This window comes from Agelaius tricolor, unplaced genomic scaffold, assembly GCF_023055355.1.
Source record: "Agelaius tricolor isolate 1412-34295 unplaced genomic scaffold, bAgeTri1.0.p SCAF_48, whole genome shotgun sequence".
Classification (NCBI taxonomy): Eukaryota; Metazoa; Chordata; class Aves; order Passeriformes; family Icteridae; genus Agelaius; species Agelaius tricolor.
In genome coordinates, this window is record NW_027269308.1 from 443,623 (window position 1) to 514,806 (window position 71,184).

The window sequence follows — 71,184 nt, forward strand, 5'->3', positions numbered from 1 at the left end:
AAGTCTACAAAGCAGGACCTCTGAATGGGACCCAGCCAGGTGTTGGATGCTGAAGAGTCCCTTCTCCTTCAGCTCCCTGAAAGGCAGAAGATTGATTTTTCTCTCCACCAAGGCAGCAGCCTCTGAAATGACCAGGCTGGCAGCTCAGTTGAACAATGGGAGGAGCTTTTCAAGGAGTATTTAATGAAATCGTGGAATGCGTTGCCCCAGGATGCTGTGGCTGTCAAAAGCATTCACAAACCCAAGAGGCAAAGAGAGGGGTTTCAGAGTGGCCATTTAAGAAGACAGCCTTTCTGAAATCTCTGGCCCATGAGGCCCCTCTGTCTCTGCTTCCTAGAAGCTGTGAGACCGGGCCATGCTGCTGTTTCTTGTCCCCTCCCTGTACCTGTCCCTGAGACACAGTGCCACCGGGCTGTTATTGGGGCATTTTCCTTCTTTGTCAGCCCCAGCAGGCATTCAGCAGGGAGAGTCTGCACTGCCACTCTGGAGCTGAGTTTCCACTCTACAATCTCGGCCTCTCTGTCACCCCCTCCACTCCACCTCACACATTCCCCAAAAAAGCAGCAGGATGTCTGCTGGGACCGCCTCAGCCTGCAGGAAGGCCAAGTGGGTCCTGGCCTCTCCTGACCCACAGCACAGCTTTCTTTCATCCCAGCATGGAAATATAAAAACTGTATTATCACATCACACAGAGGGCCAGGAGCTTTTTATTTTGGCTGCAAGTGTCCACAGGCATTGGGGAAGAGGAGAAAAAGAGTGTTTTGCAGCAAGCAACCCGGCTACTCAGGCAGGATGGTAGGAAAAGTGTCTGGAAGCTGCTTTTTAGGACTTTGGTTGTTCTGCTGAAGCCTCTGACAGAGCTGATGGGCAGATCCCAGAGCTGTGGAGCGTTCCTGGGAAATTTGTCCTTGGATATGTCTACGAATGCTCTCCCAGCCATGAACTGCCATCTGTGTCCTGTCCATATGTCACTGCCTTGACTGTTGAGTGTCTGAGGTGCCTCTTGAGGCTGCTATGGACCTCCTTCACCAAGGAATGGATTGTGATACAACATCCCTTTCTGCTTATGTTTGGGCACTGACAGAGCCTGGACCCCTCTGGCTGAGCTTGGGCTCTCGCCAAGCAAGATTGCAAATGAGAGCAGCTCATGGTCCTCAGCTCCTCCCTCCTGCTGTGACAGACAGACATGGCCATGGGGACAGAATGGAGCTGCCCCATCTGCCAGGTCACTAAGAAGGATGTGAATTTTTCTCTGCCCTGTCACCACCAGTTCTGCCTGGGCTGCATCCTGCAGTGGGCAAAGAGAAATCCAGCGTGCCCACTCTGCAGAAGAATGATAGAAGCTGTCAGGTTTTCTGAGTAGGATGAACAGGACTACATACAATTTGCCATCAGCTCCCCCAAACAATTGCTAGAGTCCAGCAGGGAGAGAGCCTGGCCACCTTGCTGAAAACAGCCCCCAAGACCCTGAGATGGCTGCTCCATCTTCCCCACGGGGAACACTGTCCCCAGCTGAGCAGGGGCTGCAGGACCAGAGCCTGTGGATGGCCTCCTGCCCAAGGTGTGGGCCGAATTTTTCAAATAACAATGTCATCTACTGGACCAAAGGTGGCCCTGGCTGCACCAGAAGCTGGAGGGAATATGCCAGCACCAGAGATGGCTGGTTAAAGAATTCATAGAGCAGCATCCTGCACGCCCTCTGTGCCTATGGTCAAGTTGCCAAAATCTTGGTGCCAGTACTGCAGCTTGTCCTCTGTAGCAATCTGAATTGCTGCTAGCATAGTCCAGGGTAAAGAAGCAAAAAGGACCTTTGCATCATCTCCACAGATGTTTTATTCAGCTGTGCAGGGAGATGTTCAGGTCCCAGCACCCACGCACAGAGGGTCTCACTTTGTCTCCACAGGGGCCTAGGGGCTGACCCTGATCTCGGGGCAGTACAAAGATAAGGGGGGCACTCAGGGAATAGGGAAGGTGTGGCTCAGGAACACAGGAGCAGACACAGGAACAGGGGAAGGAGCCAATGGGCTCTAACAGCTTTTTGAGGGAAGCTTCTCGTGTCTCCCTAGACCAGGGAATGCCCCCCAGGGTCTCCACAATTCCCTGTGTTTTATATTATTAGGAAAGCTTCTCTGAAGGATCAACTGAATCAACACAAAATGACAAAAACAATCAAAAGCACTCATAAGACAATTGTTCAAAATGCAAACAATTCTGAGTTCCCAATGTGCCAAGAGATTTCTTGGAGTGTCTTAGATCTGGCAGGAGGGATGCAGGGTTTTCTTAGCACAGTTTATCAGGAAACTGAGTCATTCATACTGACCCTCTGGTCCATGGCCTCCTCACTGTCATTGTGCAGCAAGGAGGCCCAGAGGCTGCTGTGCTCTGGTCCTGTCAGGGATGAGAGCAGCGGCTCTGTGGCCAGCGCCAGCTCCAGCTCCAGCAGCTCACAAGAGGAGGCTCCTTCCAGAAGCTCTGTTGGCTGCAGTGTGGCAGACCAACAGAGCACACTGGAAGCCACCCCCCATTGCAGCCACCCCCCAGCTGCGCCCATCATCCCTGCAGAGCAGGACCTGCCCCAGAGGACCCGCGGCAGGAGCTCAGGACAGTGGCAGGTCCCTGTGCCCAGGGCAGAGTCACAGAACCTCTGCTCCTGGCTGGCACAGGGGCTGCTTACCCTGGTGTCCCACGGAGAGGAGGGACCCCGGGCCCCAAACTCTGCCCAGCCCTGCAAAAGGCCACCTTGCCAGCAGTGCTAGCAGTGCTAGCGAGGTTCCTGCAGCCATTCGGTCAAATAAGAGGAAACAAATGTCTCTTTATCTGACACAGTCTCTGCACACAGCTTTCTCCCCCTTCTCCTGGTGCCTTTCCCTGACTCCAGGAAGAGCTGCAGGAAATGCTGTGTGAGCCATAATAATGGAAGAGTTACTGATAAAAACACTGGGGTGATGCTTTCAGAGGAGTCATGAATGGAAGATTGACCAACCTTCCAGCCAATGGTTTGCCAAAAGTTTCCATTCTTTAAATAATTGACTGCAATAAATTAGTAAAAAGAAAGATAAAACAAATTAAATCTCAAACAGCTGCTGGCTTTCCTCAGGCTCCATGGCCTATGTATTGCTAGACTTACTTCATTTAGGCAGAATATTAACTGCCCTGACTTGTTGGAGACTGACCACAAGGTCTCATCTGCGGTGAGCAGTCACTAAAATTAGCTCAGCAGAGGCATCTTCAGCTGTCCAAGTGTAGCAGAAATACATATTCTCTGCTTCATGACTGTGTGGCAACAGCTGCTGGTGTGGATTCGTCAGCGTTGCTTCATGGATTGCTCCTGGGAAGGAACTGTGTGCACAGGCACAGAATGATGGCTTCGATCTCCTCTAATTACTCCAATCGGATGATGGCCAGAACTTTTAGGCAAAAAGCATCATGACAGAATAATTTACAATATTCTCCAAACTACTCCTGTGGTTTTGATTTTCTTACTGATTAGGTTCAGTGTCTGGCCTCAAGAAATCAGTCCAGAAATAACAGGCAAACCTCAGCTTGCAAGTTAGAGTGTAAGTCTTTAATCTGCCATTTTTGCAGTATCTACAAACAACTTTTCAACATATTTGCAAAAAAAATCTCTTAGTTCTTGCTATACCTATCCAGAACCTGACTCTCTCCTTGTTTCATTTTGATTTGAGATCCAAGTATGATTTTTTTCTGGATGGGGAAGTAAGAACCAGCTGCAAATACAGACTACAAGTGTGAATCTATACTGCAGGAACTGAGCTGTAGCTTGGAATTAAAGGCAAGAAGTGATGCCATGGTAAATGTGAACATTTAGTGCTGACACAGGAGCCTTCTGCAATGCTCCACCAACCCATGGTTCACCTTGCTACAAACTCTCTTTCTGATGTTACAAAGAGTGTTGCAGAACTGACTGTAAGTAAAAAAAGTAGCCAGAATCTTAATTTTTGTTATTATGGTGAACAATGACTATCTAATAATTCAGACCTCATAGAAGTGAGTATTCAGATTTCCACTTAGTACATGCTGGCAATTTTAATTTGAAATCAACAGGTTTATCCAAATCAAGTTATCCATAGGAATTAATTTGCTCTATGATCTAACTAAAAATGCCTCATTGTCTGATAAATTTAGTAGAATTTGGCAAAGTCAACAGTCCACAGATTTTCATTTCTTGTTTAATGGCTATTCTGCAGGAAAGCTTTTACAGACTAATCAGTTTGGATGTAATTAAATCTAGCCATTTTGGTATTAGAACAAAACCATATGACTGCACAGCCTTTTAAAGAATATTTTAAAATAAATTTTCAAATCAACAGTCTGAGTAGGACTCAGAATAAAAACTCTACCAAACTTCAACTCCATTGGAAGATTCCCTTGTCACCCTGTGAATCAACTCTGCATTCAGAAGATTAAAAGTCCCAATTATGGTGGTATTTTTTGGTATGGTTAGGAATTGGGGAAGGGTCTTCTTCCTTCTCAACTCCATGCTGCAGTGCCTTTGGGATGTGGCCTGCTGGCCGTTGTTTGTGCAGCCCTGGTATTTCTACATGAGGCAGAAAGTGCAATTGCATTTCCAGCCAAAAGCCCATGAGGAGTGGGGCAGCCGGAGCTGTGCCAGACACAGGCCAGCAGCTGTGCCGCGAGAGGGTTTTGGTTCCTGCCCGGTGCAGCTGGTGCATCTCTTCCGTGACTGCCTCCCCTTCCCAGGTGCCCGGGGATAGCAGGTGCAGGGTTCTGCAAGGGCTATGGAACAGGGTGGGGATGTCTGCTGGCAACAGAGTGCAGCGGAGAGCAAACAGCCCAGGATGTTCCTGGAGTGTGTGACAGAGAACTTGTGACACAGCTGGTGACTGAGCCAGTGAGGGAAGGCACTGCTGGACCTGCTGTTTGTGAAGAGAGAAGGGCTGGTGGGTGACAGGAGGGTTGGAGGCGGCCTTGGGCTCAGTGCTCACAAAATGCTTGTGTTTGATTCCCAGAGAAGGAAGGAGAGACGTTGGGGAAGTGTTTACCTGCAACAAATTGTGAATTTGTTAAGCTTTAACAGGCGGTGCTGAGTCATACCTTCCCTCACACCAGTGGTTAATGTGTGCAAGTGGATATCTTAGCCTTGAGAATAAAGACAGTGGGCCTACTGAGGAGGTAGCTGCAATGCATTCAAGGAGAAGAAGGCTCTTAACCATGGAAGGAGAATTTGAGGGATGGGATGTTCACCACATGACCAGCAGAGACCCTCAAGAGACCCCTACTCTAAATGTCAGTAATTTTGGGGAAGTGATTTAAACATGTCAAATACTTTGTGAGAATGTTTAGCCTGTGAGTTTGAGCAAAGTAATGAATAAAAGTAATGAAAGGAATGTCTTAGTTCCATGGATACACACACGTGGGTGTGCATGTTTCAGGGAAGTGATTCCCCACGCACCCAGCACTGAAATAAAGTAATGCCTCTTTTCTCACACTGAGCTGGCAGTGTGGATCAGGCTCTGCTCGGTAACTTTCATTTTGGTCATTTCTATTGAAGCATAAAGAATGGTTGAAATGAGATCTTTTCCAGCTGTTTCCATCTTGTTTACCTTTTGGGGGACCAAGGTTCTGTGCTGCAGGTGAGCTGGGTGTGTGCAGAGCAGTGCAGCCCCAGAAACCCCTTGGTTTGCCCAAAGGTTGCCATGCCTTGCTGCCAGGTGTGCCCAGCTCTGGCAGGAGAAGGAGCCCGCAGCGCAGTGGGCACCGTGCCCTGCCCAGCCGGGGCTCTCTGGCACAGAGCAGCAGCAGCGCCAGCGCCGTTCAACTGCTCCTGCCTTGGCTTCCCTGGGACACAGGAGCCTCTGGAAATCAGCACCGCCAGCCGTGTTCCCAGCTTGGAGCAGCTGCTGCTGGCGGGCAGATGCTGCCAGTTCCACTGCTGCCAAAGGGGAAGAAAGGCAGAGCAGGGGAAGAGATGTACATACACAGCAGCCCTGGGAACATCCAATAAACATGCAGATATATGGGGTGATTGGTTAGGAATTACTTCAGCTGCTACGCCAATAGTGCTTTCTCTCCTGGTTCTGTACAATGCTTTGGGCCATTTTCTTGGTCTGGTTTCCTTTGCTTGGGTCCCATCTGAATGCTCACTTGGGGTACAGGCTGTAGGTGCTTGGGGCACTCTTGGAGTTCCTCTTGGATCCCTTGAACAACAGGGTTTGGCCCACGGGGGGAGTTTGTGCTGCTTTGTGTCAGAGGAGAACTTCCGAGGCCATTTTGTGTTTGCTGTAGGGGAGGTTGGTTACTGCTTTGCATAAATTCACAGACTAACATGCTTTGTGATGCTTTGCTTTGTCATACTTTGCTTTGTGATATCAGGGCATGGTTGCCACATCGTCGTGGTGACATCAGAAGGTTGCCTTGTTGCACGGAAGGCCTCAGTGCCAGAGCAGCCCTAGGGCTTGCTGAGATCAGGAGCATCCTCCTGATTGTGGCCTTTGTCAGTGTGTAGCTGCACACTGACAGGAGTCTTGGCTTTTGTAGTGTTGGGGTAAACTTGAACAACAGTGCTACAATGATTGAGCAACTCGCTGCTGCAGTTTGCACCATGTATGGCACTGTTTATTCCGCCTATTTCATGACTAGCCTGGCAAGTAAGTAGAGGTTTCAACTCTATTTAGGTTAGGGTGTAAGCTAACCTGGCTTTTGCATGTCTTCCTGCTCTTTCTTAGTGACTGGGTTGATTTTGAAAGAGAAAGAGCATTAGGATGCCAGTGGTTTGGTAAAGCTCCTGTCAGGGCGTTCAGCTAAAAAGGGGGTGCCTGTAGCCACAGGGGCAGCATTTGCAAGGGAACCTGCAGGGCTTCCGTTCCCTCCAGGGAGAGTCTGTGGCAGCAGAGTCTGTCATTTCCTCAGTTTGCTGGATCAAGCAGGACAACTTCCAAAATGCAGACTGGGAGGCCTTCTCAGAAGGCCTTCTAAAGACTTTGTAGTTCTCCCCAGAACTGAGGGACAGCTTCTTTTATTCTAAATTTTGTAATGAAAGGATTTGACTGTCTATTTTGACCCTTGACTGAGTGCTAAAATAGTGATTCCCTTTGCAGTGAAGTGCAAACTCTAAAGCCATGAGTGTCTGCTCCTGAGCCCTGGAGCTGCTGCTGTGCTGTTTCACAGTAGAACTGCCACAGCTCAGGGGCATTTTGGGGAAGCTTTTCTGGGTGACTGTTTTCAGCAACTTAATGGGAATTAGTGCATGCAACTTCTGTTTTTTAAAAAAGTACCTGAAAGACAAGAGAACAAGAGCTGCTTTATCTGTTGAACAGAACAGAAGCATGGAGTGTTGAAGAACAATTTGCGTTTTCTTGATCACGTTTGTATTCATTTACTGGCTAAACAGGCCGAAGTGTAGGCACAACCAAGATTATTGTCCTGATCTCTTGCTGGCTGTGTGAAAGAAGTATGTCACGTGGAGGGATGTTGATAAAGAAAAATACTCTCTGTTTGGGTTGACTTCTTCTCTTCTGTGGGATTCAGCAGCCCAGGCAGTTTTCTCACAGCCCTTGTTCATTTTCCCTTGCCCACTCCAGATCACATGATCCGTGTATTCAGAGGTGCTGATCCTGAGGTGAGTGAGAAAGGAACATTTCATGTTCCTGGTGCTTAAGAATTGTAGAGCAAGCTGTGAGCTTGGCCTGTGGCCGCAGAGTGTAGAGGGCCAGCTGGGTAGGCTGAAAGAAAATCCATTTCCATGTCTGCAGCAGCAATAACAAAGGCATTGCTGGCTTTTTCCTGATTTTCCATTTCAGAACTTTCAAGGAATGAAAAGCTCATTTTGCAGAGAGAATGTTGCTTCTTGATAGTAGCCAGGGCATAATGTCTAATTCAGAACTATTAGCAATTCTGTTGAATTAGCCCATTTAAATTCAGTCACAGTGACTTAGAATCCCATTGTTCTCAAAGTTTCTGATTTGTCCTTAGTACAGCTGGTTGTAGAAATAGAGCTGAATAGAATAAAGTGCTGAATAGAAATAAGGTTATAAATTATAGGTAACTTTCTGTCCCTCACACTGCTGTTTGTCCACAGATCACAGAACCAACAGCAGTCTCTCCTCTGGCTCCCTCTGCTCATGGAAAGGAGGCCAAAGAGGAGGCAAATGAGGTGGATGAGCGCCAGCCTCCAGCTGTGGTCACACCACAGCCTGACCATTCTGAGCCAGTAAGTGCCAGTTGTGTGTGCTGCTGTCTTTGGTGCAAGGCAGAGCTGCAAGTTTCTGACCAGCCGGCACTTGCTGTGGCTGGCTGAGGATGCTGAGTGCTGGAGTCCTGCCAGGACCTGGTGATTGCCCCCAGCCTGTGACAGCTGGACAATGGGCTTTGATCTGTCATGCTTAGGCAGCAGCTTCCTGGCATTTGGACAGGGGCCAGCCTGGAGCATGAATGCTGCCTGATCCCAGAGCAGGGAGCATGTCAAAGACACTGTGCTCAGCCTTGTCAGATACACAGGGGACACTGTGGCGTGGAGGGACCTGTCCCCCTGCACAGACTGGCCAAGTAGCTGCAGGCACAAAAAAATGCTGATCTGACCACACAAGCTCTTTGTGGTGCTTTGTCCCCACAAACTTCTTGGGTGTGCTTACTTGGGACTATTTCAGAGACACGCTGGGGATGTAGAGCTGCTGCTTGAAGTCAGGGATTTTGGTGCCTTTGTTGTCAGGTTGCTCTTCTGCCTCTTCAGGCAGAGCAGCCAGTAGCAGAGCAGATAGGTGCTCTGAGTCTGCCTGTTTCTTGGTCTTTGATAAGCTGCAAGGAGATGACTGTGTTGTCCATGAAGCTGGGGGGGGCATTCTTGTCTAGTGTGGCAAAAGAAACAAAGTGAGTAGTTCTGAACCCTTCTTCTGAGGCAAAAACCAGACATTGCATGTGTCTGTTGATACCTTCTATTGTGTAGTTTGCTTTGAAAACTGCATTGGAGCCTGGAGTGGGAGCAAAGCTGCAAGTCCTTGACTGCTGTCTTGTAATGCTAAAACCAGGATGTACACCTTGCAATGATGCCTGCTGTATCTGAAGTGAAATGGGCACCTTTGTGGCTGGGGAGCTGCGTGGGCCAAAAGGACGCAGGGCTGGCGGCCTTGAGCCGCTGAAGATGAGGCAGCGTGTGGCCAGGGGGCCAAGAAGGGCCAGGGCACGGTGGCCGTGTCAGCAGCAGGGGGGCAGCAGGAGCAGGGCAGCGAGCGTGGCCTGTGCTGGGCAGCGCTGCGGCCACCGCTGCAGTGCTGGGTGCAGCTGTGGGCCCTGGGAAGCAGAAAGTCCTTGAGGGGCTGCAGCGCGTGCACAGAAGGACAGGGGAGCTGGGCAAGGGGGTGCAGCACAAGGCCAGCGAGGAGGTGCTGAGGGAGCTTTAGCCTGGACAATGGGGGCTCATGAGGGACCTTCAGGCAGACTTCCATAGATCCCTGCCTTAGATCCAGAGATCCAATGCTCAGCACAAGGGCTGTTTCCCTGCCAAACATCCCTTCACTGCATCCAAGTGCTTTAGACACTGGAGTAGGTAACACTTTCATATTTTGTTTGTTTATTTGTTTGTTTGTTTGCTAGAAGGAGAAGCCTTGTGTAATTTCTCCTTCTCCAGGGAGCAAGGGAGCTTTTGCTCAATCTTTCCTGCCCTTTTCCAGCACTGTCAGAAACACATCACTTTCAGGTTAACGGCTCCCGTGTCTTTTGGCAGCCCAGGGAATCAGTGTGTGTTGTATTTGGGAATTGAGCAGGAAATCAATGCCCTTGCATTCCAGCTGGTGCTCAGAGATTAGAGGAGCTGGGAGGGGCTGGGCTGCATTTCTGATTCCAGCCACTTTAGCACCATCAGTGTGCTCGAGTCCAAGAGAAGAACTTGCCCGAGCACAGATGCACAAAGAGTGCAGTTCCCAGTGCAACGCTCTGGGTCTGATTGCATTCCATAAGGACCCACACGCTCCAGATTCCCCAAGAGTGTGGGTTACTGAAGCAACAGGAGAGCAAGTTCAGGATGGCTGCAGATCGGGGCACTGCTACCGAGTGTTGATGTGTGTAGCGACAGAAAGGACAGTATTGATTCAGGGGGACCCCCACGTGGTGAATAATGTGCTTTGACTCTATGATTTAGAAGGTTAAACAAATGCTTTCTTAAGCTATGTTATATCACACTAGTACTATATTAAAACTATACTAAAGAGATACTATACTAAAAAGCTACTAAAGAAAAACTTGTGACTGTCTCCAGACAGTCATGACACAGCTTTTATCTAATTGGCTAATCAAGCTAAACAGCTATCACTAAAATCCAATTAACAAATCACTTTCAGTAAACAATCACTAGAACACATTCTACATGTACTAAACAACAAGAACAGCAAGTAGAGATAATAATTGTTTTCTCTTCTTCTCTAAGTTTCTCACTACCTCCCCTTAAAAAAAACCTAGGAGAGAGAATTATATCTCTCTGTGTTCAAAGAATGTAAATACCACAGTACAGTAAAGAGAGATTATAAAAGTGAGATCTGTCTGTCTATCTATCTATTTGAATCTTCCTGGCTCTGCTCCAAAGCAGTGGAAGATGCAAAGCTCACCTAAAGGCATCCCTTCAGGAGAGGAGTAGAGACAAGTTCCATTGACTGATCCTGAGCAGGCAGAGATGTTTCCCCCTCCAGAGATGGTTGTTTTTTCCCCTCATGTTTTCCTACTCCAGCCTTTTCTGACCTGAAGCCTTCTTTTTATCCTTTAAATTTTTGCATGTCCTAAGGGAGTGGAACTATCCCATGCTGTAGTTGGGGTCTGGTGACTTTGCCCATACATGCATTACATGACACATGGTTTCCTTCGCTGGCATCCCCAGGGCTGTGTAAGTGCATTTGTTAATGGGGCCTTATGAGAAACTCTGTTACTGCTGGTCAGAATTCTCAGTTGACAAAAGAGGGAGAAGAAACACCTTGGTCCTCCTCCATTTACTCAGATGGCCATAGAGGTTCTCTGACTTCCATCAGAGATCTTTGCATGCATGCTTATCTCCTGAATGACCCCATTTTCTAACAAGAGTGTAGATGTCAGGAAGGAGGAATGCTGGTGCAGGCCTGAAGGGAATGTGAACTCCAGAAGTGTCTCTCACAAGGAGTGAGCTCACCCAGGAAGCCACCTGCAGGGCCAGGATGGAGCTGTGGGACAGGGCGGGGTGTCAGTCACCACTGAAAGACAAAGAGGACATGGCAGAAGCAGAGGGAGGCCCTCACCAGACCCTTGAGAAATGCCACACCTTCCCTGTCAGCTGCCTGAGAGGCTGTTGGAGCTTCAGCCCCAGATGGCCCCTGATTGTAGGGCCAGGGTCACTTTGGAATCTGTGCCTCCCCACGGGCAGAGAAGGACCCAGCAGAGCAGCAGCACAGTGCTTTGGGAGCGTGTGAGCCCAGCAGTCTTTGAGTCTTGGCCCACAAAGGTCGTACGGGAAGGTGAAACCCATCTTGTCTTGCTTTCTGTGCAGGTGCTTCTAGAGAAAGAGCAGGAGCAGACTGCCTTATCTGAGATGCCATGCCAGATTCAGGGAGAGCTGTTCCCTGCCCGAGAGCAGGAAGAGCAGCTCAGGCAGCAGGTGGAAGAGCCACAGGAGAATGGCCAGGTAAGCCTGACTGGCCAGGGGACAGAGGGAAGGGCAGGAAGAGGGGCATAAACCAGAGCTCCTGGGACTGAGGAGGCCAGGAAGTCCCACAGGCACTGAAAGGACAGAGCCTTGGAATCTGCAGAGACCAGCACCGGGACAGGATGGTTACAGTGGAAGCAGAGCTGGGGAGGGAAGCAGAAAGAAGGGGCTGAATAAATGTGATTTTGAGGCTAAAAGAGGGAAAAGCTGATCTTGATGGCAGCTCTCAGTCACTTGCTCTGCTTTTGTGTGTACAGAACATCAAGGCACAGCCACAAGCAGAGCTGCCTGAAGCTCAGAGTGACATCATGGCAGCAAAGAGGAGGAATGAAGACATCCAAGAGGAGAAGAATCTCCCTATGCAGAGGGGCAATCAACAAAAACAGGTGAATGAAGGAATGGCAGCCACTCCACGCATGAAAGAGAGTCCTTTCCGTTGTTGTTTACAGAAAATTGATGAACAGGTGCAGGCACAGCTGCAGGAAACTGAGGCTAGGATCAAGGCAAGGAAGAAGAGGCTAGACGAAAAAATTAAAATCATCAAAGAGAAAATTAATCGCCTCCTTCAGGAACAAAAGGCTCTAGAAAAGCAAGTGAGTGAAACAGCAATAGCCACTGCAGTCACCCAAGGGGTGGTTTCTGCCCTCCTTGCCTTTCCAGTGCAGAGCAGCAGGGGGTGGGTGATGCCTCTGAGGCCATCCTGATGAGGCCTCTGTCAGAGCTGCTCTGAAGGGCACTTCCTGGTCTGCTGAATCTCAGCTGATGCTCTAGACAGTGGCATTACTCCCTTGGCCATTTAGCCAGCACTCATCCGAATGAGCTCCTGCTGGCTTCTTCCAGGTGACCTTGTTTCTTGAGGTGTTTTTGCAGGTGAACATGGTCACTCACATAGATCTGGAATACGAGCTACAAGCTGTCTGTATCCCTTGTGAATCTGCTCCTGTCCTTTTCTTTACTTTCTTCCCAGTCGATGACTCCTGGCTGACAGGGACAAGCTGTAGTCTCTGACTGCTTTGTTCTGTTTGACTTGAGGTGGAAGTGTTGCCATCCTACCTGGCAGCCTGCAGAGAGTTCCAGCAAATGACGGGCAACCAAGAGCCCCGAGGCTGGCATGAGGCCCAGGAACTGAACCCTCCAGAGATGCTGCAGGATGAGCACGTCCCGAGGAAGGTGCAGAAAAAGAGAATTTCATGGCAGGAGGTAGAACATTAGAATGAGGAGCTGCAAATGTATCTGCAGACCTAGGAGGGGGAAAGGAGTCTTTGGGAGGAAGTGGAGCGGTCGTTGCTGCAGTCATCCTTTAGAACAAGAAACTGGCTATGACCTCGAGTAAAACCAGCCTTTGGTTTTGACCATTTGGTTTCACAAGTGGACATCCAAAGCAATCCAGTTGAAGAGCTCTGCATGTGGCTGACAGCAGCTTCCTAAGGGCTTGCATTTCAAATGGCAATCTCTCTTGCATTTCAGGGCAATCTCTGCCACACCTTCCTGACATAAACTCATTTCTTGTCTCAGATCTACACCGACTCTGACACTGAAGCTGCTGCAGAAGCAGCAGTGCTGTCCCAAGGAGCCTTTGCTCTCCAGCTGAAGAAGTGGAGCCTGAGCACTTGGTTCACCTCCCGTGCTGACCCAGCTGCTGCTCAGCAACAGGAGATGGCGGGTGACTCCCTGGAGCAACTGAGTGCATCTGGTATCTTTGTTATCTGAGGGACAGTGTATTGTGTGCACGTGTCAGCATAGCTGTACCAAAGGGTTCTCCTCGGTTTAGTGTCACAGAAGTGCTGGCGTTGCTCCGAGGCAGCAAGAGAGAGCTCTGGGTGTTCCTGCTGCCTCTGAGGGCAGCTTAGACTGGCTGGAGTTTGCCTGGGCTTCCCTCTCTGCCAAAAGCAGAAGCAGGGATTGTTCCTGGATCAGCAGAAGGCTGTGACTGCTTGAGTCCTAGCCACTGGCAGAAGCTCTGCTGAGATCAGTCTCTAGGAGAACACATCAAGCCCTTTGTGATTCTGCAGCACAACCCAATGAATCTGCTTCTTGCCCTTAACAGCTGCCAGTGCTGTGCTCTCAGAGAAGATCTGGTAGGGTTGAGAAGAGAGCCCAGTGGATTCTGTGTCTACCATCACCTGTTGGGACAAAAAGGGCACTGATCTGCGCCTCGGTGTGGCTGATCTCAAAGCCCATCCTGCTGTGTCCTGAATGGGGGCAACAGCTTGTACAGGGCTCAGGCTCACTCTGGCTTCTTCCAGTCAGTGCCTGTCAGTGCTCATGCTTGGGCTTTGCCAGCCCTGTTGTGGTCGCTGCCCTGCCCCTGAGGGCTGGTGGGAGTGCAGAGGCTGGAGCCTTCCTTAGCTGGGAGGGTCCCGCTGCTGCCCGGCTGCTGCAGCGCGGAGCTGCCTGAGGCAGCAGCCCCTTCTCTGGGCCGGCTGCTGCGTCGCACGGCCCGGACTCACAAGAGGGTCAGCATCTCCTCTGGGCAGCTCTCTGTGTCACAGGGCGCCTGAGGAGCACTGCTGTCCTCTGTGCCCATGCCCGCCGTGCCGAGTTGGGAGGATGGGGACGTGTGCGGTGCCGAGAGGGCGAGTGCAATGGGAGCGACTGATCCGCGCTGTCGGGGTGGAGAGAAGCGGCGTGGTTCTTCACGCGGGGCACGGGCAAGGGCGTCTTTGAGCTCAGCCTGCTCATAAAGGGTGAGGGCCCTGATGCTGAAAGCCCCGTCAGGATTGCTTCTAGCATGAGCTGCTCTGGTTTACAAACGCAGAGGCATTCTTCTGGCAAACTGCTGCAAGCTGGAAAAGATGGGAACACTTGGCAATAATTCCTCCTGTTCTGAACTTGACATCTGTTCAGAGGAATTGATTCTAGATGTCCAGGTGCATTTAATCTTAGCAAGTAGGAAACCTTTTCTAAATCTCACAGTGTTTATTCCCAAGAAAACAAAGGCACTGTTAGTTCCAGCTCTCCTTAATGTTTCTAGATGACAAACTTACTTGCCTTGGTAGGTGTTCTCTTCTGGTCTCAGTCTCTGAATGTATCTCCCTGTGCTTCCCTGTGTGTCTGCTGTCAAGAGGTCTCTCACTTCAAAGGATGCTAGAAATCAGTCTCTGTGCCAGCCACTTGTGCTGTGGACCTGCTGTTCTTTTCTTGTTGTTCCAGTTCCTGTTCCTGTTGTTGTTAGCCAGCTGTCCACAAAGGGAGGGTTCAGAGCCCCAGACAGTGGGGCTGCCTTTTGTATCTCCTAGAAGCTGGGATCTCTGCTTTAAAGTGAACATCTTGCATTTTGTTTCCCTTAGGGAGAATGGCGAAGATGGAAAATCCTATTATAAAATACATTGAACTGGAAAATATTGGCAGTGGGTGAGTCCAAGCAATGTTAATTTTACCAAACTATGCATCAGGTGTTTTGCTGGTGGAATAGGTATCAAGTGTGAAGTCAGACAAGCTGCAAATGTGTTCAGGCACTGGGCTTAGATTGTCAGTGCTGATCAGAATTTCTAAGTGTGCTCAGAAGGCATTGTCAAAGACATCTCCATGCTTCCAGTGTCCTGCAGGTCTTAGGCATTTACAGCACAGATCTCCTGCGTGGGCTGGCTTTCACTGCAAGATCTAAATGGCTTCTCCTTTCTCTGCTTCTGTTTTGTTTCTAGGACTTTTGGAGATGTTTGTAAAGCACTCGACACTGCCACAGGAGGAGAGGTAAATGTCAACAGCACCTGCAGACTCTGCTGCACTCGAGGGCTTTCCCTTCTGGTGTGAGCTGTGGCTGGAGCTTTGGGCAGAGCTGTGCTGAAAAGGCACAAGAAGCACAGACTGGTGCCAGCCCGCAAAATGCATTTGGGACTTTGTCCTCCTCAGCTGCCGGAAGGAAGGCACGGAGGGCAGCGGTTCCTTTCAGAGAAGGACGCGCTCACTCGCTCTCCATTGCTGAAACAAAGGTGGTGCCTTCGAGCACCTCACTGCTCTTTGGGGCTACAGCTTCAGAGTCCTGAATTCTCATTTCTGGCTGCCAGCAAATACATCTGAAAGTTACTGGTGGTTCCTTAGCCACCTGCTGCACTTGGGAACTGCACACAGGGAGAGATCTGCAAGGCGTCCCTGAAAGCCCTAAGCCCTGCCCATAGCCCAAGATGTATCCACAGAGTTTTAAGGCATGGATTGCTTCTTCTGAGTCGCAAACAAAGCAGCAGAGAGTGTGGTCAGAGCTTTGTGGGTGATAACTGAGACACTGCTGTTACCAAGTGGTCAAGGCAAAATGTCAGTGGCCCCACGTGTCCTGTAAGTGGCTCCCAAGGGAGCAGAGAAATGGGCTGTTGGAACGTCAGTTCCTAATTACTGCAGTGCCTAATCACAAGGCAGTTTGGCACAGCTCAGCTGTGTCATTGCAAAATCACTCGCTCCATGTGTCTTGTGGTCTCGTGCCACCAACCTCTCAAGTTACTGATTTTCAATGTCATTTTAGGTGGCCATAAAGAAAATACATCTTCAAGGACTGAGGAAGAAGGAACTAAAAGTCAATGAACTCATGGTCATGAAGGTGAATAGGAATCCCAACCTGGTCAATTGTTTAGACAGGTGAGTTGTGCTTTTGTCCCATGAATGTTTGTTCACATATTGCAAACATGCAAGGTAAAATCCCACTTTGGTCACTGGCAGAAAATAGAGCTGTAATTATTGGCTAATTATAACTGCTCTTTTCATCTCCAGTGGATGGGAAGAGATTGCATTTTGTCTGCATGAGTCTTCGCTGGCACATGGTATTGGAAAATTGTTCAAAAACCCGGATGAGTCGTGTCTTACTAAATCAATGATCTCTATATTCACAGCCACCACTTTGTTTTGGAGCTTGATTTTTTTCAAGTGTCTTCTTAGGTCCAGGTAAACTAACAAGGATTTCCCTTGGATTGTTGCCACTGTTTTCCATTGCTATGCATGCCAGGAAGACTAGGTGCTTTTTTCCAGAAACACCATGCGTGACAGGTTTTTTATCTGGGCTGTTACTAAACTGCACATTTTGCTTGCTGCCCATCTAAGACATCTCCTTTTTCACAGCTGTGCCTTTCTCCTTGAGACTGCACGGATGGCAAACAAAGCACAGCCAAGAGGGAATGTCTATTCCTTTATTTTGTCTTTGTCTCAAAGGGACCTGAAAAGAAGAATCAACCCGTCTTTTCCACACAGCAACCTAGCCATGTACATTCATCTCCACGCCCTTGTTTCCTTCTTTCAGCTACCTTGTGGGTGAGGAGCTCTGGCTGGTTATGGAGTACATGGATGGAGGCACTCTGAGCAATGTCATCAGCAAGACCTACCTGTCTGAAGATGAGATGGCAGCCATCAGTCGGGAGGTCAGCAATCCCATCCGTGTTTCCAAGGGCTTGGGCAGGATTGTCTGGGAAACAGGGGCTCAGAGCTGGAGTGATTTCCTGTGCCAAGCTTTGTTTCTGTGTTGCTGCTATTCTATGGGCAAGTAAAAGCATCTCAAGTGAAAGGCCTGCCAGTGCCCCTGCACTCCCTGTACTCAGTGCCAGTACTCTTATCTCCTGCTGTTGTATTCTCGCTCTGTCTCTTGTATTTGTATTTGCTGTTCTCCACCTTGCCTCTCTAAATGTTTGCCTGGAGTCTGTCTTCACTGCATTCCTTGCCTGTAAAAGCAAAGGTGCTGGTGGCAGGATTTGAAATGATCAGCAAAGAAAAAAGACTCATGTCTCACAGTCCTCCGCTGAAAAGGATAGTAGTGCAGCCAAAATGCTCTTTGCTCCCGGAAAGTGACTGGTGGGATACTTCCAAGCCTGTGCTGAGGCCAGCAAGAAAATCTTTGTCATGCTGCCTCCCACCCAAAAGTGATCCGCTTCACACCAAAGGGGAGGGACTTTTCCTTTCAAAACCCCTCCTTTGTCCTCTGCATGGAAAAAGCACGTCCACTGCAGCAGGAGTCATCCTGGCTGGTTTGCAGGGCACAGCCTACAACAGCAGGTGCTGTTGCTCTTTCAAAAGCTGACGTGCCTTTCCTTAGAAAGGTCCTGCTCTGCAAGTGTTGGAGCAGCAAGCTCTTCCTCTCAGTGGCCATTACTGTTCTGCCATTACTCCCCATTCCCCTGGAGAGGGAATCTTTTAGATTCTTTGTTTCCTTTCTTGTGTGATGAAATCACATCACTCATTTTTGCCCTCCTGTTTCTGTTTTCTCGCTCAGTGCCTGCAAGGACTGCATTTTCTGCACTCAAACCGCGTCATCCACCAAGATGTGAAGAGCTGCAACATCCTTCTCAAAACCGACGGCTCTGTCAAGCTGGGTCAGTATATTCTTGGTCAGGTGCAGCGTTCCAGGGATGTGGGTGTGGGGCTGCTTGGAGTGACTGCCAGCTCCCCAGAAATGGTGCTGGTGGCAGTGCAGGGACCCCTGCTGCGAGCTGAAGGCACAGTTGCAACGTGCACAGAGGTATAAGGAACCACAAGCAGTCAAGAGTGGCGTTGCTCTGTGTGTGTCCCTTCCAGACAGAGGGAGCTACAATCTAAAGCTTCAGGGGCATAAAGTCCACTGCTGTGAGCAGCCTTAAGAAACCTGGGTTTTTTTGGAAACGGCCAATTTCATACTCCCTTGGCTAAAGCCCCAAGGAAATCGAGCGTGCACAGTTCTCCAGGAGATTCAACAGCACATTCTTAGCCTGAGAGTGGGGAATTCTTTTGCTTGGTTTCCTAATTGGAGCTGGCTTTCATGGTTTGTTGTTTTCTCCACAGCTGACTTTGGCCTCTTTGCTCAGCTCACCCCTGAGCAGGGCAGACGGAGCTGCGTGGCCAGCACTCCTGGGTGGCTGGCGCCTGAAGTGGTGACAGGTCAACCATATGGCCCCAAAGTGGACATATGGTCTTTGGGAATCGTGGGCATCGAAATGGTGGAACGAGAAGTTCCTCACTGGAATGCAACTCCTGTCTTGGTAAGGTGCAAATACTCACCGATCCCACTGTCTTTCTCACCTGTCCCATGTTCTGTGTGCCATTGGACAAAATCCCATTGCCATCTGCTGGAACCACTTCCACCAAGGTCTCCTTCTAAAAATGCCCCTGCAACACATCAGCATCTGCTGTAGCTTTGGTTGTATCAGAAAGGGAAGTGGCAGTTCAGAAACCTAACCAGTTCAGAAACCTGCCATTTTGGCCTCCAGCCATGCCTGACATTTCTCACTTGTTTTTTGAACAATGTTGGAACTCTGTTTCTGAAGGACAAGAATTTTTCAGTGGAGAGGGTAGACATGTGATAAATATCCTGAGAAATGGAGGTTAGACCTTCCCAGTTTCAATTTTATAGAAAACATAAGAAAAAAAGGAAAAAGAAAAGTAAACAAAAAAGAAAAAGAGAAAAAACCTACTACCAAAGCAATGCCCAAGCAGTTCTGCTTGCTTTCTCATTTTTGAAACACAGCTCTTCTCTTCCATTCTGTAGCATCTTTTCCAAATGCTGTGGGTCTTCGAAACTTTCAGGCTTTCAAGTCATCTGTACATGGTTCAGTCATGTGTGTGGGTGGCCTGGATAAGTTTAGGATGTGTTTTTCTCCGACTGCAGTTAGAATTGTTTGCCAAACCCTTGGCTGTTTCTTGGTACTTTAACAAGTTGATGAGCTTGCAGGCAGGTGCCTGGGCTGGGATCCAACGTGGGCAGTTGACACCGGTGCTGTGTTTCTTTACCACAGGAGCAGGGCCATCCCTGGCCTGCACAGTTCTAATGACAGGGAGGACTCCAGCTCCCCACCATGGCCAGTGGCTGAGCTCAGCTGAGAGTCAGGATAAAACCCTCTTTGTCACCTCTGGTGATGTGGGAAAAGGAAAGAAAGCCGCAAAAATTATTTGTACACAAGGGGAGTGCATTGCCATTTCTGGATTTGAAATTCTCCTTTGGGTTAAAGAGGATAATAGCAAAGTCTCTTTGGTCACCATCTATTTCAGTGCCACAAGCACAGAGTTATCGTTACAGTGGTGGGCATTTTTATGGAGACTCCAAGGCCTCTTGCCATTCATATTTTTGTCTATTTGAGATGGATTCTGCAAGTTGAGGTTTGGAACTTGGAACTTGGAACTTGATAGTTCCAAGTTGGTGTCCTATGTTTCTAAATACCATCTTGCAAAAGCAGAATGAGCTCTGTCCCTCTGACTTGTCAGCATGTTAGAGCTTGGTTCCACACAAACCACACTGGATAACGATCAGCCAATGTCTTGCCAATCTACACTGTAATTCCTTGGCCTGAGGAGTATCAGAAAGACCTGCTGAGCTCCATGGACACTGTCAGCTGCATGGAAGTGAGCATCCTTGGCCTTGATGAAGAAACTGGAGCTCAGCTTAGGTTAGATGCTCTTGAGCAGGAGAAAGGCTGGGATCGTCAGGTGTTTCCAGAGGCCGGCGTGCCCAGAGGGACTGAGCTCTGGGGAGCAGCTGGATGTTTCTGCACATCATGGAAAGGGATTGCCAGACAGCTCAAGCCTCACCACAGGCAAACACTCCCCAGCTCTTCTCAGGCAACATTTGCTTTGGGTTTCAAGTTGTTCCCACTTGTCTGTCTGTGAAGATGCCCCTAAAACCACAAGGCAAGCCTCTCAGAACTGGTGTTACATTTCCAGAAATGAAGAAAAGAAGCCCAAACACAAGAAAGTTGCTAAGGCACCGGTTTTTAGAGAGGAACTTACCCCACTGTGCAGTTTCTTCTCACTGGGAAACATGCTTCAAACTGGGGCATGAGGGTGTAAAGGCCACAGAGTCTCTTCTGCTTCTTGTGCAGTGCTGCTGAAACACTCAGTGATCGTGTTTCTCTCCTAGCCCAAGCCATATTCTGCACGTCACCAAGCCAGAGCCTGGTGATGTGGAGAGCCTGCCAAAACCTCCCATTTGTTTCCTGGCACTTTCTGGGATGGGCCTACCATTAATGCATTGACTTGAGTAGCCAAATGAGTAGAGGGTGACCGTAGGGATGGAACCTCTCCTTCTGATTTGACCATGAAAAGTTTTTCTTTTCCATGTAAGGAAAGCAGAAATTTTCAGGCTGCTGAGAGACAGAGCTGCAGGTGGCTCCTGTGTGTCCAAGCAGGCGTTTTCATCCCAGTACATTTGTGCATGCATCTTAATGTGTCTGTGTTGAAGATGAGATTCCAAATGTTTGTTTCCTTACCTGAGGAGCACCTGGTGGATTTCCTTTCTTTCCTTCCAATTCCCATTGTTTTCAAGAACAAAGCAAAAAGCTTGATTAGTTTTGTTTTATGGCAGCTGCTCTTAAGGGACCAAGAAGCACTGCAGAGATACTTTTCCATGTACTAACCCTTGGATATAGTAGAGTTAGTATAGCAAAGTCCTTCTTCCAAAAAGCCTCTCAAGCTGGTATGAATCTTCAGGGAAGGAAATGTGCTTGTGGTGATGTAGTTCCCACTAACTAGGTCAGTCAATGAAATCAGCTGCCAAGGCAAGATCTGTGGGATGTTGGAAAAGCTGTGGCTGCATCGGAGTTTGGGTTTTTGGTTGGTAAAGGAAAGTCATCTCTGGGTCTCTGCCAGGGCAGAAACTGCCACTGCAGAGTGGAGCTTAATCAATGGGACCCAGGAGAGCAGTTACAGATAGGAAAGAAGCAGGTATAGCCTGGTGTCTCCTTTTTCCCCAGCCTCAACTCCTGATAGCCACAGGAGGAAGACAAAAGCTGCAGCAGCCCAACCTATTCTCATCTTGCCTGCGTGACTTCCTGAGCTGCTGCCTGCAGAGAGACGAGGCGCAGCGCTGGTCTGCCAAGGAGCTCCTGCAGGTAAAATGTGAAGGGGCTGCAGGTGAAACAGGGTCTGAGGGATGGGCTCCTCCTCCACTCAAGTCCAAGGCATCAGATGAGCCCCCTTCCTCCTCACCTCCACTCTTGGTGCTCTTCAAATGAAAACAGTGAGGAATCCTAGACTGGGCTGGGCTGGCAGGGCCCTGTAAAGGTCCTGTGGTGCAAGTGTCCTGCAATGAGCAGGGACATCTTTAAAGAGATCAGGTTGCTCAGAGCCCTTTGCCACCGGAGCTGGAATGGTTGCAGGGATGGGGCACCTACAAGCTCTTGGGGCAAGCTGTGCCAGGGTGGCACCATGCTCCGAGTAAACAAGTTCTTCCTTAGACCTACTCTGATTAGATGCCCTTTGTGTTTAAAAATATTTGTCCATATCCTATTGTAACCGACCCTGTTAAAGATGTCCCCCACTTTCTTCAAAGCTACTCTGAAGTCTTGGAAAGTGGCAATAAAGTCTCCCTGGGGCCTATTCTTCACAAAACTGAATAACTCCACCTCTTCTCCGCATTTCCTGAGCAGAGAGGTGCTCTGTCCTCTGACTGTTTCTGTTGCCCTCTTTTCTAATTTGGTGGAGTGTTCAGTTTTATCCAATGGCAAAAGAATTGAAGCAGAGCAATGCAGGGTACAGAGACATGAAATGGTGGTGGAGGAACCCAAGGAAGCCAGTCCCAGCTGAGCAGTCAGAGATTTGGCTGTGGCAGGAGGGGCTGTGGGGGCTCACTGTGAGCCTCTGAGGGGCCCTGGTTTGTGCCCCCCAGCCCAGCCTTGGAGGTTTCTGGCACGCAAACAGGGACAGCTGGGAGGGACTTGTCCCAGCCCCATCTGCTGCCTGGCACGCTCAAGCAGACGGGAACTGCGCCAGGGTTACTGCCAGGTTGTGTGGCAGAGAGGGAACTGCAGGACCCAGTGCCACTGGGCTGGCCCTGCTGGGAAGGAAGGTGCCATCCAGCACACGAGGGGCAGGGCATGGAAAGACAGACATTGCTTTCTGTCCCTGTGGGAATTAGCACAGTGCCTGTCTTTCAAAGACAGGGACCTATGTGAGTCATTGGAGTTTCCTGAAAGGAAGATAACCCAGGGACAGAAAGCACCATTTCTAGAGCACTGGCAGGGCAAAGATCCCAACAAGATAAAGAAACCTGAATAAATGGATGAGTGGGATTCTGGGCCAGGTTTGCCTGTGATGGCAGGGTCCTGCACATGACTGCTGGGTAGCAGATGGTGCCATTGCTCCTCTTTCTGGGTCTTTTTAGGACCCAGAGCAATCCCAATTGAGCCTGTGAAGCACTGAGCTTGGAAAGTAATGGTTCACTCTTCACTGTTCTTTGTCTTTTTGTTGGTTTTTTTTTGTTTGTTTGTTTGTTTTGGTTTGTTTTGTTTTTTAATTTGTTTGTTTTCTTTTTTTTGTTTTTGTTTTTGTATTTGTTTTTGGTTTTTGGGGTTTTTTTGTGAACAGCATCCATTTGTAACATCAGCCGAGGCTGCATCCACCCTGAGACCACTCATCATCTCAATGAAGAGGAGGATGGAGAAGCAAACAGTGCTATAATCATATCAGGACCATTTTCTCCATAGCCATCTTAGAGTAGGATTTAGAGTAGGACTGTAGAGTAGGATTTAGAGTAGGAGTATATGGAGAAAAGACAAAAGACTCTGCACAATTCAACGTGAATCAAGGACAAGCCGTTTATTGTGCTTCTAAACATAGTTTATAATTAGTTCCTATCCTATAGGTTTCTAAAGACATGCATTGTTTGGTTGGTTGCTGCACTTTGTCCAGCATCTCTTGACTGGTAGCTCTATTTTGTCCTGAGGCAAGCACGCATCTTTTTCTTAATCTAATTGGTAGATGCTGTAAGGGTCATTTTATTTGGGTTGCTACCCCTTTGTCTGTCAGCAACTCTTCTGCTTCACCTTTTTATCCACAAAGTTGAATGCAGCTTTATTAAAAACCTGACCTAGTTCTAGAAGGTTAGTTAGTTTAGTTAGCTCCAGAGGTTAGGCTGGTTCATTTAGTGCCTGTCCATTTTTCTGCAAATACCACCCCACAGGATTATAGAGTAGGATTGTAAAGAAATAAAGTTTCTGAAACTTTAACTCATCTGGAAGAATCCTTTCTTTCTCACCCTGTGAACAAGCTGAGCATTTCCTTCTGAGTGTTCAGCTGTCTATTAAAGGTGCAAATGGCTTCTTTGGTGTTATGAAAAGTACATATTACATGATAGGCTCTTCACAGATATTAAAATGAACATATATATATATATATATAAATTAATATACTATATGTGTTATGTTGTCTTAGTTAGTAGTACTGTATTTTTTTCAGTAGTGTGGTATGTTGCGGTGTGATGTCATGGTTTGCCTCAGATACCCCAGGTTCCTCCCTGATAATTCCCTGCCAGGTGTGTCAATCATCCCTCCTTTCCACACCCTGACCCCTGCTGAGCGCTGTCTGTCAATCCTGGCATTCCAGAAGGGCGGCGAGTGATTGGCAGAATTCAAAAGATGCCCTCCCCTCCTGGAAGGACATTGGGCCATCCAGGTGTCCTCAGTCCCTTGAGACTTCCCCGCCCCGTACCTGGCTGGTGGTCCCCCGTGTTCCTTCCCTCGCCCTCTCCCCCGGCTAAAAGGGCGAGCAAACCATGCGGTTGGGAGTTCTCCTGGAGCCGTTGATGGATTCAGAGGCCTGTGGGCCAGGAATAAAGCTCTGGATCGAAACCCTCCATCAGAACCAACTCCTTTCCTTCACCTCGCCTTAAAGCTTCTCCACCAAAGGTAAACCTGAACTCCTGCATGCCTGGACTTGCCTCCAAGCGCCCAGCTGCAGCATCCAGCCAGCCAAAAGTGTCTCTGGGGTAAAATTCCACAGTTGCTGCTATTTGGTCAAGCAGCAAAGGCCAGACAAGCTCATGTACGTCCCGTCCAGCTATATTCACAGAATCACAGAATTTCTAGGTTGGAAGAGACCTTCAAAATCATTGAGTCCAACCCATGTTCTAACACCTCAACTAGATCATGGCACCAAGTCCACATCCAGTCTTTTTTTAAACACATCGAGGGATGGTGACTCCACCACCTCCCTGGGTAGATGATTCCAGTATTTGATCACTCTTTCTGTGAAAAACTTCCTCCTTAATTCTAGCCTGTATCTCCCTTGGCGCAGCTTGAGACTGTGTCCTCTTGTTCTGTCTGTTGTTGCCCAGAGAAAGAGACCGAGCCCCAGCTCACCACAGTCACCCTTCAGGACGCTGAAGAGAGTGATAAGGTCACCTCTGAGTCTCCTTTTCTCCAGGCTGAACAACCCCAGCTCCCTCAGTCGTTCTTCATACGGCTTGTGTTCCAAGCCCCTCAGCAGCCTCGTTGCTCTTCTTTGGACACGCTCAAGCATCTCAACGTCCCTCCTAAACTGAGGGGCCCAGAACTGGACGCAATACTCAAGGTGTGGCCTCACCAGTGCTGAGTACAGGGGAAGAATGACCTCCCTGCTCCTGCTGGCCACACTATTCCTGATACTAGCCAGGATGCCATTGGCCTTCTTGGCCACCTGGGCACACTGCTGGCTCATGTTCAGCCGACTGTCAACCAGCACGCCCAGGTCCCTTTCCTCCTGAGCACTGTCCAGCCACACCATCCCCAGCCTATAACGTTGCAGGGGGTTATTGTGGCCAAAGTGCAGGACTCGGCACTTGGACTAATTAACTTCATCCCATTGGATTCTGCCCATCCATCCAACCATTCCAAGTCCCTCTGCAAAGCCCTCCGTCCCTCTGACAGATCGACACATGCTCCCAGCTTAGGGTCATCTGCAAATTTGCTAATGAATGACTCTAAGCCCTCATCCATGTCATCAATAAAAATATTAAACAGAACTGGCCCCAGCACAGAGCCCTGAGGGACACCACTGGTGCCTGGCCGCCAGCTGGATGCAGCACCATTCACCACCACTCTCTGGGCTCGGCCATCCAGCCAGTTCCTAACCCAGCAAAGAGTGCTCCTGTCCAAGCCACGGGCTGCCAGCTTGTCTAGGAGTGTGCTGTGGGAGACAGTGCCAAAGGCCTTGCTGAAATCCAAATAAACAACATCTACTGCCTTCCCTGCATCCACTAGGCGGGTTACCTGGTCATAAAAGGTGACCAGGTTGGTCAAACATCACCTACCCCTCCTAAAGCCATGCTGACTGGGTCTGATACCCTGGCCATGCTGTAAATTCTGTGTGATGGCACTTAATATAAACTGTTCCATTATCTTGCCAGGTACTGAGGTCAGGCTGACTGGTCTATAATTACCAGGATCCTCCTTTGCACCCTTGTTGTGAATGGGTGTCACACTGGGCAGCTTCCAGTCATCCAGAACCTCACCAGTGAGCCAGGACTGTTGGTAAATGATGGAGACTGGCTTGGCAAGCTCATTTGCCAGCTCTCTCATTACCCTGGGCTGGATCCCGTCTGGTCCCATAGATTTATGAACATCCAAGCATTTCAGTGGTTCTTTGACTGCCTCTTCTTGGATAATGGGGGGACCATTCTGCTCCCTGACACCATCAACCATTCCAGGCGGGCCAGTGTCTTGAGGGCAAGTCATCTTCCCACTAAAAACTGAGGCAAAGTAGGCATTAAGCACTTCTGCCTTCTCCTCATCTGCAGATGCTAAGTTCCCTCCCTTGTCCAATAAAGAACAAAGGCTGGTCTTACCCTTCCTTCTAGCATTAAGGTATTTGTAAAAACAGTTTTTATTATCCTTTACAGAAGTTGCCATTCTAAGTTCAAAATGAGCTTTGGCCTCCCTATTTTTTTTTCTGCATGCTCCAGCAGCCTTCTTGAATACTTCCTTAGAGACTTGACCCTCCTTCCAATGCTGATACATCCTCTTTTTATTCCTAAGTACCTCCAAATAAAAAAATATTGGTAATTATTTCAGTGGTAAATATAGTTTTAGGTTATAACATTATGTAAAATAGAAGCTATGCGATGTAAGATACTTTTTTAACTAGCTCAAGAAAGGGATGGAATAATCAAGAAATTCTTTGCCCAGAGATAACAGCAACAGGACACCTAAAGCCCCAAGAGAAGAATTCTTGCGTCCTTATTGGAAAAGACCAACTTTCTTCCACCTCCTTCCCGACTTTGAGGAGCCAACTGGATTAAGGGAGAGAACTTGACAATAACCAGAGAACACCCTTTGTTTGAAAAGAATTTATGCATCATGGATGAGATAGATGAATATGCAACAGGCTATTGCTTTTAAGAGCTAATCCTTTGTTAGCCTGCGTGCTTTCCGGGCATAATTGCCCAGGAGGCACCAGGACTGTCTGTATGTCTTTATTTTTATTGTCCTTTACTGTTCTAACTCTGATTGTCCGAATTCTTATTACTCTAACTTTTATTACTATCTTAATAACCATTTTATTGCCATTAAACTTTTAAAATTTTAAAACAAGTGTTTGGTGTTTTTTGCAGTGTGCTTTGAAAGTTGGGAAGACTCTTCATTCATCATCTCCAGAGCACACTGCCCTTGGCCAGCACACTGGCCCATTTTGGTTCATGTGTGACCCTTCTAGTTGAGGCAGAAAGGACAATGGCATTTGAAGACAAAACCAAAGGAAGAATGAGGCAGCCCAAACATCTTGTGCAGATGCAGGCCTTCAGCTGTGACTGGAGAGCATTGGGGTTCCTGCCTGAGATGAGGGATTACATTTTGTTCGTCACGAAAAAGAGACCAATGTGTTACAAGAGTTGTCTGCTGACTATTTCTGTACTACTTCATGAGATATGAGCTACAAGGATACCAGGGAAGGGGTTGCAGGAGCCCACACATAGTCCCACCCAGCAAATGGTACAAACAGATAACTCACAGAAATAACGACCAGGGAAAGGCTGGGGAAAGGGTAGGGGCAGATTAACACCCAGCAGGGAAACCTTTCCCGCTGACAAATGGTACAAGCAGATAACTCACAGAGATAACGACCAGGGAAAAGCTGGGGAAGGGGCAGGGGCAGATAAACAGTTTGCAAGGCAGGACATTTGCTTGCTTGATAGGGCACATATTGCATTAATCATAAGATTTTGGTAATTTTCCACGGAAAAGTCACCAAATAAAGACATAGGGTGAAGAAGACGCAGCTGAGGAGGACTCCGCAGCCTTTTATCACCGACCACCAGGAGACAGAAGGATGACCCTCTAGCAACAACCAGCACAGGCGCAGAGTACTCCGAGATAACATGGACTCCTGAAGGATGGAGAGGATAAAAGGACTGAATCAGAAACTAGTTGGGGCGGCAGTAGGTGGAGCGGAAACTCCCCTGTCGCCCAGCGCTGAGCCTTTGCTTACGTAGTATAGCTGCTTCAATAATTAATAAATTCTTTGATTGGAAATTACTCGTTTTGAGTCAATTTTATAACACTGCCACTTGGATTTGTATCCCTAGGTGCAATGTCTTTGGCGGGAGGAGAGCCTTGCTCAAGTGAGAAAGCAGAAAGATCAGAGAGGGTGCTCGGGAAGGTCTCCTGTGGTGCGGAGCTGTCAGCGCCTGTGAGGTGAGAGCGGGCCCGGCCTTGCCCGGGGTGGAGCCCCAGCAGAGCCCCGGCAGAGGCCGGAGCAGCCTGAGCCCCGGCAGAGGCCGGCTGGAAGGAGGCCCTTGGAGCTGCAAGAGGCAGCAGCCGGGCCCTGGGTGCCTGTTCCTGGGAGCGGGCGAATCCTCCGCTCTCAGAGCCCAGGTGGCAGCTGGCTGCTCCCGAGGGGAAGCGCAGCCGTGCTGGGCACAGCCCAGCCTGGAGGCATTGGCCGTCCGGAGTGTGCCCAGGAGCAGGGAAAGGCCAAGGGCAGCCGAGGGCCGCTGGGCTGGCTGAGGATTCCTCCTCTCCTGCCGGCTGCCCTGCAACTCCTGGCAAAGGTCAGCAGTGTGTGCAGCACTCTGGGCACCGGGGCAGGGAGCCGGGCTGCTCGGCAGGCTGGAGCACAGGGCAGCCTCCTTCAGGCCCGGCACTTGTGCCAGGGGAAGCGAGGCCAGCGTGAGGCAGGGACAGCTTGGCAGGGCACATCTGCAGGAGCCAGCGCCTCACGCAGCTCTGGCAGGAAGCGCCTGCAATCCTGCAGTTCTGCACTGAGCCAGAGCAAAGGGCTGAGATGCACAGTGTTTGGCAGAAATATTCAGGCCCCCCAGGCCAGCCTGCTTTGTGCTCTCTGGTGCACAGCAAGCGCTGTGCAATGCAGCTCTGAGCTGCTGGGAGAGAGGCAGTCAGGGATGTGCCTGAGGTGAGTCAAGGGCTTAGCTGAAAATGTAATTAGGGTAATTGAAAAGTGCAGATGAGTCAAGGGGCCAGCTGGGAATAGAATTGGGATAGTAGAAAATTGCATATTTTAGTTAAGATTTTAAAATGAGGTAAGAAGCTAAGTTAGTAATACAGCTAGCAGAAATCACGCCCCTTAGTTAAAGAGTACCAAATATATTAGGAACATAAAGCTAGGAGTGACAGGGATAGAGGAAGCAATTGTGAAGGAGCAGAGACCATAGAAATACCTTGCCTTGAGAATAATTGAACAGTTAGGAGAGGCTTGGACCATGACCAGCAGGTCAAAAGGTCTTGCCAACTGGCCATGGGAGAAGAGTTCACCATGAGGAAGACAGCTTTCTTCCTCCCATACAACCACTCCCTCATTTCAAACTCCCACCAACCCAGTTAAGGGAGTACAATTGCGCAGCTGTAATAGATATTCAGCTGATAAAAATACAAAGCAGGCAGGTAATAATTATGTATTATGGGTCCTTAGAAACCTAATGTAAAACCTTTTCTGTAGAAATAGAGAGCAGGATTCTGCAACTCCTTGCACGTGTCTTTGGAAACATGTTCACATGTATCCAGCACTGCAATAAATACCCTTCTTTTCTACTATAATTAGTTGAAGAGTCATCTGTCCGTGCTTCAAGGGTTATGCTGGAGCAGTGAACTGATTTGGAAGGGAGCAGAAGAGTTTCAGCAGGCAATTTTTGGAAGAGATGGAAGGCTCTTGTGACTGAAGGGAAAGCTATTTTGAATGGAGTAATAATCCCAAAGTCCATACAATTGTATCTTTGTGTCTGAATTTAAATCAGAATTATTAGAGATAGCTTCATGCAATTTGTCTAAAAATTTATCAAAGTCTTCATTCTTCTTTGGTGAATTTGTGTAAAAGACATGGTGTGTAACCCATCTGGAAGTGCAAGGATAGCATTATATGTTAGTTGTTGGCTCATCTGCAGGACTTGATCAATGCTCCTAGCCTGGGCAGTCCAGTAGCCCAGGGCCCCTTGCCAAGTAACTGCTGTGCTGTTAAACCATACAGAGGATCACCCTGCACTCTAGGTGCTTCCTGAGCACACTTTTCCTCCCAGCTTTTATGGAACATCACCTGCTGATGGAGTGGCATTATAAGTCTTATTAGGGTATGCACATCAGCTGGAATTAATGTGTTAGATGTAAAAATATACTGCAGAAGTGACTGTGCAAGTTGGGATTTTCAACCAAATTGTGAAATTGCAGCTCTCAACTTTTCTAAAATCTTCCAAGTGAAAGGTTCTCAAACTCTACTTGCAGCATTAGTTACTACAGGAAAAGCCTCTCCATCATTTGAGAGAAAAGTCCCTTCTACAATAGCTTCTGGAATTACTTTTTTCTACCTTAGTTTCTGAGCTGCTTCTATTTCAGGGTCACATTCCAACTCTAATTCCACATTCTTTACAGCGTGAGATGCAGGATTTTGTTTAACCAGCTCGAATGCTGGCTCAGAGACAGAATGGAGGAGTTTTTGCAAGACAAGGGCCATATTCAGCCGATGCACAATCCAGCCTGCTTGTAATAATGGACAATGGACACGTTCACAAAGAATGAATTATGGACATACTCAGAAATGGGGTCGGTATATTCTTGAAAAAGATACAAGAAGAAGAGTCATCAGGACTCAGCAAGTTTGTCAGCGAGCTTGGGAAAGTGAGCCATGGGCGGGCCAGACAACCAAAGCAAGATGCGTGAAAAATTAGATGATCCAATCAGCATTCTGTTTTAGACGTGTGAACAGCTAGGATAAACCAATCATGTATTAGCTAGAGACACATGGACAGTAGAGATTTATTATAAAAAGTCTTTTTAGGAATAATAACTTTAGCTTCACTGGATCATATTGGTTATGTTGTGATGTCTGTGAACCTCTGCACCATGCACTTAAGGGTGTGATGGTGTTCCCCAGGAAATGTACACATTTGGGGAGGTGCCCTTGGAAGAGAGGGGCTTGATTCCCAAGGAAAGTGCTTCCCCAGGAGCCCCCAGTGAGATCGGTGCAAGTGTCTCCATTTGACTCCCTGTGTCTCCTTCAGTCCTTGGGGCCCCTTGCACTTTGCAGAGGGGCATGCAAAGGGAGAAGGCTGTGAAGAAATACGAATTATGTTCTCTTGATGCAGACTGTGATTTTATACCCTCTCTCCTATGGTGCAGATGCTCTTCATTTCTACTGTGTTGATTATTCTTATCAATACATATTTTAACTTGCTCTGGCATTCTTCCCATAGAAAAGCTTTCCTTGGGTATTTGATTTACGTCTGCAAATGTTGATACGTAACTTCAGGTATCTGAATTTAGCCCATTTCTCCTCTCGCTTTCATTTCAGAAAATGTCAGAATTACAGATGTACACACTAAAGTATCCAAGATTTCTGTGCCACAGAAAGATGAGTAAACAGTAGTACAGCCCAATCTACATTACCTTGAGCAGTTACCAAAGCCAGTAGGTATTTAGAAAAGTGTGCCTTCTTTCAGCAATATTACTAATCGATTGTTATATACAAATTATAATATTATAATCTTGGCTTTACACAAATATTAAAATGGATTCTATATGTGTGATGTTAAAATTGTGATCTTTATAACTTTGTTATAAAGATATAGTTTTTATTTCTGTTGTTAAATAAGCTTAGAGAGCTCCCAAGGCCTTGAACATACTTGAGACTGATTTTGCAATAAACTATCTTTTAAAACTCTGTTTGGAAAGCAGAAGGTAGGAACATCAGTCATCTGTTGTGTTTGACTTTATTGTTATTTGAGATTGTAGTAAATCCTGAGCACGAGCTGGGATGCAGATTGTAATTGCTCATCTTTCCAAAGATAGATATGGATACTATTAAACTGTGCCCTGTTTATTGTTCCTAACTGACTAATTTACTGCAGTAGTTTTATAGTGCTTTTTTGTTGTTGTAATGTCTAAATGTAGTGGGAGAATATATATTTGACTTGGGGGAGTTTGGCTTTTGTTTTTCAAATAATAAAACCACTCTCTTCAGCCTGGTGAAGAAGAAATCTGCTTCTGTCCTTGTACACAGCTATGGGTTTGTTTACACAGCTTCTCCTTCCCTTCTCTGCCTAGGCTTTCTCACCTGCAGTTTTCAGTAGAAAAGCAACAAACCTTTGAAAGGCTAAGCCTCAACATAACTGTGACCCTCAATCAATACTTCCTTCTTCCAATTTCTTAAGATCTCTTTGTCCTGGGCACTCAGTATGGCCTTTTTCCTCAAAGTTCTTTAGCTATCTTGAATGCTTACAGCGTAACAGGTAATCCCTGATCTATTTTCAACTCTCTGCTCAGATGCAGACTGCTGGAAGGGAGGTAGGACTGGTACTGGAGACCTGGCAGCTTGTCCAGCAAGCAAAATTTTTGAAAGAATGGTAAGTGGAGAAGCATGCAAGTCCGGGTGGTGAACTCATAGATGCAAGCACTTGCAGTTTCCTGTCAGGATTTTACAGTTCAAGGGTATGGTCTCTTCTTATTTCTGTCCCTTAATGCTCAATCCTTGCCACACTTCTTCAACTTCTTTTGCATTGTCATCTTCCGTGTTTTCTTCCTCTCTTCTTCTTTCTGTGACTTTCTGTGCAGGATGGATAACCTGTCATACACTGTCAGCTTGCTCAGTGACCGAGCAGTGAGTGATATGATGGTGTGGAAATTGGAGGTGCACAGTAGGCAAACGTGTCGTGCTTCTGTGTGCCCTCTGCAGGCAAACCTGCTTCCCAAACCATCAGTCAGACTTGGAAAAAAGGCTTATCACCACTGCTTTGTTGTGGTTTGTGCATTGATGAAGAAACACTTCCATCTCAACCTGCTTAAGCCACTGCAGAGCAGGAATTGTTGCTTTGGGAGCAGATGTGCTGGCAGGGTCCTTACAGCTCCACAAGATGTGCCTCTTCTGGAACAGATTTCTGCATCTTGGTGCAATAAAATCTATGCTTTAAATTGCACCAGGGCAAGTCATGCACTCATGTAGATGTGTTTTCAGACATAGATATTTCTATATATGCCTAGTGAATGGCCTCCTGGGGAGCAGGGACAAATGAGGAAGGGGGCTGATAAAACATGCTTCTGCTTCAAGAAAAACCCCTGTCTTCCCTTTCCAGAGAAGGATATAAACTTTTTCTTGATTGGCCTAAAGGGGATAAACAAGTCCCTCCATGTCCTGATCTTTTACTAGTCTCAAATTATTTAGAAAAGTTGTAATTTTTTTTTTTTTTTTGGTGGGGGGTTGGTGGTGTTCGGGTCTGCACTTCAGACCTGTTCTCCCAGCAGCCAGGGACCTACAGCTGCTGTGGGTGGGGCAGGTGCTCAGGTAATTACCAACAGGTGCTTGGTAATTGCTAACAGCAGTTGAGGTGAGAAGTTGGCTTGTGCCTGGCTGAGGGCTTGAGGACTGTGGGGAGAGAAGGGATAGGGAGTGGAGTGGAAAATATTAGTTACACAAGCAAATCTGAGGTGTAGGTGGCATTTAACTGGATTAGGTACTGCATTTCATGGACTTGATCACAATTTATGAAGAACTGAACATTGAACTATGAGATAGGACTATTTAGTTGCTATTCTAAATGCTGCATTTACTAATATGTAATGTAATTTCTTTGTATTTTGCTCAGAAGCTGTCTCAAAAACATTAAAGTCCAAATAAAGTCTTCATAAACACAAGTTAATAGCTTACTTGTTGTTAAAAACAGAAGCTGAAAGGGCCAATGGCTCTTGCATTCAGTAATTCACACATTTTAAAAGAAGTGGCTCTCTCCTGTTCCTGTGGCTAGCTTGTCTCTTCAGGCTAGGAACCGTTTCTGGGAGCATTTCCTTGCTGCTCCTATATCTCTATCCCCTTGGAATCTGATGCTAATACTATATTTTTCTAAAATTAGAAAATTTGAAATTTCTGTAGGCCCTTTCATTTTGTCATTTGCACCTGTCACTTGAGGGGAAGAAAAGTCTGATAAGGTTTTTTCCTTGTAGGCCTCTCAAATTGCAGCCCATTGCATTTAGCTGCAAAATTCTTAGTCATGCTAACAGGATGCCTGAAATGGAAACTGGTAGAGAGTAAAAGAAATTGCCTGGTACAGATGCTGTCAACTATTTTTAGTTTCTTGACAGTCCAGTATTTCCCTTACCCAAGGAGTGTTCATATTTCTTTCTCTTTTTCTTGCAGCTCTCAGTTCTGTGATGACCGAGAAACAAAAATACAAAGTAAGGGTATCCAGAGTAGATGGACTTTATGAGAATTAGGGGGCAATTTGACCATACACTGATCTGTATGATTGCCTTCTTCTGTGAAAGATTGTAGTGGTGTTGTAATATATGTTGGGAAATAATTCATGCTCTAAAAGCATGTATTTCATCAAGATTGTGAAATCCAAACAAGTCTCTTACCACAAGCAGCCCGAGAGGCAGACGTCTATTCTGATTCCGAAATTCCTGAAGGCAGCAGGAGAACAATCAGCACTTAGCTTATGAACAGAGCACCCAGCACAATGATCACCATTATCCCAGTCATGGGAAGACACCTCAGAGCGATCATTGCCCTGTTGATAACATCGATCAAGATGGCCAAAGTCGCCAGAAAGGTCCATGTGAATACCCGACTTCCCCGATCCATCAGCGCTGGCTATCAACAAGGAAATGGCGATGGTCCAGCTCTGCACAGGGAAAGAACCAACTATGAATATGCAGAGTTACAAAAGAAACTGGGACTCCTTCGCCTCGGGCATAATAAACTGTACAAAGCATCCCTGCAAGAAGTGGCTCTCATGAGCAATGAACGGGGCAGGGTCCGATGCGATAGAGGTGGGATCCAGGTTCACCCAGCGCCCACCCCGGGCTCGACGCTGTCTCTTTGGCTGTGGTGGTTTTGAGGACCGTATTTTGGTCACAGAAAAAGATAAATAAATCTTTTCTCATTTTTGATAATTTGGATTTTGATTGATCATTTAATAGAGTGTGATTGCAATCATTTCTGCTGGTCAGTATTTTTAGTGTTAACACAGCTACCCAGGGAGCCAGACAGGTTTTATGACTCTCTTTGGAACTGAAAGAAAAAGAGAAGAAAATGTGTCTGTGGTATTTTCCTACAGCAGTTCCACATGCTATTGGTGGCATGTAACAACTGGATTTCACCCCTAGTAACTACTTGTGGTGCAGTCTTAAGCGTGCTAGTTGTGAGAGCTGCTTCTGGAGAGAGGTGATTTCTACTACTGCTGTGTTAATTCTTCCTATAAAATTTAAACAACCCAACAATTTCCTAGTTGCTTCTAGTAGTTTACACAAGTGCTTGTATTTGTACCCCTGTTCTTGGATCTTTTAATTCTGCACTCAGGATACCCAAAAGGTACCAGAGCTGTATGTACCCAAGCAAGGGTGTGTTTGGATGGTGGTCTGGGACAGAGAGTATTCTCCTCTGGAGTTAAAGCTGGCCAAGTTTCAGCTTTTTATTGGCAGGCATTTTTAACTGAAAAAAATAACAGCTTCGAGTTTTGAAATCCCCATAGTAGATAATGTAAACATAGAGCATAATTTACAAGCTCACTTTGGGAACTGGTTGCAATTAAGTGTTGCCTCCTGAGGTGTCTCAAGTTGCGGGTGTCTTAAAGAAGAAGAGAAATAGGAATTTACGAGACAGGAAACAGAACTCCAGAACTTTTCACTACACCAGGTCCTGTACTGAAGTGGCTGTTGTGAACAATGCAGCCAGGACCATGGAACCGAGCAGTCTGAAGAAACTGCTGTACAGCAGCAGCTTAACTTCAATGTGCTTGAGCCAGTGCTGCTGGCAGCATTATCTCTGCATCCTGGGACACTTCCCGGTTCCTGTGCCTTGGCACTGCTTCCACATGGGGCTGGGGATGGAGTTTGGGTCTATGAACTGGCTGGTGGTGAGAAACAAGTTCATTTTTGTCAGATGAGGTGATGGTGTGCATGTCTCCCTGGCTTAGTGCCCTTTGTGAGCTTCTTACTTCAGCCAGAATTTGTGGAGTGTTTAAAGCTTGCTGCTTTTTTTGGGGGGCAGGTTTTTTTGGGTACTATTAAGAGAAATGACTTGTTGATGTCCCTGAAATGTTCCATTTTCATCCTTATGCAAGAAAGTGAGGAATAGATTCTTCATCCCTTGCAGTAATAATTTGCTTTATTACTGCACTGAAGTGAGATAGGATTAATGTAGGTTACAGGTAGTAACAGAATATGAAATAAGACAACAAAAAGCACAAGAGCAAAAGATAAAAATAGTCTCAGGAATTAACCTAGTACTTTGAGAATCTATGAATTTTCAAAATGCTTGCAATGATGCCTAAATCTATTTTTCCTTTCAGATAAAGAATGTGTTTTCAAGTATTTTGCATACAGGATTCACTGGGGATGTACAAACTTGAAGAATTTCAAGTGTGCGGCTTCAGGAATGAAGTAATAAACTTTTGACTTAGGTTCTCAACCTGAATAAACTGTTGAGTACCCCACAGTACTTGCAAGTTATATATTCATATATATATATATATATATATATATATATATATATAGTTGCAAGCTAATAACAGTGCAATAAAAACACAATTGCCCTTTTCCCCCCTTAGCATTTTCTCCCTGGCCCTGTAACATTTTTTTTGTGCCTTGTTCCTTAGTTTGCTTTCCAAACCATTCCATTTCCTCAGCAGACCTTGAGAACAATCTCATGAGTAGATCTGGAAAATCAGTTTTGAATATAGGAAATTAAATGAGGAATCACACTTCATAAGCTTGGGCTTCTGGATTGAAAACTTCAGATAATTCAAGTAGACATTGCTGAATGCTCATCCTGGTCTGGCAGGCTCCAGTCTCTGAAAGGTGGGCAACTGAAACCTCTGTGTTTGCACAGAAAGGCAAGTTATGGGATAGCTAGTGAGAGGAATAGTGCATTTGTCTTTACAGACAAGCTGTGGGTCTGCTGGGAGATAAAACTAACAATGGGAAGGGTTCCACTGATTGGTGAATGGAAAAAGAGATTTGCTTTTACAAATAAACTTTAGGTTTGCTGATAAATGAAACTGGACATTGAAAGATGAAAGAAACAATGGGGAAGAAAAACCCCTCCATTCCATAAGAATTAAAAATGAAAAGGAAGGGTTATACATCAGAGGGAAATCTTCAGTATCAGGCATATTGGGGAGTCTGTCCCTCTCAAGTACCTCAGCCAGTGGGGAAAGAGAGAAGGGAAATGGGGCCAGGAAATTGGGATAAAAAGGAGGCTGTGTCCTCCAAAAATTCGAGAGATCCCAGGGGAATGCCCCATGGCCTCTCCCTTTATTCAAATAAAGTAAAAGGACTCCTCTGTCTCCTTTTTTAGACATAAACCTCTGGTGTTTGTGGATTAATTTTCCTAACATGCTGCTGCAGATTTTGGAGACAATTGTGCATAAGAACGGGCACAGGACCAGACTTGGGGCTGGCATCTCTGCATTTCCAGGATGGCCCATGGACAGGGTGAGGTGGTACCCCTGCACTCTGCATCAAGCTGTGATTCTATGGAGACTTCAGCAAGAGAGGGTTTTTTCAGGCTGATTAAACCTTCATCCTTGCTATGCTTGCTGTGACATTTGCATCTCTCTTTTGTAAAACTTCAGAAATCTTAATCATCTTTGGCCCTGTGAAATGTTACAAACATCAGCAAAAGTCATCATAGTTTCCATGCAAAAATACATACATTTTGACATTTGGGAACTGGAAGGCACTAATTTCTATTGCTGATGACACACAAAGAGGGCAGGTTGGTGCCTTGGGGCCTATGTCTGCTACTGTTGACTGGAAAATACCTTTTGAAGTGGCACCCTATGGCCCTGGATGGCCAGAACGGAGGTCCAGGAGGCGAGACAGGTGTTTACTACTGAGTCTTTGACCTTTTAAGCCAAAAAAAAGTTATAAATTCTTAGGCCTATGTATTTATAAAACAGAAGTATAAAGAAGAGATGTTGTAGTGTGTGTGTGTGTGTGACACCTTGAACATACCACATTGTACTAACAGACTCTCCAAACATCCATTCTTTTTTATGACTGTTATCCATTAGGAAATGCCATGTAAACCTTATTTCTTTGTTGAGAAGTACCTCACCTACTGACAACAATTAGAATTGCTTACAGGGCCTCAGCTGCAAATGCAAAACATTCAAAACTCAAACTAATTGGTTACATTAGAAAACACACTTTGCTTTTCTCCAGAGGTTGATTGTGAGCAATTTTGTGAGCTATTCATGAAAATACTCTGGGGCTGCTTGCATCAAACACTGGGATCTTGTTAGCAGTGAAAGAGGGAAAGTGCACCATGTGTGGCAAAGTAATTCCCTCACAAAATATGTGCTTGGAGGCTACTTGGGTCAAAAGAATTTCTTTTTAATTCCATGGGCTGAAGAACTGCCCATCATCTGCTTTTTCAGAAAAAGAGGGTTGAGTCTTTGGGCCCTTTCAGAGCCTTGAATGACTGAAGCTGAAGGGATTTCCCCCAAAAAGCAAGGAGTGTTTTGAGGAGCGGGGCCGCACCTGCCTGCAGAACTGACCATGGGCCAAGGGAAGGTGCTGCTGCCCAGAGCCAGCCCGAGGGGTCCCTGAGGATTTGTCACATCCTCTGCCTCCCCTGGCAGTGCTGCCACAGAGCCCAGCAGGAGGGATTCCAGGGATTTGTCAGCACGGGGAGGCAGAGCGTGAGCTCCTACTGATATTTCCATCCAGGGCTGGCACTTTCAGGCCAGCAATGACAAATTCTGCAGCTCTGGCTGCACAGTTGCTGTTGGCACTGCTGTGGCAGCCTCTGCCACCAAGCAAGAGCATCTGCAGGGGCAGGATGGTGCAGAGATGCCTCTCAGAGAACGCAGAGAACACCTTCAAACAGCATCTGGCAGAGTTAATGAAGGGCTGGTAAATCCCTCTGAAGGGGACGGGTCATAAAAACCTCTCTCTGTGAAAAGAAGAGACAATAGGAGTGAGGAGGGAATGAGAAAGGGGAAGGGGAAGGTCAAAAAAGAGGAAAAGGAAAGAGAAAGGGAGAGAGGGAGAGGATCGAGGCCTTGGAAATTCTGATTTGATCTAAAGGGCATTTTCTGACAACATAGATGTTTGCTACAATAAATAGTGCTTTCCCACAGGCTTTGGCTTTCTAGCTCTTGATATTAACTGAGCCCAGTGAGTTTTAAAAGAGAGAGGAAAAGAATTAGTAAAAAGTTTTCCTTCAAGACCAAATATCTGCCAGAGACTGAATGCTATGGTTAATGGCTTTTGAACATTGACAGGAACGATCAAAGCATTAAAATAATTAAACAGGGCTCTCAGTATCCAGCACAAGTTGTACTGGTGAGGAGATTAAACAGAGATTCTCATTGCACTGTGTGTTTTATACTCTTGAAAACAGAGGCTTAGTAACAGTATTTCATGCACACACAATAACATAAAGAATGACAGCTCATGCCTTTTTGTCCTGGTAAGTATTTGCTGCAGCAGCCACCTTTCTTCCAAGTCATGATGTGTTCAATGCCATTTTTCCCTGTTTTCTGTTGAAAACTGTTTCATAACAAAAAAGGATTAGTACCATATGTAGTCTTTTCTTCTTGTCAAGGAACAAGCTGAAATCTCCAGGCAAATATAAAAGGCTACAAGATTTTAGAAGTATGTAAATTACAGTATTAATGAACCTGACTTGAATTCAGTTTTGACTTCTGAAGAATTAAAAATCCAAATGGGAATGACACAGCCTCACCTTTCCTTAGTGATATGTGAAAGGCCAGACCAAGAAGAGGGAATCTGGTGCCTGCTGAAATCAACCTGTCCTGAGAAATTCTTGTTGTTATTGAACGAACAGTTTAAATTACAGGAGGGTCTCTTGCCTTGCTGAGCCCTCAGCCCTCTGTGATACACCTCACCTCAGTGCAGACTTCAGGTGGTTTGGGGCTTTCTTTTTCTTTCTCCAAAACACCAAGAGATCAAAATTCTTGGTAAAAACAGGACTTCTACTTTCAGTCCAAGCCAAAGAGAAGCTCTGCAGGGCTTCTTCCTAGATACAGATAAAATACTCTGGTGATCTTATCACACCCTGTTCTCAAACTTTTGGCACCAGCTTCTACTCTGGAACACCATGACTTCCTTGTAATCTAAAGAGGGAACAAATCAAACCTCAACAGCTGGTCCTACCTTGAAAACCAGTGTTCCTCCCACCAGAAACTTCCTTTCCTGTTGTGACAGATGAGTAACGTGATGATTGACTCTCACAATTAATAGACAAATATCATGTATATAAGTTAAGAAAAGTTTTATAGATTTATAGTTATGCTGCACCCCATGCCCTGGTTATCAAGGGAAAACTGGGGCTGGGACATCTGGGAGGGCTGGCTTGTCACTATGGCGACACCTGAGCCCCAATCAGAATTTGAGGAAGAGATCTCCACCACTGGACAGCGAAGAAGGGGTTGATGGACAGAACTTTGGGAGGGCTTAAAGGGTTCAAAAGGGAAAGCCTCCAGCGTGAGGGGGCTGAGCACATGGCGAGGAAAATCTTTTGCTGCTGGTGCTGTAACCTTTTTTCTTTATTCAGTCTTCTGTTGTATTTTTGATAAGGTTTAATAAACCTTCCTAAACTATGAAAAGTGAGTAGCTATTTCTCACACTGTGGTCTGCAACCCTCACTCTTTATTACAATAAAATGCTTCTTTTTATTAGGTTTACATCAGTTCCATACGCTTTTATGAGCTTTTATGCCTTTTTATCTATATATGGTTAAGACCACTATCTGCTTATTGCAACATTCCAGGAATCCCTTTTGACTCTTCTCTCCATATTCCTGCAGAAGGTCAGGTCACTGTGGGTTTTCCACCAATAAAAATCCAGGTTGTTCAGATCCTAGGTGTGACGGGCAGGCACAATTTCCCTGCTGACACAGGCACTGAAGACAAACCCCTCTGTTGTCACTGAAAACAAAAGGAAGGAGGAAGTTTCTGCCCATTGCAAAGTCCCCGTTTGCCCTGAAGGACTCTGCCCCTTCTTTCTCACTAGCAGCTCAGCAGCCGGACGCCAAGAAGGACAAGAGAGGGAGGGGTGGTTGATTTGTGTGACAATTTAACAGCACTTGCAAACAAGAGCTGAGTCTGTCAGTAACATCTCTGCAGAGGCAAGTCCTTGCTGAGGATGCAGAGCTGTGTCACTTGTGTTTAGTTTGCATCGAGTTAATGGCACGGTGGCTTTTCATGCTGCAGGTGTGGCCCCTGTGACAGCAGCCTGTTCATCCTTCAGGGGGTTTGCACCCACAGGGACAGTGCTGCTCCTGCCAGCACACCCCAGTTTGTCCTCATGCCAAAAAGCCCAGGCAGAACTTACTTCTTAAAGGAACGTTTTCCGTTTGCTCTCAAACCAAAGATTTCGATGTAATGGTATAATAGGAACAAATCTTTTCCCCTGTTGTCTCTTGGGACAGGAGGAAAATCCTATCACATCCAGATAGCAAGGCAATGATTTCACTTCCACTCTGGAAATGACTTGCAGGAGCAAGTGAATAAAATTGTCTGCTGGAACAGTGAAGTCCTGCCACTCTAAATCAGTGTGGTGCCTGAAGGGTTTTGTAGCAGGTTTGCACCTAAGTTGATGCTCAAGAAGTTTATGAGGTCCAACATAGACCTAAGGTTTGCACAGCAGAGTTTAGGCTGACAGCTAAGGGAGCATAAATTAAATGGTCTTTCCAAGCCAGAAGGCTGATGAGAATTGTTGGTATTTGTGCTCTCCTTCCTTGTTTAAAGGATAGCAACATATTTGATGAGATTTTGGCATTGCAGCTAAAGATCATGGCCAGATGAAGTCACCTAAGTGGTTGTTGTGCATTTCTAATTGTGGAGGTCAATAATCAGTGTAACTGCTTCTGGTAATCTGGCTCCAGTCTCGCACAGAGCATTGCTGGTTGGTCACTCTTATCTCCACAGCCCGGCAGAGATCCTGTTTTGGATGGCTCTCACTGCTCCCAAGGCCCCAGGGACCAGCCACTGCCTCTCCTCCTTCTGCTTTCCCTTCCAGGATCAGAGATTTCCTGCTGCTTCCTCCACGTCTGAGACAACTGGAGGAGATGAGGGGCTGAGGATGTGGCTTCTGACAGAGAGTTGATAACGCTCAGCTGAGGATTTTATTCTCCTGCCACTAAGCTGTCAGGCTGCTGCTGAAATTCCTCCTGCTTGGAAAGGGCTGGTGTGAGCAGCAGGAATTGTTGCTGGCTGGAACTTTTCCAAGAGCTGGACAAAAGAAGCATTTTATGGAAGGCCACCAGCTGCCCTTGGTCAGCAGCACAAGGTGTGAGGTGCCCTTTGAAGGCCATCCCTGCACAAGGACAGCCTGGCCTTCTCCAGTGCCCAGAGCACCTTCCAGGCTTTTGGGCTGGCCTCGTCCCTCACCCTGGAGAAGCAGGTTGCTGTTGGAACTCTCCTATCCACAGTTTCTGGCTGGATTGCCGTGTCTTCCCACAGACAGCCCTGGAGACACCAGTACAGACTCCATCTGCAATAAAAGGGGACTTTGTTCCAGCTTTTCCCTTGGCCCAGCATGCAGCAAGCCCACCTGGGCCTCATTCAGCTCTGTGTGGGCTGGTAGTCAGCTTCTGCTGGGAATTTAAAGCTTTTATCCTACTTTCCACAGCAAATAGTGGAGCAAACCCAGCCGCACCAACCCCCAGATTTCACTCTAAAAACCACAGGTTTCATTTTCCTCTATTCAAGCCTTGAAGAAAACAAACTTCACTTGAGTGAGCTGGAGGCACAGTGTCCTCCAGGATCATTCTTGAGTAGGACAATATTGCAGGGGAAGACTGGCAAACCCAGAGTTTACTGGTGCTTAGGAAGCTTTGCAAAACCTTCCCACGTGCGGTGCTCCTGCAGCCTCCTGAGCTCCTGGAGCCCTCACTCAGCTCAGGCACAGTTGGGACAGGAGGGGATGGTTCCGTCTGTCAGATGTGGGGACAGGAGGAGGGAAGACTTTGCAAACGCTGCCACGAGGGCAGGGCTGTTTTCATTGATGGTGCCAAGTGGTAGTACACCATCTTTGATTAAATGTGAGGTGCTGAAGGGCAAAAATTCTCAGTGCTTAGGAGAGAGTGTCTCCACTCACTCAGCAAGGTAAGTGAAGGGGAAAGTGCAATCTGTATTTCATGGGAGGTGTTCAGTTTTTAACAAAACATTTTTGCAGAAGACGTGCCCAGGCAGGGGTGATTCAGAGCATTTTATCAGCCTCACAGAGTATCCCCACATCTGCTTGGCCACATTTTCTCTCTTTTGTTCATTGTGAATGATTTCTCCTGCCAGGGTTGCTCCTGCTTGGAGTTCTGCTCTCAGTGGAGCCCCGGAATTTTCTCAGCAGGCCTCTGCAGCGAGTTCTGAGCCAAGGTGGGGCTCTGCTGCCAGCCCAAATCTGCGCTTCCCCTGCCCAGCCTGAGTGCGGGTGGGGCATGTGCTGGGCATGGCCGGAGACTTGCATGGCCAAAATCCTCCAGCATTTCCATCTGCTCATGGCTTTGGGTAGCACAAATCACACAACACCCATCGCAGCTGACAAATGGCATTTCTTGCAGATTGCTACAGCCGCACTGCTGATCCACAAATACACGAGAATCAATTTCAGCTGAAAAATGTCATTTATTACAAAGTGCTACACCCACGCCGACAATACAGAACTATACAAATCTCAATTTAGGTTAAAAACAGGAATTTATTCTATTATTACAACCTTTCTATGTAATAATATACAAATACCAACTTCAGTTAATTTATTGCCAACCTCCACAACAACGCACTATACACAAAGATCAATTAGGTGTTTAACAACTTAATTTATTACATATTACTACAAGGATTAAGCCCATCTAGGAATACAAAAATATCTCCATAGATATGTAAATAGAATTACATTCAGAAACAGATAAGTATGCATTTAAAAATAGACCCATATACCTATACAAATACCAATATTCCTATTTTAAAAGCCATATAACAAAAATTGTATCAAAAGAGATACCTACACAACTTTACCCACAGGAAATAGAAATTAACACAGATATAACAATATCCATGTCTACATAGATAAATTTATACACATATATGTAATTTCAAAAATATATATATATATACACATAGCATACATTCATAACAAAATAAATATACATAAATATAAGAATATACACATGGAAATTAACACATACAAATAGCCGCCCACATATAGAAATACACATTTAATAACTGTGGCTACGTTCAAGTCCGTGTATCTTTAAACAGCACTCGAAGCAGAGGGACCCCAGCTGCCCCATCTTCAAAGCCTCTCGCTCGGTCTCCTCCTCCCGTGCAGAGCAGCTCTCCTGGACAGCGACAGCAGATGGAACACCTGGCAAGCAAAGGGAACACGGAGTGAGTATGGGGACGTTTCCCTTGGCAGCAGCTGCACTTCCATCAGGGAAGAGGAAATGTCAGAGCCTCCCAGGGGGGTCAGAAAGAGAAAGCAGCCGAGCGGGCCAGGCTGTGGTGAGCGCAGCCGCGGCGGGACTGTCCCGCAGCCCCGGCAGCCCGGCAGAGCCGGCACAGCTCCCGGCCCTGCCGGCACAGCTGCCTTGCCCAAGGACAGCCCCTGTGCCGGCCGGGGCAGCTGCGCTGAGCAGCCCCAGCACGGGCAGGGCCCGCTCCTGCCCCGCCGGGCAGTGCCCACGGCCACAGCCCACGGCACCCTCAGCCCCACCTGCCTCCCCGGGCCTGTGGCCTCACCCGGGCTCTCTCCAGGCTGGCAGCAGCATGTCCCCGTTCACTGCTCTTGCTGCTGGCCTTCAGCTCCTCCCTGCTGGCTCCCGTCAGCCTCCGGCTGTCCTCAAGGTCTTCATGGCAGCTGTGGCAAAAGTGGAGGCTCTGGAATTGCTTCCAAGGCCTGGCAGAGCTGCAGTCCCGGAGCCCTCTGTGCTCCCTGCTGGCCCGCTCCATCCCCTCAGCCCCGCCATGCTCTCGGTGAAGCCCCAGCCCCCTTCAGTTTCTTCAGCCCCTCACAGTCCTCTCACCCCCCTCAGTCCCTTCTGACCCATCCCGTCCCCTGAGACCCACCACCCTGCCAGCCTGTGCCACTTGCCTGTCACCTCAGTGCCACCATGGCCCTCGGCTGCCCCACAGCCCTCAGCCCCAGCAGCAGCTCAGGGTCACCGTCCCTTCAGCGCCCCCTGAGCCCCCTCTGTCTCACCGTCCTTCAGCAGCTCCTCAGGGGACAGTGCCTGGGGCCAGCGGCAGCTCCCACCGCTCCAGGGACAGCCGGGGCTGGAAGTGCTGCTCCGCCCGGCCCGGCCGCCAGCTCGGACCCAGCACAGGGACAGGGGACACAGGGGGCACCGGGGCAAAAGCAAGAGGTGAAAAAGGCAGCCGAGGGGGCAAAGAGCTAAAAATGCAGCCTAGGCCTACACAAACAGCAATCTATCCATCAATCTCTCCACCTAAACATTCCTATTCCTCTTACTAGATAACTATACACATTCATAAATGTAATTTCATACATATGTTTATATATATATATATAAATATTTTACTCTACACATATAAAAAACTAACTCTGAAAATCTATAAATGTAAATATATAATAAAATATAATTATATCACATCTATAACTATATACATATCCACATTTAACTATACAGATCTATCAAACTATGTCCATATAAATAGAACACTATCATCTATAAATGGAACTATAACCACTAATAAATAGAACCATAGAAATCTATAAACATATCTACAAACAGAAGAGTTCTACCTGCCCGATGGTCACAGGCTCTCCCCTGTCTCTTCCTGCCATGCAGGGCAGCCCTCCTGGAGATGTTGGTCAGATGGCATCTGGGAAGCAAAGGCAACGCTCAGTCAATATTGGCCCTTCTGCACCTTTCCCTTGGGCAGCAATTGTCCTTCGACCAGGGGCTGTCCAAGATGGCCTGAAAGGCAGACTCTCACTTGGCAATTTGAAGCAATCTACCTTAAAAGAACAGGGACCAAGTGTTCAAAAGTGTGTTTCAAAACACTGAAGTATCTTGATAAAGTCTCAGCCCCCGCAGTGCAAAGGGCACCCAGGAGAGCTTGAAACACAGACAGTCCCAGCTGCCACAAGGAAGCCCAGTCTTGTTCTCTCTCTGTGCTGACAGAGAAACCTCAGCCCTCACTGAAATGGCTGAAGCTGAAGGTGCTGGGAGCTGAGTCATGAACCAGCTCCATTACCTGGCATCTACAAACTGCCCTCTGCAGTGAGCAGCAGCTGCTCCAACTCGACCATCAGCTCTGGCAGGAAGGGCTGGGAGGGACAGAGCTCCCTACGAGGCCTGCAGGCTGCACCAGCTTGGCTAAGGAATGGATCCACAGTGCTCCCTCTCTCCTCTTAGGCCTCCCTAATCAGGGGTCATTCAAGCTTTTCCTTCTGATACTGGAGTTACTGTGATTTTTCTATTGGTTGGCCTCTGATGTTGTGCTCCTTGTTTTCTTGTGGGTCAGGCCCAATACCAGCAGACTGGTATTACATTTAGTCAGTGATTTGGACTTCTACCCTGACGTTTTGCTCTTTTTTTCCCCTGTTCCTTCAAGAGTCGCTCAGCCTGGCCTCCCCTGGCACCCTGCAGCAAATTTATCCACCCACTTCAGCACAAAACTGGGACACCTGGCTTGGTGACACAACTCCCACAAGGTCGGGTTTATTCCCTGCTCTCTTGCCACAGCAGAGGACTCAGTGTCAGAGCCTCTGGAGAAGCGTGGAGGGCAGGGCTCAGGGAGGTTGTGCCCGTGCAGGATTTGAACTAAAGGCACCAGGAAGCACCAACCCTGCTCAGAGCAGCCATCTCACAGCTCTCTAAATCAGTGTGGGCTCTGTCCTTACCAGGCTCCTGGGGCTCCTGGGAACTGTTCCTGCAGCTCTCGGTGCCAGATGAAGCTTCCTCTGCTGCAGCTCTGTTCACAGGCTCCCCTCCTGAAGAATCAGGGGCAGCACCAACATTGTCCTGAGCAGAAAAACAGAAAGAAAGGAACCCAAAGATCACTGACTATTTTGCTGGAATCATATCAGGGATACAATAACTCTCCTTCTCCACTCCCAAAGGACATGGAGCACAGAGGAGGGAACACTGCCCCCACGGTTCACATGACAAGCCTTTTAAACTCAGGATTCAGGGGGCCAAGGTGAAACTGAAGCTCTTCCAAAATGACCTTTGAGACAAAACATGAACACAGCAAACCAGAAGACACCAAGTGAGGGGATGTGCCCCCACGCTCTGAGCCTGCCTTATCCCAGAGCTGTGAGAAATCAGCCAGCACAAAGCCAGGGGCTCTCCTTGCTGCCAGCACGGCTGCCAGCAAGGGCAGAGCTTGCTCCCAGCCCTGCCCAGGGCTGTGTGCTGCAAACCCACAGGCAAAGCACACATTTCTGCCTGGGAGTCTCAGCACCCGCAGCCAACCGCTCACACAACCCATCACAAGGTGCTGCCTCTCGGAGCCCTCTGCTGCTGCCCCACGGGTGTCATCCAGGCAAACATTTATGCACCCTGGGTATTGCCAGGATCACATTTGGGATCAGTGGCAAAAATCTGTACATCGTTAGGGTAGGGAAAAAAAACAACCCAAAAGACAGGAAAAGCCAGACAACCAAGTAGTGTTTCTATTCCACTGAGGAAGTAAGTGTCCACCATGAAGCAAATTACCTTTGGACACAAAGATATTCTCACTATGACCAGTTTCAGAATATTCATCTCTTCTGCCATAGCTCATCCATCAGAACCCTAAAGATTCTAAAGATGGTTCAGAGCCTGCAATGTTTCCTTTTCTTATGGAATAAAATGCTTCTCTAAACTGCTATGTGTGACTTTACAGAAGACAAAAGTCATGCCACTTGAGAATAAGGTACTGGTAAATCCAAAAATCCCACTCCCCCCCTTGAGTCATAATCACAAATGTACTGCAGGCAATGGGTCAGCACATCAACAGAAAGAGAGACATTCTTTGGCCAACACGTGTCATAATCTGCAAAAGGACAGAGAGCTGCAGCTGCAGCCCAGCCCCAGCCACGGCTCTGGGAGCGCCTACACGCACGGCAGGGCTCACACAGTGATAGTGGAGCCCTGGAAAATGTTAAAGATAGATTTTGAAAATGTTGGGCTTTGTGATTTCTCAGATCACTGCACCTGCGTAAGCAGTAGGATAAATGATATAATTGTTAGATGTGATGATTGTTTAGTAACTAAATATAATTATTGTATAATCATAAGAAGAATCATGAGAAACTATGTTAGAAATTTAAGGGGGAACCATGAGAAGCTATGTTTAGCTGAAATCTGTGCCTACAATAGAACAATATAAGTTTAATAATTAACATGAAAGTTATATAATGATAGAGTATAAAACACGTTCGCCTCGAATGTATGGTCGGAATCAGATTTGGGTGGAAACTACCCCGATTCCCAGAGCTCTTAAATAAAAAGCACCGCATATAATCGCTTATGTGATTGTGTGTTTTTGAACGCTAACAACAGCAGCAGCAGCTGCAGCCCAGCCCTTGCTTTGCCTTGGCCTTCCCACCCAAAAGAGGCACAGCCCACATCTGCTGCAGCTGGGACAGAGGCACCTCTGGCATGCCCCTCCCTGCACAGGACACTTGGCCTTCAGTGCCAATTCCCCAAACACTCTTCTCCTCTTTCCCAGCAAGTAAAACCTCTTCTTCATTTCTTCTGCATCCCCTCTTTTAGAAATCTTTCTTAACCAAGAATAATTCAATAACTAAATAATAATGAAATAAGTTCAATTAAAGAAGCCTTTGCTTCTCAACCATGTCACAAGGTTCAAAAGCTCTCAGTCCAGCCCCTTTGATCCCCATCCAATGGAATTACCCGAGCAGAGGGAGATCTTTCAGACAGGGACCTCCTGATCTCCCGAATCATTTTCTCTACGGCAAGGCCTAGATCTGCTGGTGGCCATTCCTCCTCCCCAGGCGCGTTCTGTGCTGAGCTGGAGGCCGTCCATGCTGCACAAGCTGCACTGCCAGCGGGAGCGCTGGGCCCTGAAGTGCCCGGGCTGGCTGCAAGAATCCAAACACATTGGTCAGGCTCCACAACGTGGCTGTGGGACACTGAGCTCTGGTGCTGCTGTGGATCAAACATCACGGGAAGCACACAGGCAAAGCAGGCAGAGAATCTTTCGGCCTCCTAGGTGCCCCTTGCTAGTAGGCTTGACAGCCTCTGGCCGAGAATGACAGAGCCTTGTGGAAAACTACTTGAAACTTTTCATGACCTTTCGGAAAAACAAGGCTACAGCTCTTTTCCTACCTCGTGCGTCGTAGGCTGGGGGCTGCTGCTCCCTGTGGAGCTGCTGGAAGCTGCAGGGCTGCACCCCGAGCACCTCTCGCTCGGCCGGAGGCAGCTGCTCCCCGTAGAGCTCCTGCGAGCGGCTGCGGGGCCCCTCCCGCCCGAGCGGCAGCGGCCGCTCCCCGTGGAGCCCGAGGAAGTGGCAGGGCGGGATGCCGAGCACCTCCCGCTCGGCGGGCGGCGGCCGCTCCCCGTAGAGCTCCTGGAAGCGGCTCGGCCCCTCCCGCCGGGCCGGCAGCGGCCGCTCCCTGTGCAGCAGGTGGAAGCCGCAGGGCGGGCGCCGGGCGAGCAGCGGCCGCTCGCCGGGGGGCTGCTGGAGGCGGCCGGGCCGGGGGCTGCGCAGCTCCCGCCCGTCCGGCAGCGTCCGCTCCCTGTGCAGCAGGAGGAAGCCGCTGGGCGGGCGCCCGGCCGGCAGCGGCGGCCGCTCCCTGGGCAGCGGCTGGAAGCGACCGCGCCCGCGCCGCCCGGCCGGCAGCGGCCGCGGCCCGGGCAGCTGCCGGGAGCCGCAGGGCGGGCGCCTGCGGCCCTCCCGGCCCGCCGCCGGCCGCTGCCTGTTGGCCGCGCTGCGGCGCTTGATGCGGAGCAGGAGGTCGGGGCGGTCGCGGCGAAAGCAGGGGTTGCAGTAGTGGAGCCAGGCCCCGGCATCGCCCGGCGCAGCCGAGCCCACCCAGCCCGGCACCTTGCGGAAGCCGTAGCGGTAGAGCTGCCGCACGAAGCTGCGGAACTGCGTGGCCCTGAAGGTGTGCGGCACCGGGGCCGGCCCATGGCCACGGCCCCTGTGGGCGTGGCCCGAGCTGAGCAGCTCTCGCTCCAAGAGGCAGCGGTCGATGAGCAGCCCCTGGGCGCGGCTGTCCCAGCGCACGGAGCGGACGCGGGGGCTGTTCACCAGGCGCCAGAGCTTGGCGGGGAAGGTGCCGGCGCTGAGCCCGGCGGGCAGCGGCAGCTCCGCCATGGCGTCCATCGCCGACTGTGGCCACAACGCCCGCAGCGCAACGGCCGCGGCTGCGCCGGCGGCGCGCGGCCTGAGGGGGGCGCTGCGCTCGGGCCCGCGCGCGCCCAGCGCGGCCCCGGCGCGGGCCGGACTTGGCGGGGACGAGCGCGGCAGAGCCGGGGCTGCGGGCACAGCGCGGGCGGGGCGGCTCCGGGGCTGGCCGCGCTCGGCTCGGCAGGGCCAGCTGCGAACCCCCTCTTTCTCTGCCTGCAGGCATCCTTCTGCCTTGGCCCCTCGCTACAACCCCCAACCAGCAAGACAAGGAAGAGAAAACAGCCGCTTCTCTCGCAGTCAGCCTCCTGCAGCTCTTGATGCCTGCGCTTATTCCTGCCCAGGTCCCAGACTTCTCATTTCCCATCCTTGAACTCCATCAGATTCCCCTCAGGCCGGTTCTTTAGCCTGCCGAGGTCCCTCTGAACGGCGCAATCATTTGGGCTCTCAGCTGCTCCTGCCAGCTTTGTTTTGTCTGCAGACTTGCTGAGGGTGAGCTGCTCCTCCAGCCGGGCCATGAATGAAGACATTAAAGAGCATCTGCCCCAGCATCAGCCCCTGGGGCTCAGAGCACCCGTGACTTGCCTCCAGCTCTACTTTGTGTCACTGATGACAGTCCTCATCCATTTTTCAGCCTTCCTCGCTGGGCATTTTGGCAGTTTGTGTTTAAGGATGCTGTAGGAGACTGTCTCAAAGGCTTGGGGAAAGCTGGGGTAGACATCATCCATTGCTCCACCCATATCCATCCGTTTGGCTGTCCTATCACGGCCATCAGGTAGCTTAACCATCACTCCCAACCAACTTCTTCTCCGTTTGTTTGGATCGGTTTCCAGGATTAGCTACTCCATCACCTGTCAGGGGATGGAGGCAAGGCTGACTGACCTGTATTTTCCTCTCCTTCTTACTCTCTTGGAAGAAACCAGTCTATTAGAGCAATTCTGGCTGGTTTTAGCTAGGCAATTCCAGAAAAAATAACCAGTAAGAAAAATGAAGCTCTAAATGGAGTCTCTTAAATTCTTCTTTCTGCTACCATTCTAGGCCTCCAGAAAGATCTTGTTTTCTTCCTTGTTTTCTTCCCAGTACTGGACAGCTGATTAAAAAAAAACCAACAAGGCAAATGTCTCCTTAATAGAATATAATATACCTATTATTCAGAAGACAATAACTTAGATTTTTCTTTCAGGATTCGACTGAGATGAAAGGACTTGAGAGGTTCCAGAACTTTGATATTTGCTTGTCTCCAACTGTTTGGAAAACTGCTAGAACATGGTGAAGACACAGTGCTTTTGAAAATGCCATTCTGAAGTCTTGTATGCTTGTATTACATATAAAAGTACCTGCAAGGATTTTAGAAACCTGTAGCTCAGATTCCTTACTTTCCAAATGAGGAAATGCCAGAATTAGTTTGATCTTTGGTTTTTTATGTTGTGTTTCTGATTGCTACATTTTTATATGCATATGTATCTTTTTTTAATAGCATGGTCACATACTCCATTTTCCTTCCGATCCCAAAATCATCAGTGCTCAGAATAGCCGATAAGCAACTAATCAATATTCTTTTTAATCTCTTTTATTTCATAATAAACTCAGACACCAGTGATCTTTTGGGAATCCAGACTTGTATGCAAAGTTTGCAGGGAAGATTCAGCTCTCCAGCCCTGTGAATTTTCTCTTCTCTCCTTTCCCATTTCCCTTTTCCTTCATCTCTGGCCTGACCTCAGGGCCCTTTCCCCTCGTGTCAGGCCCTCTGTTTGCTGCACTCCAGGGAAGCTCTCAGCTGTGGCTTCCCCAGCGTGGCAGCTCCAGGCTTGGAGCAGCAGAACCCAACTGTGGCTGAGAGCCCAGACCCCCCTGGGCCAGCCGGGCTTTCAGCTGCCAGGGCAGCACGGAGGGAAAGGGGCAAGAGAGAGCTGAGGACGCTGCCAGAGCAGCCCTTGGGCAGTGCAGGGTGAGAGTGGCTTAAAGTGCTGCTGAGCCCCACTGCGGGGGCACAGGAGGCTGCTCTGCCATGGCCGCGGCTGTGCCGCCCATCCCGACAGAAAGGCAGAGCCAGCAGGCTCTGATGGGGGAGAGCAGCTCCATCCCTCCAAAACTTGGTCAGTCCTGCTAAAACCTCTCTTTGTCCTTCTGTCTGAACACTGACACTGCTTTGGAAAACAGAATGGAGGTGACACGAGACAATCGATTATAACTTGGAAACAAATTTCCATGGGTTTTTTGGTTTTGTGAAAAATGCATGTATTTTATGATTGGCTTTTCACAAATATTAAAATGAATGTTATATGTCTTGTGTTAGAAAGTAATGCTGTATTAATTCTCTTAAGTACTGTGTTAAATACAGTTTTAGGTTATAAAAATTGTTAAAATAGAAACGATGCTATGTAGGATACTTTTTTTAAAGGAAGGGCTTGCAGCAAGGTAGCAGCCACAGGACACCTGAATCTTCCCGAGAAAAAGAATTTATGGCCCTCTTATCAGAAGAAACGAACTTCTTCCTGCCTCAAAGGCGCTGTTAGGATTCCTGAGGAAGAAGTTGACGATGACCAGACAGAATCCTGTGTTTGAATGGAATTTATGCATCATGTATGAAGTGTATGAATATGCAACAGGCTGTTGCTTTTAAGGGTTAATCCTATGTTAACGGGTGTCCTTTTTCGGGCTTTTGCTGCCCAGAAAACGGTACCCAGATATCCGTAACTCTTTGTATTTGTTGTGTCATATTATCCTAATTCAAATTGTCCAAATTATTACTACTCTAATTGTATTACTATTTTTATAACCATTTTATTACTATTAAACTTTTAAAATTTTAAAAAGAAGTGATTGGCATTTTTCAGAGTTTGTTGTGGTGTTTCAGTTTGGTTTGGGTTTTTTGCATGTGTGTGAGGCTTAAATGTGTCCTAAAGTTCTTGTGCATGCATGAGGCTGTAGAGTGGCCTCCACGGGGATCTCCTTGGCTCTGCACAAGCCCAGAGAGCAGCACGGGCACCTCAGGCCGAGCACAAAGGAGCACAGGATGATCTGCAGGGTGCTCTGTGACAACAGGCACTTGGAGCTGTTGTCCAGTGTGTAAGAACTACATCCCCTTTTCTTCAGATTCTCCTAAAAATGCCCACTGATGTTGTTTTGTATGATGCAGCTCTCCTAAGCCCCTATTACACTGTATCTGCACGAGCATTCACACAAGTGTTTGCTAAAACAATTCTGCTCCAGCTGAAAAGCACTGGGTACCCTGAGCAATAGCAGCAGATAAATGGACATAGAGAGACTTCAGGAGCAGAAGCAGCATTAAATCCATGACAATTGTGGAGATGTGAAAATACAGAAATCCACCAATGGTAGCAAAGCCCACACATCTCCACTGGGTTCTGCAGAACGGCAGCAAATAATGCACAGGTGTGGAGACCATGAACTGGTTGGTGCTGCACTTATTTGTCAGTGGGCAGAGCTGTGGGAGGCAGGGATTAAGGGTGATTTTGGAACAGGAAGAAGAAAGGGACAGACAAATTCCAGGTGGAGGCAGAGTGGCTCTGCTCTGCTGACCCAAGGAGAGCAGGGAACAAGTTGGAAAGGAGTAGGAAAAAAGAGTTTTGTAAAAGGAAACCTTGCTATATAGGCATTAGTGTTCTTGCCACAGCCCACAGAGCTTAGAGCATGAATATTCATCCCATTTAAATATTCCTGCAAGATGTAAGAAAAATTCCTTTCCATGTGGTTATTTACACAAACATACCCACGAACAAATATAAAAACTGCACAACTACATGTATCATTAAGCAGGATATTCTGTAGATTCTCACATGAACACTTGCAGAATTATATATGATACTTCCAAACATATAGAGACTTTTGTTCTCCGTTTGCTTCTTTAAAACTCACAAAATGTAATGAAATTCTCTTTCAAAAGTGCAGAGCCTGCTGTGTGGCTAAGCAAGCCATTATTTGCTTGCTCACAATCATCTCTTCCTTGTGTGTTAGTCACTGATACATTAATTGCTTATCCAAACTTGAAACAGTTCATGAGTCATTCTGAAGAGAAACTAAATATGAAGGAGCCCATTTGAATGGAATTCATGTGCTCTGCCTCTTAAAGCTGAAGGTCTGTATTTATTACCTGTCAGAATGAAGTCTTGTTGCCTAATAAATGGGAAAATAGGAAATATGCTGACGAGAGCACCATGTTTCAAGGGATCATTGCATTTTAGTTTTATTTGACCAAATGAGTAGTCAAAGAGAGAAAGGACTGGTCAATTACAAGAGAGAAAGCAGGTGAAAGAGATGTCTAGGTCTGCTGCAGCTGGAGTCAAAAATGAAGTGTGTGGGTTTTGAAGTGGGGAAGGGATTTCAGATCAGATGATTTTAACTAACTTGCATTACTAAATGCATGATCTTCAAACAAACATGTTGGTATTCCTTGTATTGAGGAAAGGAAGGGTATTGGGGAAGATGAAACAGGAAAGCCTTATAAATATGATTGTCTGGCAAAAGATTTTGAGAATATAGAAACTATAAGCAAGATTGAAATGAAAGCAAGCTTTGAGATACCTTAGTTAGTGAACAACTGGAAAACAATGGTGTGGCCCAACTGAAGGTAATCCCCTTTTGAGGAAACAATTCCCTCTGCTTGCAGGCAGGTCCAAGGTTCAGAGCAGACCCTACTAGCTCAGCAGAAGGGGTCCAAAGAGGAGTTTTTAGGGTTTAAAATGTAACACAGTATGGTAATGTAATGATTCTTACAGGCTGGATGTAAATGCTATAGGATTTGTATCTTGGACTAGATTGGTTAGTGAGAATTAGAATATTCAACAGAGAAGAAGATTTATTGTATTGTAGCGGGAACCTTGCTCTCTTACGCTCTTCCCCTCTTACTCTCTCCCTCTCTCATCCTCTCTCCCCCTCTCTTCTCTCGGGTCTGCTCCGAGCTGTGCCTGGCAGCTCCAAGCAGGGCCCTGCACCCAGGCCCTTTGCAATGAGCCGCAGGTTCCACGGCCTGGCTGCAGAGATCTCTCGTCTCCGTCCGTCCCGACCGTCCCACCCCCCAGTGCTCCTACAGAAGGGGAGAAAGAAGGCATGGAGTTTCCAGGAGTATCCAGATAAATCCACTTTATTCTGGACCAATATGGAATTTTCATGAAGCAAAAGCATTAAGTGGAGGGCTCTTCACCCATTTCTTTTTTACTAAAATTCTGTGAAAGATACTATTTTGGAGTGTAAAAATTGTCATGTTGAAAACATGAATGTGCTGAGAGAATTTGAAGTCTGGGCCAATGACAATGCAGTGTTGAAAATCCAAGTCTAAAACTTTTCAAATTAAATGACCCAGGATGAAGTAGGAAACACAAGTCCTGGGCATGCAGATTTCTGAAGGGAGGAAAGAAAAGTGTTGACAAGAATAAGCCTAAGTTTTAAATGCCTGAAAGAGTCAAAAATAACACGTTGTGGGATATTGTACCAGATGTTCCACAGAGTTAAAACCAACCACAACTCATTAGTATCTGGACTTCCTTGCCCACTATGCTTAGAAATGTTGCTTGAAGGCACTTTGTATCTAAAAATCCAGTTCCTGTAGATGACTGTAGATGTAGATCAAAATCCTACCAAAAACTCCGTGTCAAAACCAGCAAGAGTGAGACTTTTGTCCTTGGCAGTAGCTTCCAGGTGCTCCTGGAAATCGCCAGGCCTAGACACAAAGATGTGTATTCGGCGGAGGGAGAGAAGCCTTATGCTTAGCTCTAACTGCGGCCTTTGCTAGCAGATCTTACTAGCAGGTAATAAATTCCATTTGTTCTGCTCTTAGCCAGAGCCAAGAGGGGAATCAAAGTCTAGATCACAGGAGAAGATCACAGGAGCCTCAGCTTTTCCAGAGGAGGAAAAATACAAAGGCTAGTAAATTTGCGCTGGGTTGACAGGGGTTTTTTACAGATCCATAGACAAGTGATGAAGCTTAAAAGATGACAGCAGAGGAAAATCAACAGATATGCTGAAACTGAGTGAAGAGGAAGGAGACTTCAAATTAACTGAAAAGCTGCAGCGAAAGCTTCTCTACTTTTTGCAGTTGCTTCAAGTTCAAAATGACAAACTCTAGCAGCACTTCCAACTTATTGTTCTTAATTCTAGAATAAAGACAATCAAAACTGTCTACTCCTGCTTAGAGTATGAAGTAAAGCACAGGAAGGCATTAGAGTAAGAAAAATTGTGTTTAGAAGGCTGAGGCAGCCTTAGGGCTAGGAGGAATGGGGAGGCGTGGAAATCAGGCCTGTGGGCACCAGGCAGGGAGCATCCAGTCCCTGAGCGGTCCCTCACAGTGGGTATCCCTGCAGATGGAGTCCAAATGGAGCCACAGCTCGGTGGGAAAAGTGCCGGGCTGGTGAGCCGTGCTTAGCAGGGGCTCCTGCATCAAATTGCTCCCTGACAGGTGCGGTATGCTGTGTGTGTGTGTGCCCAACAGCTGGCAAGAGCAGGCTGGCCCAGATGTGGGAAAAGGCCAAGGAGGCAGCAGAGTGGCAATGGGGCTGTGCAGGAGGCCCTGGTGGTTGCACACAGCCGTGGGAGATCAGGCTGGCCCAGATGGTCCCTGGGGCTCTGGGCTGAAAAGGGGGGAAAAGAGAAGCCGGGAGGAAGGGCCAGATGCCGCTATGAGAATGCCATTCCATCCCATAGGTGACATAGTGAGAGGAGGCTGGGAACAAAATGGTCATTCCCACTGATCACCCTGACATCTTCACGACAAGAGGCCCAGAAAGGAGTGCACATCTGTCTCCTGGTGTTGTCCTGAATGGGAGCTCATTACCTGGTCTTCATTACCCGCAAGTCTGGCAGCTTCCCGCGGGCATTCCACGCTTCAGGCAAGCAAAGCTGCTTACCTCACTATGTTCTTTGAGCCTCTGAAGGGGACCGTCCACTTAGCTACAGCCTGGCAAGGAAGGGAGTCTTACAACACTCTGGATATTTTAGACTTTTATTCTCACTCGGGCTGAAACAACGGATCCCCTCGCTACTTCTCCATCTTCATCCTTCTGTCCTGCAGGTGGCCTGTTCAGGCTGACAGCTTGGAGCGCCTGCAGGCTCCAGTTCGGCTGCAGCCCAGCTTTTCCTCTCACAGCTTAATTCTTCTTATGACAATTCTTTCATTTCTACTTCAAAGATACCTCAGAGCTTGCCTAAATTAACAACACTCTATTCTAAGCTAAACAATCCTCTATTATCTGAGCTATCTAAGTTCCATAGCCCTTCAATGTTGATCCCTATATATCCTAATTCTTTTAAAATTTCATCTCTTTGAGAAAGAAAAAACAACAGAGCTTTAAATTGAACCTAGCACACACCTAACCAAACCTTACCTAACCAAACCTAACCTAACCTAACCTAACCTAACCTTACCTTACCTTACCTTACCTTACCTTACCTTACCTTACCAAACCAAACACCTAAACTGAGCAAATACGAAAAAAAAAAATCATATTTCCTATCTATGGCACAGCTCCTCTTAATACGCGGGGGATGGCTGGAGCTCTGCCCAAAGATGACACATCCCCTTTTCCCTCCTCTCGGCTGGCGGGGCATAAGGGCCTCCTCAGGCGCAGGTGTCTCCTCTCCAGTCTTCCTGCACTTGCTTGGCTGAGATGATCAGAGCAGCCAGGCTGGAGGCAGGATCGCCGGAGGTAACAAAGGGATGCTGCCCAGAGGAAAAAGAACAAAGAAAGGAACTCTTACTTTCCAGGGTCCCATCCTCACGGGCTCAGGCAGGATTCCCTGGCTACCAGGAAGACACACAAAGAGCACCGAGGGCAGCATGTCCCCCTGCGCCTTCCTGTGCTGGCAGCTGCCTGCGCCACGTGGCCCACACTCCTCCTCATGCCTTCATGCAGGTGTCCTCAGCTGACAGGGCTTTTTGCCCCTTTGCTTTTCTTACCTGCAGGAGCTCCTGGGCAGACCAGCGCCTGTCCTCGTCTGCCTGCAGGCAGCAGCGGAGGAAGTCGCGCAGGAGAGCCGAGTGGTGCCTGGGGTTCTGCAGTTTTGGGGGCCCGTTCCTTTCTATCAGTTCAAAAACCTACAGCACATGGATGCAAGAGGACACTGCACCTGCTCCTTTGCTAGCCACATCAGCTCTCTCCGCACAGAGCCCTCTTGCTAAGCTGCACCTTACCCTGAGACGGGCTTCCCGCTCGTAAGGAGCTTCCCCTTCCACCATTTCCAGCCCCATGATGCCCAGGGACCAGATGTCCACTTTGGGGCCGTAGGCTTCTCCTCTCACCACCTCCGGTGCCATCCAGCTGGGAGTGCCGACGCTGGAGCTGCGCTTGCTGCGCTCAGGGCTGAGCTGAGCACAGAGGCCAAAGTCACCTGAGGCCAAAAACAAAGCCTGTCAAAGCCAGCTCCCACTGGCAAAGCGGCGAAAACCATTGCCCACTCCAAGCCTGACCAGGCCATGCTGAATCGAGCTGAAAAAGCAGCTGAGCTCTCCTTCCACATGCCTGGAGCCAGGCAAAGAAGGCATCAGCCACTTCCACAACACCCTCACCATTCACGCACTGGCCAAGCGGCGCTTCTGCCCAAGTGGCAGTCACCGAAATGCAAGCGCACGGCAGGTGCTGCAAATGCTGCAGCCCAGCAGGGATACCCACCCAACTTGACAGATCCATCCATGCCCACAAGGACGTTGTTGCTTTTGATGTCTCTGTGGATGACTTGGCGGGAATGAAGGAAATGCAGTCCTTGCAGGCACTGAGAGAGAAAAAGGAGGGAGGGAAAGTTAACGTACAGGATGGGATTTCATCCCACCAGAAAGGAAAGAGCTCAACGGGATTGACGGCTTTCTCAGGGAATTGTGAGCGAGGGCACAGCATCATGGTGCTGTCACGAAGAAGAGCTTGCTGCTTCAACACTCTTGGAAGTTTTTTCTCGATTCCAAGCGAAGGCATCCGGGCTCCCAAAAGTTCCGCCGGCCTTGGGTAGGAAGCGCGTCACCTTTGGCTGGGAGGCGGCACGGCAAAGATTTTTGGGGAAGCCTAGTGGCAACAGAGGAGGAAGCAGCACCTTAGAGCTGTTCCAGAATCCGTCGCCATGCGGGCTGCAATGCTATCCTTTGCAGCTGAGGACGGCTCTTTGGCCTTAGCTTGAAATTCTGCCACCTGCATGCTGCCTTCCCGTGGCAAGGAATGTAGGACAGACAGACAGGCTCCAGGCTAACATTCCCAGGCAAAGCTAAGAAGAGGAAGCAAGTGAACCCAAGCGAGTGAGCCAGCACCAGCGCCAGAGGACAGACAGGATGGAAGAGTGCAAGAACAGAGCCTGAGGAGTGCGGGGACAGTGGCAGGCAGTTCACTTCCCATGCTCGCTCTTCTCCTGTGTGTGGTGACAGCAGCAGCAGCAGCAGCAGCAAAAGAAAGGTGAGAGCAAGAAATCTCGGCTGTCCTTAACCTCCAGCTGGCAAGCAGCATCCTGGGCAGGCTTGGGGAAGCACAAGCGGGATCCCTCACCTCCCGACAGACAGCGCCTATCTGTCCTTCCTCCGGGTACACTGCGCTGAGCACATCAAACAAGGTGCCGCCGTCCATGAACTCCATGGCCAGCCAGAGCTCCGCATCCAGCAGGTAGCTGAAAGAAGAAAACCACGGCATGGAGAGACAGCAATGGGCACAGCCTCAGTCAGCCGAGGGCCCGAGCCAGGTTTTTGCAACTGCTCTCCAAGCTACGTGTGCCACACGAGATTCATGATCACCAGCTCCACCTCCTGCCACGCTCTGGAGACCAGCAGAGAAATCACCAGCAGCTCCCTTCTCTGCCAGTGACCAAAGGGCATCGTCTCTTCGGGCTTGCACTAGCTAAAGCTCCATTGACAGGAGAATACGCCAACCTGTCTAAGTAGGTAACGATATTGGGACTCCTGTTGTCCCTCATGGCCAGGATTTCATTGGCAGCCAGCTCCTCGGACATCTCCTCCTCAAGCGACATGATCTTGATTGCCACCTGAAATGACATTGGCCACCGTTTACCTTGAGAAGACGCCCCCTGCTCGAGATGACAAGCAGCACGGAGCGAGTGCTGCTGCAATGAGGCAGCGGGCTGGGCCAAAGGGCCTTGTCACTAGACAGCAGAGCTTAGCAGAAGCACCAAAGGCCATCCCAAATGCATTCTGCCCCCTGAGCCTAGAGTGTACTTCAGAGGAACAGCCTCTGCTGCAGACATGGAGCTGCCACCCAAACCTCCAGGCAGGGCTCACAGCAGCGGGGAAAGCGCTCCAGAGCTGCAAAATGGCATGGGGCTGTTGGCACTTTACATGTTGTCCACTGCTGGTGTCAAGGGCTTTATAAACAGCTCCAAAGCCCCTGGAAAGACAAAAGCAGCAGAAAGAGCCCTTTATCCCTTGGCACTGAAATCAAGCCTAGGCAGCAGATCTCCCCAGGCTGCCTGCACGCCTTCCTTAGAAAAGGCCTGGCTGCGGCGTCTCTTCGGCCAACAGCACGTCGGCCCGTGAGCCCTCTGCCCTGCGGGGCAGCCTGTCCAAGGGAACACTAAGGTGCAGCATGAAGACCGAGGGCCGCTGGAAATCTCCAAGGCGCACGCCCAGCCAGGTTATTTCCAAACCTAAGGGGAACAGTCCTCCTTGTGCGGGTGTGCATGCATGTGTGTGTCAAAAGAGTGAGAACAATGAGAGTCAGAAGACTGTCCTTGAGAATCTGACATTTCTTGAATGGCAAGGTGCTCTTTCAGGCCAGAAAGCTGCAGGGGCAGAGGGCTTCCCAGCTCCTGCTCCTCCTTGCTGCAAGCAAGACAATGCCAGCATCAACTTGTCTTGGATGAGGCCTTCGGATTGCTCTGCCCCAGCAGTCCAGGCAGGCGACAGGAGGTAAAGCCAGAGCCTGACCGTGATTGGAGCTTGCCTGACTTCACGCTTGATCTTGCACCAGCCAAAGACCTGGCCCACACTTTTGTAAAAGGAGCCGAGGCCACGCTTACCCTCGTCCCAGTTCTTCAAATGCCGTGTATTTGCTCATTGGCTGGCCCGGACTCACAATGCTCCCTGAAAGACAAAAGCAGCGCAGGGCGCTCACTCGCACACAGAGACGCCGCTCCCCACACCCTCCCAAAGGCAGCCCCGCTGCCGGCAGCTCTGGGCCCTTTGCGGTCCCCTGGCTTCCAGCTGCTGAGACCAGCAAGTGGGAGGGCCATCTTCTCCACCTTTCATCAGGTGGCCTTTCCAAGAAGGCCTTGATTTCTTTCAAGCGCAGCATCCCAAGCCATAAGCCAAAATGATGAGACCTTAAGAAGAGGGCCCTAAGAGGTCACCAAGGGCCTTTGCAGCCTCTGCAGTCACAGCCACCATCACTGGCAGGTCCACTGCCAGGGCCACAAAGTGTCTGAGCCAGAGGAGGTGTAAGAACGGGAGCCCGAAAACAGCTGGGGCCAGAGAGCTGCCTGGGGCCTAGTCACTTGCTAGGTGCCAGCCTTCTGCTCAAGCAGAAACAATCTCTGCTTTTGTCTTTGGCACACAAGGCAGCCCAGGCAGAGCCAAGCCAGGCCCAGCGCCCTCACAGGCAGCAGGAAGTCCCTGAGCGCTGCCGCGCTGCCTCAAAGCACAACAACGGCTTCTGCCGAGAGGCCTAAGCGCCTCTGAGAGCGAGGGGCAACTTCTGGCACAGCCTACACCCAGACACGCACACAACACACTGCTCTGGCAGACAAGAAATGCAGCCGACTTACTCAGTGTCTTCCGGCCCTGCTCCTGCCTCATCTCGGGCTGCTGGGCTGCGCTGCTGCAGGAAGTGCCAGCAGCGGGGGGCGAGCTGGCTGCTGCAGGCCACGCTGGTCCAGCGGCACCAGGTTGAATTGCAGAGCCTGTGTTGAGCTGGGACCAGAAAGGATTGCCCGTCAGAAGGGTGGCTGGCACACATGCTCCGCCGAGTGCACGGCCAAAGCAAGGCCTTGGGAAGGTGCTGTCAGCCACCGCCAGGCCTCTCCAGCTGGGGCCTTTCCCATGTCCCCTTCTCAAAGGCAACTTTGGCAAAAGCCCAAAGGCTACTTGGATCCAGCCCCTCAGGGCCACCTCCATGCTCCATGTTTTCAGCTTTTCTGCAAGACACTGGCAACAAGGGATCCATGGGGCTGCCAAGATCCAGAAAGACATCAGAGCAGTTCCCCAGAGCCTTGTTGCTTTCCTCCTCCTGTCTTTCCCTGGGCAATGAAATCAGCCCGCAACTGGCATGCAGTGCTCTGCTCAGAAGCCCGCAGCATGGCCCTTCTCTGATCCTTTTCACGCATTGCCCCTGTCCATGGCAGCCTTTAGGGAGCGGCCCTTCGGAGACGCCTTCCTGCCCTGCCCAGACCCACGCGCCCTTCACAATGTAGGGCTGCCAAGGATTCTCCTCTGCAAAGGCTGCTCTGACTGGCTGGAAGTGAAGCACAGCCTGAAGCTAATTAGTCCATGGAGAGGGCAGGTCCCTTCCAGGGGTCAGTGTCTGCCAGGTCCCCTGCAAGGCCGGCAACTGCGTCTTTGGGCCGCTCCGTCCGCTGACCACAGGCAGCCTGCACTGACAATGGGCACACGGGGCTGACTGCTACACTGAGAATCATTGAATGCTGCCTCCTGTCTGATGCCAGGAGACATTCTCGGGCCCTCTCAGCATCCCAGCTTAAATGCCAAACTTCAGACCCCATTGGCCAGGGCTCCCTGGCTTGCCTGAAGCAGCACTAGGTCCCGGCAGGCGCACAGCCGCCAGCATCTTCAGCCACGAGCAACAAGGGCTGCTCCAAAACTGGAAGCCTGGCCCTGCACCAAAGGCAGTGCCAAGCTCACTGCCACTTACCGGCTCTGCAAGCTCAGGCTGTGCAGGGAGAGCAGCTGGAGGCTTGATGCTCTTTTGCTCCTCTTCAGCCTCTTCCTCAATGCCAGAGGCAGCCAGAGGAGCTGCTGACCCTGCTGTTGAGGCCTGCAGACAGACAGAAGTGAGACAGATGGGCAAAAGGCAATCCCTCAGGAGCTGCTTTCTGTTGAGCTGGGAAAGGACCCAGAAGAAGGGGAAATGGTAGACTTTGATACAAGTGGGACTCTGAGTCATGAAAAGCCCAGGAAGTTGGCTGAATGAGGTGCTACTCCCATCTTGCTGTGCATTTGAGCTTCCCTGCTGCCTAGAAGCAGCAAGATGCCTTGCAGCTGTCCCATTTGCCTTTCATCTCTTGAAAGGCTCTTCCCTGCAAAATCAGCAAACAGCCAGTGCTCCCTTTGCTACTGCTGATGCCACGGGGCACTTGGCCTTTCTTTCAGCCTCCCACGCTGGCACTCCACACTGGACTGCAAGAGGCCAAGCTGGCAGAATTGCCGCCCCATTGTCACACGCCAGCAACGTCCCAGCTTCCTTTGCCACTCACCAAAGGCCAGGCTTGCCTCCATCCGCGTGTCAGGTGACCTGCAGCGAGCAAGGGAAAAGGAACCAGAGGCCCTTAGAAAAGTGCCTGTGCTGGCCACTCCCGCAGCACAAGGCAGTCCCAACACAGAGCATTTCCCTTTCCCAACAGGCCTCCAGGAGCAACAGCTCTTTCCCACAGCAGGCAAGAGAACAACGAGGACGCTAGAGTAGGCTCTGTCTACATTTGGGCCTCTTTTGCCAAGAGAGAAATAGAAAGACGCTGCTGGAAATGCCCCTTGCTCTTCAACACTCTGAGCTTCCCTTGTGCCCAACAGCTCAAGCAGCATTTTCCTCTTCTCTTTCCTGCATTTTAGATGTAGATTCTTTTAAAAGGCATGCCCTAAATCCCATGCCTTGGCTGAAGATGGTAGCCCAGCAGAGCTTCCCCAAAGGGCCCCTTCCCTGTGGCAGCTCCCTGCTGAAGCAGCCCAGGAACAGCTGCTGGGCTCAGCAGCAAACCCTCCCTGCACTGGACTTTGTGCTGCAGAGCCAAGGCAATCGCAGCCTTGGCACACCATCAAAGGGTCAAGTCACGCAGCCAAGGCCTCTAAGGGGCAATGTTGTAGCGAAAGGCGCTTTCCTTCGCTCCTGGAGAGAGCCACTGAGTTGCTAGCAGTACTTCTGAGCATCTCCCCTCCGAGTCTGCAATCAGCAGCTTGTCTTGCTTGAAGCAGCAAGCGCAGGAAAGGACAGACTCCAGTGCCGCGCACTCTCTCGGGGAGGGAAGGCAACCGCTGCAGGTTGCAGGGCAAATACTCTGCACCCGCCCCCCAGTACACAGATGCCCTCTTTTTAGCTGATGCTGCTGGCAGGACATTGACCAAAGCGGTGGCATCTTCATGGCCATTTTGTTCCCAAATAAACCCGGTCACTGCTGCGGCATGAAGAGCAGAGTCAAGCAAAAGCCGGGTGATGCCAGCCCCAGGAGAAACCTTTACTTACGAGTCAGCTGGGTCAGGTAGTAGCCAGAATAGACAACAGAAAAGACCGTGCAAACCGTGGCACAGACCTGCCCGATCATTTTGGCAGCGCTGTGCGGGTTTGCACACTGGATGCCAGCCAAGGCAAAGCCCAGACTCCTCTCGGGGTGCAGGCCGTCTGCTGAGAACTCCTTGAGCACAAGGATCCTCCTGCAGGGAGCCAGCAGAAGAGCCGCTCTGGACAAGCAGGCCTTGCGTGCCCCGGGGCAACGCTGTGCTGACAGCACTGTGACGTGGCACCGCTCCCCTGACCTCACAATAGCAGCTGTTCTATGGCTTCCTTGTGCCCAGCAAGGCAACCTTCTGTACAGCTGATGCGAAAGAAAAGCCTGGGAAGTTCTCCTCACTCATCAAGCAGCAGAAAATGTCCTCCCAGTCCATAAGGCAGTGCTCAAGGCATCCCAGGGGAACTCAGAAAATGGGCCAACCCAAGCGGCATCCAAGGAATCCAAGCAAACGCGCCTTTTGGTCCCAAAAGCTTTGACTGAAAGCAAAAGTCTGCTTCTTCTAGGTGGCATGCTAGCTGGTTCTGAAAAGTCTCACTTCTTCAATGCCATTTAGGGGGGAAAAGAAGCAAAGATAATAAATTTCCAGGAGTATTTTAGGCTGCAGTCACTTCTCGAGCACGCGGGTGCGTGCTGACCTATGGAGGGGCTTGACAGCTGGCCTGCAAGCAAAGCTGAGTTCATAGAAGACATCCCAATTGATGGGTTTTCAGTGTATCCATAGCAAGGAAGAAGACAAGGCCGTCAGCATGGAAACCGATTAGAAAAGAGAGATGAAATTTTCGTAAGCTAGACTAGTGCCTAAGTAGATGTGTATACTTGCCTTATAAATTTCTGTAAAACTTTTGCCAATTCTATTGACGTTAATTGCCTTGCACCAATGGATATAAGAAGTTCTTGTGGTGTAGTCAGTGACTTAAGATCACGCTTTGTTAAGAGTGTATAAGCTGGAGAACAGGCAGAATAAAGAAAACTTTTTTCTTCTTGGACCCTGATCACGTGTGTATGCCACGTCCGGCCTAATGGTGACAGTTGCCCATCTCTGGGTCAAGAGACAAGTATTGTCTGACAGGTAGCTTGTCAACAAACTGAGAAAGAATTGAGTACCTGGGCATGCAGATTTCTGAAGGGAGGAAAGAAAAGTGTTGACAAGAATAAGCCTAAGTTTTAAACGCCTGAAAGAGTCAAAAATAACACGTTGTGGGATATTGTACCAGATGTTCCACAGAGTTAAAACCAACCACAACTCATTAGTATCTGGACTTCCTTGCCCACTATGCTTAGAAATGTTGCTTGAAGGCACTTTGTATCTAAAAATCCAGTTCCTGTAGATGACTGTAGATGTAGATCAAAATCCTACCAAAAACTCCGTGTCAAAACCAGCAAGAGTGAGACTTTTGTCCTTGGCAGTAGCTTCCAGGTGCTCCTGGAAATCGCCAGGCCTAGACACAAAGATGTGTATTCGGCGGAGGGAGAGAAGCCTTATGCTTAGCTCTAACTGCGACCTTTGCTAGCAGATCTTACTAGCAGGTAATAAATTCCATTTGTTCTGCTCTTAGCCAGAGCCAAGAGGGGAATCAAAGTCTAGATCACAGGAGAAGATCACAGGAGCTTCAGCTTTTCCAGAGGAGGAAAAATACAAAGGCTAGTAAATTTGCGCTGGGTTGACAGGGGTTTTTACAGATCCATAGACAAGTGATGAAGCTTAAAAGATGACAGCAGAGGAAAATCAACAGATATGCTGAAACTGAGTGAAGAGGAAGGAGACTTCAAATTAACTGAAAAGCTGCAGCGAAAGCTTCTCTACTTTTTGCAGTTGCTTCAAGTTCAAAATGACAAACTCTAGCAGCACTTCCAACTTATTGTTCTTAATTCTAGAATAAAGACAATCAAAACTGTCTACTCCTGCTTAGAGTATGAAGTAAAGCACAGGAAGGCATTAGAGTAAGAAAAATTGTGTTTAGAAGGCTGAGGCAGCCTTAGGGCTAGGAGGAATGGGGAGGCGTGGAAATCAGGCCTGTGGGCACCAGGCAGGGAGCATCCAGTCCCTGAGCGGTCCCTCACAGTGGGTATCCCTGCAGATGGAGTCCAAATGGAGCCACAGCTCGGTGGGAAAAGTGCCGGGCTGGTGAGCCGTGCTTAGCAGGGGCTCCTGCATCAAATTGCTCCCTGACAGGTGCGGTATGCTGTGTGTGTGTGTGCCCAAGAGCTGGCAAGAGCAGGCTGGCCCAGATGTGGGAAAAGGCCAAGGAGGCAGCAGAGTGGCAATGGGGCTGTGCAGGAGGCCCTGGTGGTTGCACACAGCCGTGGGGGATCAGGCTGGCCCAGATGGTCCCGGGGGCTCTGGGCTGAAAAGGGGGGAAAAGAGAAGCCGGGAGGAAGGGCCAGATGCCGCTATGAGAATGCCATTCCATCCCATAGGTGACATAGTGAGAGGAGGCTGGGAACAAAATGGTCATTCCCACTGATCACCCTGACATCTTCACGACAAGAGGCCCAGAAAGGAGTGCACATCTGCCTCCTGGTGTTGTCCTGAATGGGAGCTCATTACCTGGCGTTCATTACCCGCAAGTCTGGCAGCTTCCCGCGGGCATTCCACGCTTCAGGCAAGCAAAGCTGCTTACCTCACTATGTTCTTTGGGCCTCTGAAGGGGACCGTCCACTTAGCTACAGCCTGGCAAGGAAGGGAGTCTTACAACACTCTGGATATTTTAGACTTTTATTCTCACTCGGGCTGAAACAAAGGATCCCCTCGCTACTTCTCCATCTTCATCCTTCTGTCCTGCAGGTGGCCTGTTCAGGCTGACAGCTTGGAGCGCCTGCAGGCTCCAGTTCGGCTGCAGCCCAGCTTTTCCTCTCACAGCTTAATTCTTCTTATGACAATTCTTTCATTTCTACTTCCAAGATACCTCAGAGCTTGCCTAAATTAACAACACTCTATTCTAAGCTAAACAATCCTCTATTATCTAAGCTATCTATGTTCCATAGCCCTTCAATGTTGATCCCTATATCTCCTAATTCTTTTAAAATTTCATCTCTTTGAGAAAGAAAAAACAACAGAGCTTTAAATTGAACCTAGCACACACCTAACCAAACCTTACCTAACCAAACCTAACCTAACCTAACCTAACCTAACCTTACCTTACCTTACCTTACCTTACCTTACCTTACCTAACCTAACCAAACACCTAAACTGAGCAAATACGAAAAAAAAAAAAATCATATTTCCTATCTATGGCACAGCTCCTCTTAATACGCGGGGGATGGCTGGAGCTCTGCCCAAAGATGACACATCCCCTTTTCCCTCCTCTCGGCTGGCGGGGCATAAGGGCCTCCTCAGGCGCAGGTGTCTCCTCTCCAGTCTTCCTGCACTTGCTTGGCTGAGGTGATCAGAGCAGCCAGGCTGGAGGCAGGATCGCCGGAGGTAACAAAGGGATGCTGCCCAGAGGAAAAAGAACAAAGAAAGGAACTCTTACTTTCCAGGGTCCCATCCTCACGGGCTCAGGCAGGATTCCCTGGCTACCAGGAAGACACACAAAGAGCACCGAGGGCAGCATGTCCCCCTGCGCCTTCCTGTGCTGGCAGCTGCCTGCGCCACGTGGCCCACACTCCTCCTCATGCCTTCATGCAGGTGTCCTCAGCTGACAGGGCTTTTTGCCCCTTTGCTTTTTCTTACCTGCAGGAGTTCCTGGGCAGACCAGCGCCTGTCCTCGTCTGCCTGCAGGCAGCAGCGGAGGAAGTCGCGCAGGAGAGCCGAGTGGTGCCTGGGGTTCTGCAGTTTTGGGGGCCCGTTCCTTTCTATCAGTTCAAAAACCTACAGCACATGGATGCAAGAGGACACTGCACCTGCTCCTTTGCTAGCCACATCAGCTCTCTCCGCACAGAGCCCTCTTGCTAAGCTGCACCTTACCCTGAGACGGGCTTCCCGCTCGTAAGGAGCTTCCCCTTCCACCATTTCCAGCCCCATGATGCCCAGGGACCAGATGTCCACTTTGGGGCCGTAGGCTTCTCCTCTCACCACCTCCGGTGCCATCCAGCTGGGAGTGCCGACGCTGGAGCTGCGCTTGCTGCGCTCAGGGCTGAGCTGAGCACAGAGGCCAAAGTCACCTGAGGCCAAAAACAAAGCCTGTCAAAGCCAGCTCCCACTGGCAAAGCGGCCAAAACCATTGCCCACTCCAAGCCTGACCAGGCCATGCTGAATCGAGCTGAAAAAGCAGCTGAGCTCTCCTTCCACGTGCCTGGAGCCAGGCAAAGAAGGCATCAGCCACTTCCACAACACCCTCACCATTCACGCACTGGCCAAGCGGCGCTTCTGCCCAAGTGGCAGTCACCGAAATGCAAGCGCACGGCAGGTGCTGCAAATGCTGCAGCCCAGCAGGGATACCCACCCAACTTGACAGATCCATCCATGCCCACAAGGACGTTGTTGCTTTTGATGTCTCTGTGGATGACTTGGCGGGAATGAAGGAAATGCAGTCCTTGCAGGCACTGAGAGAGAAAAAGGAGGGAGGGAAAGTTAACGTACAGGATGGGATTTCATCCCACCAGAAAGGAAAGAGCTCAACGGGATTGACGGCTTTCTCAGGGAATTGTGAGCGAGGGCACAGCATCATGGTGCTGTCACGAAGAAGACCTTGCTGCTTCAACACTCTTGGAAGTTTTTTTCTCGATTCCAAGCGAAGGCATCCGGGCTCCCAAAAGTTCCGCCGGCCTTGGGTAGGAAGCGCGTCACCTTTGGCTGGGAGGCGGCATGGCAAAGATTTTTGGGGAAGCCTAGTGGCAGCAGAGGAGGAAGCAGCACCTTAGAGCTGTTCCAGAATCCGTCGCCATGCGGGCTGCAACGCTATCCTTTGCAGCTGAGGACGGCTCTTTGGCCTTAGCTGGAAATTCTGCCGCCTGCATGCTGCCTTCCCGTGGCAAGGAATGTAGGACAGACAGACAGGCTCCAGGCTAACATTCCCAGGCAAAGCTAAGAAGAGGAAGCAAGTGAACCCAAGCGAGTGAGCCAGCACCAGCGCCAGAGGACAGACAGGATGGAAGAGTGCAAGAACAGAGCCTGAGGAGTGCGGGGACAGTGGCAGGCAGTTCACTTCCTATGCTCGCTCTTCTCCTGTGTGTGGTGACAGCAGCAGCAGCAGCAGCAGCAAAAGAAAGGTGAGAGCAAGAAATCCCGGCTGTCCTTAACCTCCAGCTGGCAAGCAGCATCCTGGACAGGCTTGGGGAAGCACAAGCGGGATCCCTCACCTCCCGACAGACAGCGCCTATCTGTCCTTCCTCCGGGTACACTGCGCTGAGCACATCAAACAAGGTGCCGCCGTCCATGAACTCCATGGCCAGCCAGAGCTCCGCATCCACCAGGTAGCTGAAAGAAGAAAACCACGGCATGGAGAGACAGCAATGGGCACAGCCTCAGTCAGCCGAGGGCCCGAGCCAGGTTTTAGCAACTGCTCTCCAAACTACGTGTGCCACACGAGATTCATGATCACCAGCTCCACCTCTTGCCACGCTCTGGAGACCAGCAGAGAAATCACCAGCAGCTCCCTTCTCTGCCCGTGACCAAAGGGCATCGTCTCTTCGGGCTTGCACTAGCTAAAGCTCCATTGACAGGAGAATACGCCAACCTGTCTAAGTAGGTAACGATATTGGGACTCCTGTTGTCCCTCATGGCCAGGATTTCATTGGCAGCCAGCTCCTCGGACATCTCCTCCTCAAGCGACATGATCTTGATTGCCACCTGAAATGACATTGGCCACCGTTTACCTTGAGAAGACGCCCCCTGCTCGAGATGACAAGCAGCACGGAGCGAGTGCTGCTGCAATGAGGCAGCGGGCTGGGCCAAAGGGCCTTGTCACTAGACAGCAGAGCTTAGCAGAAGCACCAAAGGCCATCCCAAATGCATTCTGCCCCCTGAGCCTAGAGTGTACTTCAGAGGAACAGCCTCTGCTGCAGACATGGAGCTGCCACCCAAACCTCCAGGCAGGGCTCACAGCAGCGGGGAAAGCGCTCCAGAGCTGCAAAATGGCATGGGGCTGTTGGCACTTTACCTGTTGTCCGCTGCTGGTGTCAAGGGCTTTATAAACAGCTCCAAAGCCCCTGGAAAGACAAAAGCAGCAGAAAGAGCCCTTTATCCCTTGGCACTGAAATCAAGCCTAGGCAGCAGATCTCCCCAGGCTGCCTGCACGCCTTCCTTAGAAAAGGCCTGGCTGCGGCGTCTCTTCGGCCAACAGCACGTCGGCCCGTGAGCCCTCTGCCCTGCGGGGCAGCCTGTCCGAGGGAACACTAAGGTGCAGCATGAAGACCGAGGGCCGCTGGAAATCTCCAAGGCGCACGCCCAGCCAGGTTATTTCCAAACCTAAGGGGAACAGTCCTCCTTGTGCGGGTGTGCATGCATGTGTGTGTCAAAAGAGTGAGAACAATGAGAGTCAGAAGACTGTCCTTGAGAATCTGACATTTCTTGAATGGCAAGGTGCTCTTTCAGGCCAGAAAGCTGCAGGGGCAGAGGGCTTCCCAGCTCCTGCTCCTCCTTGCTGCAAGCAAGACAATGCCAGCATCAACTTGTCTTGGATGAGGCCTTCGGATTGCTCTGCCCCAGCAGTCCAGGCAGGCGACAGGAGGTAAAGCCAGAGCCTGACCGTGATTGGAGCTTGCCTGACTTCACGCTTGATCTTGCACCAGCCAAAGACCTGGCCCACACTTTTGTAAAAGGAGCCGAGGCCACGCTTACCCTCGTCCCAGT

At 49.1% G+C, this 71,184-nt stretch overlaps 1 pseudogene; it reads left to right on the plus strand.

Annotated features, from left to right (window-relative positions):
- The first annotated feature begins 6,307 nt into the window (after nt 1-6,307).
- LOC139604241 (serine/threonine-protein kinase PAK 3-like) lies at nt 6,308-23,400 on the plus strand (annotated as a pseudogene).
- Nucleotides 23,401-71,184: the final 47,784 nt, after the last annotated feature.